At 42.5% G+C, this 72,089-nt stretch overlaps 1 protein-coding gene across 1 annotated transcript; it reads left to right on the forward strand.

Moving 5' to 3' along the window:
* Positions 1–15,756: 15,756 nt before the first annotated feature.
* Positions 15,757–55,194, forward strand: Tmem170b (transmembrane protein 170B). Its single transcript, XM_055595216.1, has 3 exons — positions 15,757–16,197; positions 41,665–41,835; positions 47,820–55,194. The coding sequence occupies exons 1-3, from the start codon at positions 16,101–16,103 to the stop codon at positions 47,948–47,950; spliced, it is 399 nt and encodes a 132-aa protein (XP_055451191.1). The 5' UTR covers positions 15,757–16,100; the 3' UTR covers positions 47,951–55,194.
* Positions 55,195–72,089: the final 16,895 nt, after the last annotated feature.

The raw sequence follows: 72,089 nt of genomic DNA on the forward strand, positions 1-72,089 counted from the left end.
AACGGACTTCAACGCCACAGAGAGGAATGCTATCCGTGTGCTTTCTCAGCGGGGTGCAGGCATTTGAATTCTGAAATTTCACACTGCCAAAAACTGAGAAATGAAAAACGAGGAGCAGGGAGTGCTGGTGTGTGCTGTCCTTGACGAGGCAACACTTGGACCTACTTTCAGAGTGAAAGTCAAAGTCAAGAAGGCCTTGAGAGAAATGAGCATAAGACACGCTCTGCGATTTCCTCTCCCTTGGATGTGTAGCTGTCGAGATTTGTTGGCTTTTGTGAGAATATTTGTTACTTTGGGAGCAATTAACAATGTTTGTTCTTTTTTTGGCAATCACGATCACTTCTGAATGCCACAATATAATTTTGTCTTCTTTTAGAACAAAGAAGGAAACAGCACATGGATTGAAGGGAGGCAGGGTGGTTTCGTGATTTCCGCAGAACCCCTCAAACGTTTGTTTTCTATCTAGACAGTGCTTTGGTTTGTGTGTGATTTACCCCAACCGTTCAGGTGCTGAAATGCTGGTCCCAGCGTGGGGTTGTAGTGGGAGTGGGGTTTAGAGCTCAGTCCACAACCCTCTAAGCTAATTAAGATAGATCTTGTGAGACTAGTTACTTCCTTGGAGAACGGGTTGTTGTAAGACGGCTTGGCAATGCCCGTGTATGTTTCTTCCACATGAGTCCCTACCATTGTGATACCATGTGTCCTTGAACTCTCAGGACCATGAGATGTGAACTTCTTTTCTCTACAGAGTACCTGGTTGCTGGCATTTTATTATAGCAATACAAAATGTCTAGAATAGATAATGTAAGTGATGATGCGGATCTTAGATAAGCAATTTTTAGTTGGATGTGCTTGTATTATCTTCAGAGCATTAAATTATCTGCATTTAATTATTATCAATCAAATCTTAAACAGGGCCTTTGGGGAAAACAATCTCCACGCGACTAGTGTCTTTACTGCAGCCATCAGCTTGACTGCAGAATCGTGACACACAAAGGCCTGGAGATATTTCTTATAAATATTCGTGTAAGGAAAACATAAAGTTGGCAGCCGAACTTTACACTGAAATGCAACTATCTGGGGATTTCCTTGGGTGTCAGCAAGGAAATCCAGAAACCGTTCCAATACTGAATCACGTGGATCAGAGCGTCCAAGTCATTTTCTTAGCCAGCCTTAGATTCTCTGCGGGCTCAGTCACAAGACAGCTCTTAGGACATGGTGACAAAGGGCATCAGGGTAACAACACTGAAGAGACTATCTTCAAAATGCAGAGGAAACAAAACAAAACAAAACAAAACAAAACAAAACAAAACACAGGGCTTCTGTCCACCTCATCTCAAGCCCTGTTAGTTTCACTTCAAGATTGTTTTTACGTTGTTTGTTTGTTTTGTCTGTACATTACTGAAGGTTCTAGTATTCTATCCTGACGAGTTTTGAGAAGCAAGGGATGGAATTATAGCAGGGTTCCAAACTATGGCTGTGAATATCTTTGCTGATCAGATGTCATGCCATTTAACTTTGCTTAAATCGGTTTTGAAGTAAAAATATGTTTTCCAGGCACGGTGGTGTGCACATTCCTAAATCCAGTCTTTGAGAGGCAGAGACGGGAGGATCAAGGGTTCAAGGCCAGCCTGGGCTATATAATGAGTTCTAGGCTAGCCTGGGCTATGTGGTGAGACCCCCGCATCTCAACAAAAACAAAACACCAGCAATAAATACATATGCTTTTAATTTAATGGTACTCACATATACCAAACTGTCTATTCACATTTTACATTTTATATTTATACTTTATATAAAAATTCATGTTAACCAACTTTAACTTACTTGACCTCTGATCTGTTGAAGTATTTTTTTTTTAATTTTAAAATGCTTTCATCCAATCTCATAGCTTTTCTTCTCAAACTTTAGAAATAACATGCAGGACTTTGAGTGACGTATAAGCAACAAGGAAATGTGCATCAGAAACACTGCATATACTTAAGGCAGTGGTTAAAAATAGATTCCTTCTAATACTTCCTTTTCACAGGAAACGCTGAGAGGTGGATGTGGGCCACTTAATCACGGGGTATTTGGACCTTCCACTGAATCATTACAAATCTCTGTATTTGAATGTTCATTCTTTGAAGATGTCTCTTTTCAGAAGGTATCACTGAGAAAAACATTCAACTTCCATGTAATTTATATTGTTAGCACCTCCGGGGATAGTTTAGCTCTCTCTCTCTCTTTCTCTCTCTCTCTTTCTCTCTCTCTCTCTCTCTGTGTATGTGTGACATAATTAAACTGAGGTTCTTTCACACACTAAACAAAGCACCCTATTACTGAGAAATGTCAGCCATGCTTTCTGTTACCTCACCTCATTTTGAGGTGAGGTCTATCTTAGTTGTCCAGACTGGCCTTAAGCTCACTCTGTAGCTCAGGCAGGCCTTGCACTCATGGTCTTTCTGTCTCAGCTTCCCAGGTATTTGAGATTATAGGTCTGTGCCACCTGACAACTTGCTTTGAACAAAACACCATGCGTGTAAGTATAGGGGTTATATTACCTGCCTTTTGAGGAAGCTAACTTATAAAATATTACTATAGGGTTGGAGAGATAACCCAGCAGTTAAGAGCACTTGCTGCTCTTCCAGAAGCTGGAAGCAGAGGACCTGAGTTTGGTTCCCAGAACCCACTTTAGGCAACTCATAATGGCTGTCACTCCAGCTACAGGGTATTCAATGCCCTCTTTGAGTCTCTTTGGACACCTGCACACGCGCGCGCGCGCACACACACACACACACACACACACGAATAAAAATGTTTAAAGGATTTCTATAGAGCACAGGTTTGACCATCAACTAGTAAATATTTAGGATGCCGTTAAAACTCTGTAAGGTACAAGTTAGAAAACTACCAACAAGCGTGAGACATTGATCTGAATAAACTTAGCTTTCATTAGTAAATATCAAGAAAAATATTAGAGTGTGACTAGAAAGCAACCCAAATGTGACCCCGTTTGTTCAATTTATACCTTATCAGGTATCAGGTTGAATATATACTATCTTAAGCTTCCTAGAAGATGTACATTGAACACTTCTACTTCATAGGAGAAACAGAATTAGAGTCCAAAGTCACTGACAATGTTTTGACTAATGTCTTTCATGACCATATCCATTGTCTTGTCTAAATTTCTAAGAATTATCCTCAAGAAAAAGCAATTTTGAGGCTTTCGTGAGTAACCGCTCACCTAAAACTCTTTGGTTCACCAAGTTAGACTTTGGTGATATCCGTACTTTTCTCTGTTCTGGGATCTCTGTCTGTAGTGAGTAGGTGTGTGTGTTCTGCATATTGCATCTCTCCCCAGGGAAAAATATTGTCACACAACAGTTTCACTAGTTTCTTAGTTGTATGAGAGATAACTGCTAGGAGCCGAAGGGACTCAGAGGCAGTGCCTCACCTAAGCCAACCCCAGCATGGCTACCAACTCAGAAAAGCTGGAAACCTAAAGCTCACTGCCCCGACTGCAGGCAGCTCAAAAGACTGGAGAGTGTCCTTACACAATAACACAGTTGATCTAAACTTCTTCAAGGCAGCTCTGCTGGCTTCTTTTTCTTCCTCCAGGTAACTGGTCTGGTCTCAGAGTCTTTGTGTACTGGCTTATTTGAGAATGACTCTCATCAGGCTTTACTGCTTGCTCTGGGAGGGAGGGGCCTAGAGAATATAATCTGTTTTGGGTACTTCCTGAAGCAATTTTGAGATGTTTACTGTATTTCTTAAAACCTTCCCTGTAGGATGGAATCTTTTAATCTCAGGAAGAAACTGCTACACAAGAGGAATTAGTATAAGTTAACCATTCTATAAGTTCCTTTATTGATATTCTAAAATCAATCATTTTTATGCACTAGCATCAAACAAATGGAAAAACAAATATTTTGTTGACAGTGGCAATTGAGGAGGCATGAAATGCTTGCAAACTAATTAAGTTTGATATTAATAATTTGACATTAAAAAGTATAAAACTGTTAAGAGAAAGTAAGAAAGCCCAAATAGCTGGAGATATATGCTATTTTTTTGGATAAAAAGATTCACACATACGAGAAACAGTAAAGTTGAGGGTTCATACTATCTGAAATTCAACTTTTACTAAAGTTACATTCATCATGAAATTGTAATACCATCATAAGAACTAATCACCATTAGAGTGACATAATAGAGAGGCCAGAAATAGAGTTCATTTCTTTTCAATAGAGGCAAAGGAAAAGCTATCCGACAAAAGATGTTGGAACTTTTGAATATTTAAGTGAAAAAAAGGTAATGCAAAATTAAAGTAGAATGTCCTTTAACACTACTATCGAATATGGTAATCTGTGTGTTGTTTTCTATTTAAATATTGGTAGTGTATTAGTAGCTAATGAAAGTACTATTTTTCAAAACTATGGCATTTTTTTTTTGCTGTGCTGTTGTTTTTTAACAAAAGCAATTGCTCTGAATTATAAAGGAAAGGGTTTTCATTAATGACCTCTTTAAGAATAGCATATGAAGTAAATAAAATAACCATGATCACACAACCTAGAAATTACCCCAAAAATGACATTTTGGAGTAATTCTCCTAAGTTTTTCTGCACAATGCCATTAAAAAAAATTTAAATTTATTACATAATATTAACTTACTTGTAATTTTTCTTTGTGAGAATTCCTAGGATTTAAATATTTTGTTTGTATATTATCTTTCATTTTAACATATTTTTGTGATTGTATTTTCAAGTGCCATAGATTTTAATGGTCAGCTATGCTCAAATCACACTTCCTTAAATACCTCTTCCCAGGGTAACTTTCAAGCTCATAAACATTTCTTCTCTATTGAAATTTTCCACTCAAAGCATGCCTTAACTATTGAGCAAGCAGGACTCAAGGAAGTAATTCTGAAATAGCTATATTTTTGTTGTCTGTGGTGACTTTAACTTTGTCTTATCTGCCCAGTACTTCCTTGCCCATGCAGAAATTTAAGGAAGCTCACAAATTGAACACTTCAACATTCCTGTCACAGGGATAAGCACAGAAACCGTTGCATGACCACACATGACGGTTCAAGTGCTCGTGATCTGACTTAAAGAGGTCAGCTTTCCTCTCAGCCAGGAATGAATTTGTTTCTTCATGTGACCTGAGACTATGACCCCATACTGTGGGCTGAAACACAGAGAACAGCAGTTCTCAGAAAGAAAACAGGAGAAAAGCAAAAAACGAGACGCAAGGATGGACCAGAGGTACTTCCTCAAGCCTGTCAGCTATGGGCCCCTGGTTTCAATTCTTTCTAGAAATTCCCTGGCTTCCTGCCTTCAGGTTCTGAGAAGAATCTTGTTCACAACAATTCCTAAGTTTCATCCTTCCCAACTTTCTTCTCTCTCTCCCCTCCTCCTCCTTCTCTTCTTTTCCCTTCTTTTGTAAGGTTGACTTGTTATCAAAGAAGCCCAAGTAATACAAAAATAAATGATTCTTGAGAGGCTTTCTTCTATAAATATAACCATCCCTATTCATGCTCTACACATTCTTGGTTTAAATATGGAAAGCTTCACCGATCTATTCCCTCAATATAAATTCAACTTCAGCTAGAAATCTAGAGTTGATACTGACTTATTCATCAAGGTGTTGTCTATAGAGGCCACCCCGGCTTTCTCTAGTGATGCTTTACTGTGAGACTTTAATGTGTATTTTCCTGACCAGAGAAAGAATGTGTGTTGTTAGAAAGTGCTTAGAATTTGACATCTGATGATTCCTTTAGGCTGTTGTTTTCTTAAAATTCGAATCCCATTGTGTATTCCTTAGAAAGGTATTACACTAATTTTTCCAGAGGAGACGTGAATAAATATCTTTTTTTATCTAAGACAGAGCACTACCTACAGAGGAAAAACAAAGAAAGGATTTTACTTAGCCCAGTGTGTGAACCAGTGATGTTTATTTAGCTTACTTATAGGAGCATGAGCGAGAGGTTATCTCCAGGAACTGGTGGCCCCTCAAACAGCTGCATCAACGCAGAGTTCTGTCCCTTCATGGAGGATGACAACATGGAAGCTACATCAAGGAGTGCTTTCAGTTGACCTGCCACTTTCTACATAATCCGGCATCTCCCAATGCCATCTATATCTAGGAAGCGGAGGGTCAAGAGGGAGTCCAGGCTAGACTCCCATTGAGAGTACTATTCTCCTACCCCTTCTGCCTACCAGAGTGTGTCAGCACATCTATTACTGATATCACATAACTATCTGTCATTGTAGTGTTCTATTTATTTTGTTGCCATGGCAACTGGACCAAAGTCATCCTTTCTCTGAGATGGCTTTGGGGGTAATCCTGTTATGTCTAAAGAAAAAAGCTATATGGAAACAAAAGGAAATCAAACTTGGCTTGTCTTTCTATTATTCCAAATATTGTCTATGAGTTTAACACTGTAAAAACGAAGCACTTGAAAACTTTCGGTCTTGAATGTCAATGAATTCTGTTTTCAAACGTTTGGCTTGGGTCCAACATACAGTTTTGTGGCATGTTTTTAGGGATCGAGGCAAAGAGACAATATTCACTCACAATGCTAACTAACAATTTTTGAGTATCACCCACTGTGCTAATCAGCCTTTCACTGCTACAACAAACTACCCTTTAAAACAGCATATACAGAGGGAAGTTTAATTTATTTTATGGATTTGTTGGTTTCGGTCCATAATCCACTTAGCTGCATGTCTTTGGGCTAGGCATATAATATAGAAACTTGTTTTCTATATATTCTGTACAAAAATCTCATCCTCAAATGGTTGAAAAACTTTATTAATTAAATTAAGCGAAAGTGACTTGATAGTCAACATTAGTTGTCAGTGCTGCTTTGCAGAAGGAAAAGAAGAGATAAGATATGGAGGAGGTATAGAGATGCCCTATGTGAAATAAGACTGCTCCAAGAGGAGGGAACGCTGAACTCCAGAAGTCCTGAGACAGGGAACGGAGAGTTGGAATAAAAACATAGGCAGAGAAGCTGATGGCGGGGCACGCTAAGCCAGAGGCCCACCCTGTATTTCTGATGGCTCCTCCATCACTCTTCCTTTGGGTTCTTCTGAAGTGAGTGTAAGCTGAAACAGTTGGAGAGAATGGTTTGATTTGGGTCGTGAAGATAGAGATTTGAGGGGATAAGGCACTGAATGTAAAACCCAAACCAAAGCATAGAGATGAGGACACACTTGACTTTTCAGAGGAGCAACTGACCTTGCTGGACTGCAGCATGTGCCAGAAGCTGTGGGAGATTCCTGGATAGGTATGGTGGGCAAAGACATGTCAGAGGCAAGATAATGTGAATGGAATCACTGACCCACAGAGGAGCATGACAGAAGCTCGGTCGAGCTTATGCAAGATGCGATATGGGTGGGGGGAGGTTGAAGCCAGGCAAGCTAACTGGAGCATCCGATAGTGATCACTGTCACACAGGGAAGACCTTATCAAAACAGTGCAGAAGTGAGAAAGGATGGGAGATCATGAGTAGCTAGACACAGTGGAACTTCTTGCCTAAAAGAAGTTTGTCTTAGTTTGGGTTTCTATTGCTATGAAGAGACACACACCACGACCATGGAGCTCTTATAAAGAAAAGCATTTGACTGGGGCTGGCTTACAGTTTCAGAAGTTTGGTCCATCAGGAAGGGAAGCATGGCAGCATGCAGAGAGTACATCCACCCTAGCAGGCAGCAGGAAGATGGAGCCACTAGGCCTGGCTTGAGCTTCTGAGGCCCACATCCTAGTGACACACATCCTCCAACAAGGCCACACCTACTCCAGCAAGGCCATACCTCCTAATAGTGCCACTCCCTATGAGCCTATGGGGGCCATTTTTATTCAAACCACCATAGAGTCTGCATGTATGGAATTGGAACTTAGGGGAGAGTATAGGGTAGCAATGAATGTAGATATACAAAGAAAAGCCAATGGCTTGGAAGGTTCAATGGAGAACGGAGAGAACGGCGATTTTTGTAGAGGGAATATAAAAAAGAAGAGTGAAGAAATGTGGAGACGCACTCACAGTAAAGGCCTTGGACAGGTGAGATGAGCCAGTGTTGGTGGAAACATCAGCCTGGGAGGTAAGACTCAAGGGTTACAAGAGAATTAAGGGACCAAAATGGATGAGCCAAATAAAACAAAACAAACAAAACACAACCCAAAACCTGAGTTATGAAGACGATGATTACATTTAGCAGCGTTTCAGTAATGACCTGGGATTGGAAATCAAAGATAGGAAGGATAGGGTGATAGACTTGCAAGCACGGGCAGAGCGATGGCGCCGTTGTGAGCATGGGCTCTCACAGCCATCTTCCTAGATCTTGGTTCCACTACAGCTGGGCAATTTAATTGGCACAGGCTTACCCACTGTAAAGTACGAGGCTGACTGTCTTCCCCCATTCGTGTCTTTCCCACCAGTTTAGCATGTGATCTTATTTACACGAGGGTACTGCAGCTCTAGTGAATCAATGTGGATTCACACTAGGGGAAAGGGGATCTGTAATGCAATGTGACTGATGTGGAGAGAGACACAAGAAAGAGGCCCACGCCTGTAATGACAGGAGCAAAGCCTAGGGTTACAAAACTGCAAACCAGGGAGTGTCTAAAGATGCTGGGACTAGCAGAAACTAAGGGAAGGTATGGATCAGATCCTGCCCTAGTATTTTAGAAGGACCTTCCCCCGAGGCCTAAGAGAAAACAAATTTTGTTTGTTATAGCCACCAGTTTGTAGCATTTTGTGGTTCTAGTCCCAGAACTTTAATGCATTTAGCCACCTCCTTCTTAAACTGAAGACAATACTTTCTTCATAGGAAGAGCAGGAAACATCATACCAAAGAGTGCTTAGAATAGTGTCTGATCTCTGGCAAGCGTTGACAATATAGTTCTGTATTTTTGTTAGTCTTTAAATCAGCGCAACTCTCAACCTGTGGGTCCCAACCTTTTGGGGGTGGGGGTGTCATAGATCAAATATTTACATTACGATTCATAACAGTAGCAACTTATAGTTACAAAGTAGTCAAGTCAAGCTATGATCCTAGTCAAGCTATGTAGACAATAAAGCCTGCAATTTTGTTTTTTTTCCCTTACTAAATAATCATTGCCCATTTAAATAAAGATGGCAAATGCCTCACCTATGAAGACATGCGTCGTTTTAGAGCAAAAGAAGCATTGTCTAGGTTGGCTACTGAATTGGTGTGATGTTACACTTCAGAATTTCAGAACACTAGATTCACCCTGAAATTATAGACATTAGTGCCATTAAATAAAGCTTTCACAAGAATGCCAATTTTATCAAAGCTAATTTTAGGTACCTGCATAAGGAAGAAGAGAATCTTATTTTAAGTGAGAAATCAACTTTGTTGGCTTAAATTCTCAATTACTTAAATCCAGACAAGATTTCTTTCAACGTAACTTTTCAAAACTGTATACTATACATCCTTCTCTCTCAGACATGTAAACAGCTCTGTCTACCCTGTCTGAGGCACAGACGGAAAGTTCCAGCGTGAATTTGTAATTGAGTTCTACTCAGCAAGTTCAAAGCAAATGACTAATCTAATTCCATGGATTTACTTTCTCTTTCTCATTCTTTAGACATCAGTACACAGGCTTTGCAAGGTTTTACCAAGAATAGAAAGAAACAAACAATGATTTGAAAATGCTTAGCAAATTGCTCATAATCTTGTCCAGAAAGGAAGGAAGATGAAAAAAGGGCAAAGAGACTATAAAAACTATTTCCTTTAAAATAACTGTTGCAGAAGTTCCTGGGAGAAGGGAGAGGACCTTTTAAAAACTAACAATGACAGAGTGTAACTCAGTAGTTGAGTGTCTGCTTAGACTATTCCCATCGTTCTTAGAAGTCACAGTGAAATCCTTCATTATCTTTTAATGTCTAAAGAACACTTACCATGAAATCTATCCTTTAATCCATGATGCTAATGTGGACCAAGAATTTGACCATGCTTTATCTTTCCCCTCGGGTAAATTTAAATCTTTATTTACCCTTTGCTGCACTTTGGGCACCATTGTTGCCAATAAAATATTGCGTTGTAAACTGGGTGGTGATGGCACAGGTCTTTAATCACAGCATTCAGGAGTCAGGAGCAGGTGGATCTCTGAATCTGAGACCAACCTGACCTATAGAGTGAGTTCCAGGCCAGCCAGGGCTACAAAAAGAAACCCTGTCTCAAAAAAAAAAAAAAAAAAAGAAAGAAAGAAAAGAAAAGAAAGAAAAAAGAAAACCCACAAAAATTTATGTTTGTATGTATGTATGTATGTATGTATGTATGTATGTATGTATGTATGTATGACTTCATACTTCATTTGAACTTGGAAATACAAGACAACTTTAAGGAGGTTGAACATAAAATGGGAGGTTCCTCTGGCAGCCAGACTCTGAGTAGTAGAAATGTTCTCTGATTGCAAGGAGGAAGTTACATTTTGTTGTGCAAGTTGTTGATGATAGAGTCCTTAGCAAACTAGGAGATGACAGTCAACCACTGCCTAGCTTAGAGAATTTCTCAATATATATTGGCTAATGGGATTTTAAGACATTGTCTTCCATTCCTTTCATAATTAGGAAAGACAGAGATACTTAGACAGAGAATGGATTATCTTTCCAGTTGCTTCAGTCATGGTTCAAACCTGAGATTAGATTGTAAGGCCCTGGACATAAGGGGGGCGTCAATCTCTTTCTTTTCTAAAGGCAAAGGCCAGATGTTCATCTTTTCCTAGCCTTATAATCCTCTCAGCACTTATAGAAAATAGATATATACAATTAGGTATTACTTAATAACTATACCCACCTGAAGCTGGGTATTCTGTATATTTATAGTTATCTCAGTTTGTTAAATCTTGTGGTGGTTTGAATTAGAACAGCCCCATAGGCTCATATATTTGACTGGTTAGTCACCAGGGAATGGAACTGTTTGAAAGGATTGGAAGGATTAAGAGGTATGGCCTTATTGGAGTAGGTTTGGCATTTTTGGATGAAGTATGTTACTGGGGTGGGGGGGGGAGTGAGGTTTCAAAAGCCCATTCCATGCCTAGTCTCTCTTACTTCATCTACCTGTGGATCAGGATATAGCTCTCAGTAGTTCTTGGGTACTGCTCCAAAGCCATGCTCCCTTCCATGACTAACACCTGAAGCTGTAAGCAAGTCCCAATTAAATGCTTTCCTTTATAAGAGTTGCCTTGGTTACTGATGTCTTTTCACAGCAATAAAACGGTGGCTAAGACAAAGCCAAAAAACTTAAGATGGAGTAGTCATACCTGTTCGGCCTGTGACAAGGGGTCTTTTTGGCTGTGCCACAACATACTATTTCAGAGTTGTCTATTGATTGTCGTTTCCCTGGAAAATGCAAATGCTGTGACTGTAGGCTCTTGGTGGAACCATTTTGGCTCCAGTAGTCTTGGGCAGCCCTGACTTTCCAGCTTTGTTGCTTGTACGGTAATAGGCTGTCTCTGAGGCTGGCTTCACTCCCATGGTGGTAGACACCCACAACATCCTTACTGGGTCTACATTAACAGTTATTATTCACCTTCACAGCTTCATACAGTGTCCTCTTGGGGACTTCTTGCATGACATCTGATTTTGCCACACGTTGCGGGCTTCAGCTTTCTAGAATCTTGGCACAAGACTCCTAGATGCCCTTATTTTTGCATGTTTCATGACTAAAAAACTGTATCAAACAGTCAGTGCTACCAAGCTCTGATGTCAAATCTGGATGTACCCTGGCCCCCTTGAACCACAGTTTCATTTGCCTCTGAGTGTGCAGTCTGATGAACATTTTTCTAGAGAGCAAGGAATCCCCTCAGTAGTGTGTTGTTATCCTAAACTCATTCCTTTCAAATGAATTTGAGTTTTCACAACTTGGTCTCTCAACTGGGGGGAGTGGGGGGTTCCTATTGTTAGGTTTCTCTGCAATGGGACGAAACCCTATAACAATCACAGTCACTTTCCCATCACCTTAAAACTTTGCTGCCAGGCTGCTTTCCCTGCCAAACTGTACAGTCTTCATATCTTTTTGTTCCATTTGTCACTTTCCGCCACTGCAGACCTGGATAAGAGCAATTCACAGTAACCGTGACATAGCCCGGATATGATTCTGTCCTGAGATTCCCTCTGCCAAACAAATTAGTCCACCCCTTTTGGATTTAGCCACACTCAAGTTCTCAGGACACAGGCAGAGCGCGAGCCGCTGACAGAATACAACAGCAATGCCATGTAGCCTGATTCTTGATAGAGTCCTTGCTCCTCTCTGAAGCCCTATGAGCTGGGCCTCTGCTGTGCACATCTGCTGGCATTCTTCTGAACTCCACCTGGAGGACCCTTAAGCACTGCTTGCACCATTGGAGGGCTCTTCCAGCTCAAAACTCCACATTCTTCCCTCCCACACACCTGCTCCAAATGCCTAAGAACTACATGCTCAAGTTTGACACAGCAAGAGTCTCACTTCTTGGTCTTAATGTTCTGTATTCCATTTGTGGAAGGAATGCTGACTTGTTTAAAATTTGTATATTTATGTGCAGGTATGTGCACAGGTGCCCTCAGAGGCCAGAGGGTATTGGATTCCCCTCTGCAGTTTCTGCCACTTTTGAGTCATCCACTATGGGTGCTGGGAAACAGACTTGCGTCCTCTGGAAGAGCAGCAAGTGTTTTAACTGCTGAGCTATCTCTCCAGCTCCCAACTTTCTGTTTTTAAAGCAAACAGTCGGCGAGGTTGAGTCAAGCTGTGGAAAGCTCAGAATTGTCTTCTGTGGGTTGTGATTTCAGAGTCTTCACGCTGACACCTGGAGCTTTCCCCCGACATCACCTCATGGCTCTGCTAGGTGACTTAGGGTCTGACTGCCTAAAGCAAATGCCACAGACTGGATAGTTTAAATCATCTATCTCCCACAGTTCTGGAGGCTGGGAGACAAAGATAAGGGTGCCATCAGACTCCGTGTTTGTTGAGGGTCCTTTTCTGGGTTGTGGATAAGCACCTTATTGATGCATCTTACAAAGAGGAGGAACCATCTCGAGCTCATCTTTTCAAATAAAGGCATCAATCTCATCCACAAGGCTTCTACTGTCTTGACCTCCTAATAATTTGAGAAAGTGTATCAATCTGGAGAGATACAAACATTCAATACACAGCATGGCCCATGTTTAGGTTCAGGTTGCCAGGTCTATGTATGCATCTGAGGGCAGATCCATTCTTTGCACAGAATGGGGGAAGGAAATGACAAAAAGATGAAATTTAAATATGCTGATTTTTTTCATCTTTCACATCTTTTGCTGGAGTTGATGATACCCAACCTGGCTAAGAACTGGGAATGAGTCAGAAAAACTTTGTAACTGTTTGGCCAAGGAACAGTGAGCAGTTGGGAGCAGCGGTAGGAGGAGGACACTTTTCAGTGTACACATTTCATATGGCGAGAGTTTTGAGGCACACGACTATCCTACAGTTTTTAAAGTGGCAAAATATAAGTAGATGTTTGCTATCAAAAGTCTCCATTGTAATTAAATGTTCACATTGGCTAATGCAGTCACATTAGGGCTAGAACCCAGACACTTGAACTTCAAGAGCAGACAAAATATCCAGTCTACTGTGCTATAATAGGGAGAAAAAAAAAAAAAAAAAAGAACAGTTATGAGGAAGTGGGAATGTGTGATTTTTAGATTGTTGGGAGTGAAACTCTCATCTGGATTGTTTTATCAGTCATGGTGGTAGACATCATCAGAAACAATCACAGAATCAAGCTCAAATGTTGTATAGGTATTTCCTTTAGATGGGAACACTTCTCCTTGGATGGAAGTAGGGGCAGTCACAACAAAGTTGCAAGAACTCACAACAGTTAGAAGACTTGCATAACTTTCCTGAGGTTATGTAAGCAGTAAACAGTTGCTGGAGGAAAAACACTTGTGTTGGGCAGGGTCATGTGAGTGAGGCAGATGAGAAGGAGCTGCCTTTCCACGAAGTGACAGGCAGGCGTTAGATATTGTTAAAGTGCTGTTAAAACACATTAAGAACACTATTAGTGTTGATGGCAATTTCTTATTGTGGGCTTTCTCTCCAACATTCATGTACTAACAAAGATGTTAGGGATGGGTTAATTTGACCATTTGTCATGTGTCCACTCTCCCTTGTTGCCCTGTCAGCCTGGAGCAGAAGGACTGCTACTCAAGCAGTCAGCCAGTCTACCAGCACCAAGCATCTGGAACATTCCATGGATGCCTGTAGAAAAGGAGCTTCAAACTGCTTGCTCTGTACTTTTTGCTATACAGTCTTTGATGAACTCTAGCTGATCTTGCAACTATTTCCACCTAGGGGAACAATTTTTTTTTTTTTTTTTTCCTGGCAGCCTAGTCATAGGCTGATTGTTGCTGATACAAAAGGGACTACTGTGTAGTTGGGGCAACCACAAACCTTCATTAGCATGAGTAATTTTTCTGTGGTTATTGCAAACACCTCTTCTTTGGCTACTTAAGCAGGATTTTTGGTTCATTTTATAAGCTTATGACAGAGAGTTTAAGAAGTTCCTCAGAGACTTGGCTCTAAGTCTTTCACTGAATGTGGTCATACTCCCTAAGAATGTCAAGTCCCTTCAAAGCACCATTAGGTAACTTCCCATTCTGAACCTTAATGCTAGCGAGGGAGCAGTGAGTTCCGACCTGCATATACATTATTGTCATTTTTGAAGTGCTCACCAAGACCAACAATATTTAGGCAACTCGATCCTTCAGTGTCTGGGCAAATGCACCCGACTGATTTAGCTATGGTTTCTTCACTTCCCTCTGTAAACTTTATCCGAGCAGGGAGTTTGAAAAAAAGATGAAGCTGGGTGACGGGCGTGGGTGGGGTGACTAGGGCTTACGTTTTGCAAATCCAATTCTTTTTTATTTTTCAAATCGAAAGGTTTCAAACTTCAAAGGAGAATGTAACCAGCATAACAGGACTCGAGATGCTTCTGAGGCTGACCTTGAATTTGATGGACACGGCGAGGGGGCTGATTTAGTTTAAGTGCTGGAGAAGCATGTGTGGTAACAGTTCCAAAATTTTAGATGAAAAGAATCCTGTCAGGAAGAAGAGCTAGAGCCAACCTTGGCCAGGAGGATCCAGACACCTGCCGGGCCTTGCGTCAGTAAGTGATTTCAGATCCTGCAGCCACGGGAGTTCAAGTTCGTACTGCCGGCAGGAAGGCTGGCTGAAATGACAAAGAGGATCTATTTCTGTTTTAGTGGATTTAGCAAAGGAAGAGACGTATCCAGGTCACTGGACTCACTCTCAGAAAACCCCGCAAATAAAAAACAACTGAACGTTGGCGCTTGCACCTTGGCAAAAAGTTGCTCGCACACGCGCTCACGGAGAGAGAGGGAAGGATTTGGAGCCGCGAAGCACCGTCTCCAAAAACCTGGCAGCATCCCTGACCCACGCGCGGTGCTCTCAGCCCCGCCCAGCTCGCCGGCTCCCCAGTCTCCGGGGACGCGCAGCCAGTCCGGAGGGGGCGAGGGGCGTGGAGGCGGTTCCCTCGGAGCAGCCAATCAGCAGCGAGGCCCGGCGGTGGCGCCAGTGACGTGCGGCGCTCCCTCCGCCCCACTGCGGGCGGACTCCGGGAGCTTGCGGCCGCCGGGAGCTCCAGGCTGCCGAAAGCCGGCGCGCGCGCGCGGAGCGGGGGCAGTGCGCGTGCGCAGCGCCTCGCCCGGGGGAGGCGGGGCTGGGGAGCGGGCACGCGCCTGCGCGCGCCCCGGAGCTGTCGCGGGCGGAGGGGGCGGCTCCTCGAGCGTCGGCGACCCGAAGGCGGAGCGAGCGGCAGGCGGGCGGCCAGTGCCGCGGCCGGGCGCCGCTGCCTCGTCGCGCGTCCTCGCGATGAGCCTCGTCCCGCGGCCTGCCCCCGCCGGCTGCCGCTCCGCGCGGGCCTCACGGCGTGACCCGGGCCTCGTGGCGTGGCGGGCCCCCGCGGCGCGACGCGGGCCCTGAGCGGGAGCGGCTGTGCCTCCCGCGGCCCAGGCCTCGCCCGCCCGCGCTCCTCGATGTCTCCCCGGCGGGGAGGACGCTGCTTGCGACACCCGCCGAGCGGCGCCCCCCGGAGCGCCCCGCTGCCGCCCCGCGGGGACGATGAGGGCGGAGGGCGCCGACCACTCGATGATCAACCTGTCGGTGCAGCAGGTCCTGAGCCTCTGGGCCCATGGCACGGTGCTGAGGAACCTCACGGGTAATGCGCGGGGCGGAGGGAGCGGTGGGGTCCCACTCCACGGGTGTTCCGGGCGTTCGCACCCTCGGCCCGGTGCCGGCCGCTGGAGCACGCGCGACTCGCGCCGGTGCCCAGGCTGGACACAGTTCGTGCTCCTGTCATTAGCCCCCTCCCACCTCTGTGCGCGCACACACATCGCTCTTTGCAGTTTCGACCCTTTTTATTCCTTCTTTCCTGGTTTGGCCCTTTTTCTTGCTGACAGATCTCAAACCAAATGCAGCCCTTGGATTGCCTGCTCGCGGGGATCACGGTGGACTGACCAGTCCTTTCTTTCTTTCTTTCTTTTTGTAGACAGAGATGACTAAGTAGATTACAGTGGGTCAGGGGCTGGGCCAAGGTCTAGAGCAGTCGAAACAGTTGTCTGTCTCCTCTCCGATTTCCTTTTGTTTGTCGGTCTCCTTCTGGCCTCAAGTTGCTGTGTCTGACATTTGAGAATTCCGTCTATCACTTCATTAGTCAAGGTGATTGGGAACTGGGCTTAGCCACGTTATAGCATCAGTTTGTGGTTGTCAGAGTGTGCCTTCGTACACATACTACTTTCATCCAGTCTGTAGGTTTGCTTTCTGAAGAAACGTCTGGTTTTCTTAATGTGGAAGTGCTTATACTCTTGAGCTCTGAGTTTTAAAAATAGCTTCTAAAGAGTAATAATGACTGGACAGCGACAGGGTTAACAGTTTGAATCTGGAGTGGCTGCTCTTCTGAAACAGCAACAAAAAACAACTGCTTTTTCCGAAACAGCAACAGAAACCCTAAACAAAAATTCAGTTCTTTAAAAGTCTTAACTCCAGTTGAACATTATTTCAAAATCTGGGTGATAAGAAATTAATAGCATATAGTACACATATATTTATAGGTAAAATCCGTCATGATGGAGGATGCACATGTTCAAAGAGGAAAATATAAGGGAATTATGTACCAGCAGGATAAATTTCAGGGTACTTAATTATTTATGGAAACTACACAGTTAAAGGGGATTCTGGTACCAGCAGACTCTTGATTGCATGTTTATACTTCTGAAAAGTTAAGACCACATACAGATCATTTCAAGATAGATTCCTTTATTTCACTTATGACCTGGTGTGTATTTATGCACAGTTTCATGTTTCCAAAGTATGAATTGTTTATTAAAGTATAATGATAAAACTTAGTAAGAATATATATTGCTATGTTCATGACTAGCTTGGCTCTTCAAGGAATTTGACAGAAAGTTAGTCAGGTGGGTCTTACAGTAAGTATAATGTAGTGGGCCTGTTTGCAAGATTGAACAATATTTAAAACACTGAAGATCATTGTCATAATGGCTTTTCAGCACTTTAAGTCACCCATTTGGTTAGTAATAGCAGATAGCAATCCTGGAGAGCTCCAGTTATGTGAGCCTAACAAGTGCTTACAGAAAGTGGTGGCCAGCAGTTCCTTGCGTCTTGCACATGCAGGGACCAGAGCAGTCCCATATGTAGCTTGATGCTTCGCGAAGAAATGCTCTCTGCCGTGCCACATACTGCTTAATCTGTTCAAAACAAGCAAGCAAGCACAGCTCCCACGACAAGACAAGAGGCCATCATGTATTGAGTGCCTCCTTTGTGTTACTTTCCCTAAATCTGCAAAGTGTGTATACACACACACACACACACACACACACACACACACACACACACACACAAAGCAATTCAGGCTATTTAAACTTTCCTAAGTTGTATAGTGAGCAAATGGGGCTTCTGAGCAAACCTGCCTCCAGAGCATCTTCCCTTTACCTTCGCACAGCTTTTTTGTTCAGCTTCATCCTCCTTGCTCTTTCAAGCAAGGGTAAATTTCTTGCTTCATCCTGCTACTCCTGCTCTTTGTACATACTTTGGTTTTTAATTGCGTTATAATTTTGTCTTTTCTAACTTGAGAGTTTTGAGTGTAAGGCTTGCTCATTCTGAATTCTCAAGTCCTAGTGTAATCTGACATGTAGTGAGTACTGAATCCATGTTTATTGAAGAGAGGTTGTGAAATAATACCAAAGGCAGGATTTAAACATGCCGCTGTGTTGTATTTCATCTCAGTCTCTTGGATTAAATGTACCATTAAAGTGCAACGGGTGCTTAGGCAATGTTTGTAGACAATCAGCTGTCAAACTTGGAAGACAGGCAAATACATATTGAATGCGTTTTGTATTTTGTGCTGGGTACCGGCTTCCATGTTCTTTATTTGATATTTTCAACAGTTTTTGAGAGTTTATCTTCACTTTGCCAACATTGAAGCAGAAAGCAAGCTTCTTTTTGGTAGCTAACATGTGAGGAAATCTTTATATTTTCCCAGATCATGTACTGTTTGACATATAGCAAACTTGTAAGTGAAACAGATAGTAAAAAAGAACCTAGTATGAAACCAGGCTATTTTGTATTATGGCTGAAGGCATTACAGTAGTCTGGGTTTTGGGGATTTGGATTAATTAAATTCCAAATAAAAAGGAAGTGTGCTCTCATTTCTGTTTTTTGTACAAACTAGAAGTGTGATGTTACTCTTAGGATTTTACCCAAGAGGCAAGACTGAGCTTTGGAAATCAGTCTTATATATGTGCTACTTTGATAGGAATAAGCTTAACCCAAGGAGAACCGGAAGCATCCTAACCTAGAGCAGGAACTGCTTAGTTTTAGATCTCTGAAATACCATGCTATCACTCTTTAGCAGCCATCAGTGAGAGCTGTTTAGTGGCAGAGAGGGCCGGAGCTTGTCTTGACTTTTAGTTCCACCCCTGTCCTCTCTGCCCCACATAACTACTTAAGGCAAGCAGTCTGAGAGCTAGTAAATCTTATGATATTTAAGATAAGCCTGGCACATATTTGTCCCACCCTGAGGATATGTAAAGGTATCTCTAGTAGATTCCAATACATCACACACATACACACATACCCACATGCACGCGCGCGCGCACACACACACACACACACACACACACACACACTCACACTCACACTCATCCCATGGCCACCTGAAACCACAGCTAGTATCTAGTCCTGAACACACATACTTATAATAAGGTTCAGTTTCTGTTAGATGCAATAAGATGCTTAACAGTAACACAATACAGGCAGAAAAAATTCACCTCTACACTGTAACGAAATTCCCTGCATCACGACTGCTGCACTCTGGTGCTATTAGGTAAAACAATGGGCTCTTTGAACATAAGCATTGCACTACTGAGGCAACCTGTCTGATAGCTAACGGTCAGTCTGATAAGGGAGATGGATTTGTATACCCTTGACAGAGATGATTCTTGATCTGAGTGAGAGAACAGCATAAGATGCCATTCAGAATGGCCATCAGTTTAAAAAGTATGAGTTGTTCCTACAATTTTCCATTTAATATTTTCAGATGGTTGGTAATGCAGGTAGCTGAAGCCACAGAAACTGAGATCCTGAATGATGGTTGACTAATTTGTCCACTAAATAAAAGAAGCTGGAAAAATATTAGATATTATTGAAAACACAATGCTTTCGAACATTTTGAGTGGCTATTGTTTTATAAAACTTATCAGCCCACGTTTATTGTATTCTCCATCTCCCCTCAGGCTTGGTTAGCTGTTTACTGTTTCCCTGTTTTGGAGACACTCATGAGGATTCTGAGAACAAGCCATTCTGAAATCCTGTGTGTCACTAGATGACCACGTTCACAGTCCCTGTGTGTCTACCCCTTTTACTGGGATGTAATTTTTGATTCCTTCTTTGTTTAACCCTGAATATGTGATATGTTTTTTTTTAAGCCTGTTAGAGAGATGAATGGCATCTTTTCTTCATTCACAAGTACCTTTTTCTATGAATGTGTTCTAAATTCCTATCCCTTAGTCTGAAGTGGGAGCCATACTGTGTCTACCTTTTCAGCTTTGTAACTTGATGGCTTTAAAATTACCAATAGTTAGCTGTATCCTTTTGCTTTATTTTGTTTTCTTTAACTGCTTTGGCTTTCAATTTGTATTCTGATCCAAATTTGGTTACTAAGGAATTAGAGAAGAATTTTTCCTTCAGAAAAGGCAGGTCCTTAAACTGCTGGCCAAGCATAGTGGGGATAGTGTTGGAAAGGGGATATTGGGCCCTGGAAGAAAAGAAAGTATGTTAGGTTTGTCCACTCTCTCTTGGACAGCAGAAAATGTGGGGGCAAGTGCACCCCTCCTTCTCTTTATAGGTAATAAGTGTTGAGAGTCTGAGGTCCAATATATAATGAAAGATAAAAGCCTTATACACACACACACACACACACACACACACACACACACACACACACATATATGTATGGTCTACATATATACACCATTCATCATGTGCATGCATGTATATATAGGTACAGCTGTTCCTCAAATTATGATGTACTTATTATCTGATAAACCCATTGCAAATTTTTTTAAGAGTAGAAAATGTGTTTACTATATCTATATTACCAAAACCGACACTTAGCCTGACCTACTTTAATGAGCTAGAGTAGCTGCTGGTTGACCAGAAGTCACCTAACAAAGCATCTCGTTTATCATACACATGGCGTACAGCAGAGTCATTGTGTGGGTATAGGCTTACAACATGGTAAAGTTCAAAATCTGAAAGTTGAACCACTGATAATTTGGGGTCTCTATTTCTCTATGTTTATTTGCTTTTAGAATATTCATGCACCTGCTAGTATAGTTTTTGTTTAGCATTTTGTAATTGATAAACTGTTTTGCCATCAGCCAAAAAGGGAGAAATTGCTTATACATGGTGTTGCAGTCGGTGCCTCCCTTGGTGTGTCTCTGTGTTCACCACCAGGTTATGCCCCTTCCTAAGGTGCGTGTATGTAGAAAGTGGTCTCAGAAACGATCAGGAACTGCAGCTTTAATCATAAACTCTGCTTTTTGGAATGGTCAGATCCCATACTTGACTATTTCTTAAACACGTGATTAGGGTTTCTTACTTTTGTGGTATAGCACAGATCAGTAAGGACAGGTGAGATTGTGCTTTGTAGCATGCATCACTCTACAAGGCTCACTGTGTGTTTGACAGCAGGCACCGGAGGCTTTGACAGATCAGGCTTACTGTCAGAGGTCTCTTACTTCATTTGCACTGGAGCTGCATGTAAACCCCTGTTCTGGAGTACTGAGGATTCATTTTAAGATTATGTAGGTTATGCTTTTTGACTCTTTAATAAACTACAAATATAATTTCTTTTATCTTTGCTTTCTTTTGTGACCAAGACAGTGAGATAATTATGAAGACAGGTCAGAAGTTTTGTATCTAGTAACTCTTTTAGGAACCCCAAACTGAAAAGGAAGGGAAATTGGGTTCAGGGCAGGAAGCTAGAATAAAAATGGTCAAGTGTGAAAGGCAAGCCCTGAGAGTTCAGCACTGACCCTAGGTAGCTACCAGAGGAAAAATCCTAAATATGGCTACTCAACACCTTGGTGTGTCAGAACTAAAGAGAACATTGCACATGTGTTTTCCTGTAATTACTGACTATGTAATTTATTATTTTACCGCATATGATTATATAAGGTGTGATAGGCTAATTATGTTTTTAATGACCTTGTTTAAGCAATAACATTTAATCATAGACTATACAGTGGTGGCAGCAACACATTTAAGAGGTTTCATTAGAGTATCAATTTCATTTGGTGACCTTGAACTAAGTAAATTCAACTTAAAGTAACTTCCCCCTAAATTTTATGGAAGTAGGAAAAGCCAGGTTTTACCTGAGTCTTGATGCCTGTGCTGTAATATAAACTGTAGAATGTAACCTAGGAGCACATATGTACTTCTTGTAGCACTTAAGGAAGATGGAGTATGCCTTCTGGGTGGGGACTGTGGAGACATGAGGAGCTTACTAACATGCTCTATTGTCGCCCTTCCCTTGAGGTGCTGTGCTGTGTACTTGAGAGTACATTGATTTTTCTCTTTTTTTTTTTCATAATTTGCCATGTCTCATATCATCCTTATACAAAACAACGTGTTTCTTATTTTAGTTTAATTATGGGGAATGTCCATGTTGGAAACATTACCTGTAGGATATAACATTTTCCTAAGCCTTTCAGTGAGCAGGACGTGGCTCTAAGAACATTTCATGTGGTTTCTGTTGATTCTCACAATATTCCATGTGGTAGGCACCATTAACTCCATCTTTAAAGTGATGACACAGTCATGGAGACATTTGCCCTGCTTACAGAGCATGCAGATCAGGACTTAAAGAATCATCGCTTCCAGCAAACATTGAGTAACTGCCTGGGCCTGAAGCTGTCGTAGACATAGCAGTAAATGGCATGTGGTGACTATCCTTGCAGGCCTCTTTGGCAGTGAGGATTAGCTTACAAATGTGAACTACTTGCTAATGCTGCAGTTACTCTCAAATTTCGTAGCTAAGAACAAGGAACATGTCACAGGTTCAGCTGTTCAGGAATAATGCTGCTTTTGGATGCTCTCATCCACCTGTCAGCTGGGCCTGTATTTGCTGCAGACTGCCTTGGGTCCAGAGAGAGAGAGATTCCACAAACACATTCACGTAGCAGGTGACAGGAGGGCTTTGGTGGAACTGTTCACAACTGTTTTCCCTACAAAAAGATGGAAGGAGTTGGACCCAGTGGAATCCACAGAGTCCATGTTGTTGTATAGTCGTGCTGTATTCTGTTGGTCACGCTGACCAGCTCCTATCTACTGTGGAAGGAAAAACAAAAGCAGGTTTGGCTGGACAGCTGGGGTCCTGCTAGAAGCTAGCTTGAACACTTAAATATGTGTGGGGAAAGGGAAAGAAGCCGTGAGAGGGAGGACTGGTTTCAGCATGAGGGCAAGGCCATGCAGTCTCAGAGAAGCAGAAAATGTCAAGAAGCAAAGCTCCTTGATATATAGAGTGATACAGAGTAGCAGTGCAAAGCCCCTTCAGGAGCTGATCCTGGACTCAACTGTGAGCCCCAGGCTGGCCGTTGTGGTCCATGCCAATAAACAGTGAAGCTGGAGGGCTGGACACTCTCAGAAGTGCTTCTTCGTGGCTTGTTGACTTTGGGAGGGACAAGGAGTAGGATTTTGAAGAAAACTATAGAGAGTGGAGAATGAACTTGAGTGTGTGATGGTAGAAAGCGAGGAACGGACAGCTGCTTATAGAATAGCCAGGTACACTGTGCTAATGGGAGTGATGCGCTTGGATATGTGTGTTGAACAAAGGGTTTTTTGTTGTTGGTTTTTCAAGCAATAATAGGGAACTAGGTTTCCATCCTCAGACTCTTTCATTCCTCCGGTGTGCACAACTTCAGGCTGACGTAGTTGTAAATCTGCTGCCCCTGGGAACCACTGGGGCTGGTTGTACAGTTGGGAGGACCCAGTCCTATGTATAAAGTGTGGGTCTTCAAGGATTTTCAACCAACTTTAGTCCTGTCATTGTGTGCTCAGCAAACGGGAATGTTTGCTTTAAAATTACTAAGAAATTTGGGGATGGCTTTTTAGCTGTGCTGTAACACATGATGGAAGTTAATGTGGCAGATACAGCGTGACGGCAGACAGCCTCCATCTGACAGCTCACTTCCAACAGGTAAAGATAGCTGGCTCTCCAAAGTGACTGCCTTAACATTAGAGGACAGTATAATTTCTATTAATATTTTGTTTATATGATCATTAGCCATAATGAATGCTCCCTCTTCGTGTAGAATATTTAAAAATTTCACGTCATGTAGTTTTATTAAATCCAAAGTATATAGAAGAATTAAATATCTGAAGTGTCTGTAAATACTTACATAAAATTTAAGTTACTGGAATCTCCCTGATACCAAACTAACTGTGGTTCCTCTAGATTTATGTCTGACTGTGGAGTCACAAGCAAAAGAATTTGTGTCAAGAAACTGGATTTTATCCTTAGCTGCTACTAGTCAGCTGTCTTGCTTTCTTGTTTTTCTTTAGATCTGTTTGTTTTTCTGTGTATGAGAGTCTTGCCTGCATACATGTATGTGTACCATGTGTGTGCCCAGTGTCTGTGGTGAGGTTAGAAGAGACGATTGGATCCCCAAAACTGGACTTAGAGATGGTTGTGAACCATCATGTTGGTGTTGGTAGGCAAATCCAAGCCCTCAGCAAGAGAAACAAGTGCTCTTAATCTCAGAGCCATCTCTGTCCACAAGCTGTCTTACTTTAAGCAAGCTTGATTCATCCAATCCTGGCTTTCTTTACCTATAGCACTAGTGTCGATTTTCATATTGATCCAGGCATGCACTTCCATGCCTTTAACTCCAGCAGAAGCAGGCTAATCTCTGTGAGTTCAAGGCCAGCTTCATCTACATAGTAAATTCCAGGACAGCCAGAGTTATGTAGAGAGACTCTGTTTAACAAAACAAAACAAGGTGATGAGGAAGAGGAGGATATAATTAGATATTAAGGGAAAACTGACTTAGAAATTTTAAAGAGTTAAGGAAAGTTCAGGAAAAAATTTTTAATTTATTTTTATTTTATGTGCATTGGTGTTTAGCCTGCATGTGTGTCTGTGTGCAGGTATCAGACCTTGGAGTTACAGACAGTTGTGAGCTTCCATGTGGGTGCTGGGAATTGAACCTGGGTCCTCTGGATCAGGGGTCAGTGGTCTTAACCACTTGGTCTTAACCACTGAGCCATCTCTCCAGCCCCAGAAAAATTTATTAGGGGTCTAGAAAACCAAATTTCACCTGTATGTAAGTGTCTTATTAATTTTTGAATTGCATCATTTTTAAGCAGCTCTTCTTCAGCCTTTTAGTGCACTCTCTTCTAGGACAAGAGTTGGAACTAGGAAAAACCTTTGCTGTCTGATGACAGCTTCGTAGCTCTCCGGACTGAACTAAGTCTCTACTGTGCCTTGGTTTGAAACCCGAGCTTAGTATTTGTAGCTTCTCCTAGTTCGCAAATGACTGTTGTGTTCGTCAGGACATGACCTAGCCGCCTGCATGGACCCCAGAGTCTCTACTCTCAGATTTATAGAGCATGCTGAGTTTCTCTCCTTGTGGGCTTAGCTCCAGATCTGCTGTTCATTATGTAGTCTTACATTTAATTTGAGGAACATGTCATGTGAGGAGTTTCATTAGAAATTATGCTGTTGATATAAAAAATTTCTTTTTAGTTTTGAATATAAGTAACACTATATGATAAGACTGAAAAATATTAGCCATTGCTAAGATTGCTTTTAGGTCAGTGTCTGATTGTTAAAAAATTGTGTGTTAATGTTACTACTTTTTTTTTAAGCATCACATATATAATTTAAGTAGATTGAGGGCATATAAGTGATAGCATTAAAGTATTTTATAGTTGATCTATCTACCTTCATAACAGATTCAGACATTTAAATAATTATTCCATATACTTTTCTGGATGAGTAATCAGTATATGGAGAGCCTGCTGTTGCTTTAATGTAGAGCAGTTTTTAAGGTATTTTAAATCACTTTAACATTTTAAAGCAAGTGAAACTATTGAAAATGAAAAAAAAAACCTGTTTTTCTAAAGATTTGCTTTTTCTGTTCATTGCTACGTATTGTAATTTACGATGTTGAAATTATATAATTAGCAAGCAAGAGGGTAATTTAGCCTAAGTGAGTAATAAACAGTATTGCCATAAACTTTAAAAGGCAGTATGTTAAACAGCTGTAAAATTGACTTTAAAAATTAGTAATTTTTGTTTTTTAAGAAGCAAAACCAGAGAACTATTAGAGATCTAAGTAGGTTTGTATGTTAAAGGAAGTTTTAAGTGGGTGAAGACAGGAATTCATCTTGAGTGATTAAAAAAAAAAAAGAGTTGTGTTTGTACTTCTTTGTACTTATTCAATCTATTATTCAATCACTTATTTGTTCATGATAGTGGTGCTTCTCTCTCATGATGCCATTGGCCGAAGGGCTTCCTTTAATGTTTTTGGCATAGGAATGCTGGCAGCTGGTTCTAAATTTCTTTCCAAAAAGAAAAGAAAAAAGTAAGGAAGGAAGGAGGAAAGGAAGGGAAAAAGGAATGAAGAAAAGAAAGAGAGAGAGAGAGAAAGAAAGAAAGAAAGAAAGAAAGAAAGAAAGAAAGAAAGAAAGTCATTGTGACTTTGCCTTTTGAAGACATTTTTGCTGATACAGTTCTCTGCCTGCCTTACTCCCTTAGGTTTTCCTGAGGGTAACACTGGCTTCCGGTCAAGTGCTTGTGGATCTCCCCTCCAGGAAGCCTCAGGGCTTTACCTTGCTTGTCAATTGTTTCACACCGAGTCTGCATGTGTGTGGTGCTTTTCCATAGATGGTTTCAGGTGTTTTCTTTTGCTGTGGAGGGGATACCATTTGTCTGGTTTTGGATTCTGAGAATCTTGAATTTGTGGCTTGACTTTTATTTCTGGAAAATTTTGGGCAATAGCTCTTCCAATCTTTTTTCCCTGTTTTCTCTCCTGGGATGCCAATTACATAAGTTATTTGAAGGAGCTCTGTAACTCTTGGATGCATTCTTCTTTTTCTACTATATTTTTTTCTTTTCGGTTTTAGTTTTAATAATATCTTTGCCCAGCTGCCTCAAGTCTCTTGATGAGACCGTTGACAGAGTTTTTTCTATCTAATGTGTTTTGTTCAATATCATAATATTTCCTTTTAAAGCTAAGAGTTTCCATTTAGCTCTTAAAATTCCCTGCCTGGTGGATTTGTCAACTGTGCCATCTTGGTCAGGTTTTGTTGACCTGTATTTCTCCACAGTGGGTGTTTTTAGTGTATTTCTCCACAGTGGGTGTTTTTAATTTATCTCCGTTTTTTTGTTGTTGGGTGCAAGATAGAGTGAAATATATAAACTTTACTCCTGGAAAAGACGAGCAGTGATCCAGGTTTGGTTGAGCTGGATTTGAGTTTGGCTGTTGCTATGGTTACCCTTGCTGTACCACATGCTTCACATTCTCTGGAGGTTGCTGCTGTTGTCTTGCCCTAGAGGTGGGACCTGGGTGCCAAAGGGCTGGTCTCAGGTTAGTGCTCTATTGCCAGCTTTCAGTCACATCTGGATGCCTGCCTGTGGTGCGATTCCCTCATGCACTTGCCCACAAGTTGTTGTTGTGGCTCAGTACTAGGCTCATTGTGGGGATTTTTGTCATGCTTGGTATACTGGGGATTTGGGTTAGAACCATCCTAGCATTCTGCCTTTTGTCTATGCTTGGTCTTGGGTAGGGAGTTTCCAGTGCCTTCAGCAGTAATGGACCCCTGCTTGGAGTAGGACCCTTGGTTTGAAGAGAGTCTTCTTCTCTCCTGAGGGTCATTTGACCTGCCCTTGCCTATACTACAGCAGCAGTATATTTTTATTTGTCTCTGAAGGGTAACAAGATTTACTGCCCTCCCCAGAAAGTGTTTGCTCTGTGTAGAAGGATTCCTAGAGGCAGGCAGGCAGGCTGTTATCTCCACCTATCTGGACGACACCATCTCTATCACCAGGTGGCGTTTCTAGCCTCCTGCTAGAAAACCCACCCAGTCTTCCTAGGGCACACCCAGGAGAGAACAACATGCCTGTATTTCTCACTGTGTCATTTTACTCAGCTGACAGTTTGCCTGCTGATCTGGTTTCTTCTTACTTAGGTGGTGCCCATCTATGGGGTTGGGGATGTCTTTTGACTATTGCCTAATACCCTCCTCATGAGCTAAGGAGAAGTTAGCTTTCTGATTTTGTATCTGTTAAGGAGGAGTGATCATTCTTGTAGCTTCCTGTATCCTAAATTCTGATTCACATTTACTGTTTGAGTAAACATGGATTTTTAAAGTATGACAAAACAGATGCTACATTTAGGGGAAAATGTAATACATAAACTCAGTAAAGCCATATAAAGCTATAGGTGATATCTATTTTATCTATTTGACCCTTTCCTGCATTTAGTTTCTTTTTGTTTGTTTATTTATTTTTGATTTTTCAAGAGATGGTTTTTCTGTGTAGCATTTAGTTACTTTATTCTCGTCTCTCACTAACATTTGGATAGTATTGTAGATAGACCAAACATGCTTTTCCATGTGTGTAAACCGTATGTTCTTATCTATCTACTAATCCTTTCTAGAAATCCAGGAGGCCAGATAGAATATCTCTTTTTGTCCCTTATCCAGGCTAGACCAGTGATCCTCCTATATATTTCTCAGGGTTTTTTGTTTGTTGTTATTTTCAGCCTTAAGGCTAGTATCTAAGTCCAGGCCTTAACTTTCTTTGGACTCCTGACATCATCTCACAATTGCCCATCTGCTCCAGGCTCAGTTTCTTGTATCTCCCAGAGTAATGTTTTCAAAAGTTGAATTTGGTTATATAACTTTTATGTTTAATCTCTGCAGTAGGTCCAAGATATGGCAGGGCCATTGCAATGGTGAACACATAGGGACTGTGTCCACAATCCACCTTCCCTCTCCTGCACATACACACTGAGGTGGGGGATTAGGGAGCGAGGGAGGGCGGGAGAAAGTCATGAGAATGGTAGAGGGAATAATTGAGAAGGACAGTCAACAGGAGAGGGGGAGGATGATTGAGGGTAATGGAAGTGAATATTATCATAATATATTGTATAAACATATAAAAGTATCCACAATTTAAACATGAACTCTTCAGTTGGCTGCCCAAAACTTTCTACCTACAGTAAAGTGCACGTTCTTTAGAATCTGTAACACACCAATCCCTACCTGCTTTGTCTTCAATACACACATCTCCCAACAGTTTTTGGCTTTAATCACAACAAAGTTTGTGCAATCATGTACAGTTTTGTGATTTGAACATCATTTCTTAGGGATGATGCTTGACTGTATATGAAAATCACCTAGAAAACATTAGAAAAATACTAGTGCCAGTGTGTGATTGGCCTGTACAAGGCACAAACCCTAAGTTTAGCCCACAGCACCAAATGACGACAAAACTCCACTGTCCTCCACAGCAGTGGCTCTCAACCTCCCTAATGATGCAACCTTTAATACAGTTCCTCATGTTATGGTGACCCCAACCAGAGAATTCATTTTCGTTACTACTTCGTAACTGTAATACTGCTGCTGTTAGGAATTATAATGTAAGGATTTGTGTTTTCAAATGGTCTTAGATGACCCATGTGAAAGGGTCTTACGACTCCCAAAGGAGTAAACCGAGGGGTTGAGAGCCACAGCTCTGAAGCAAAAATCCTCATATTCTGTAAGTAGTGAATTCACTAAACTTTTTGTTTGGTGAGTCATTTTATCTGTGTCATAATCACTCAGTCTGCCAGTGTAGCATGAGAGTACCCATGGGTATCTGAGCTATATGCCAGCGTTCATACAGAATTTGTTAGGAGATTTTTTTTTTGTTCCTTGGGTTTTTAAAAATCTTCTTTAAATTACAACCAGTTTTAGTCATAGATTATTCAGAGACAGTGTGGAGCAGATATGGCTCATAGACTGTATTTATTTATTGGCCCAAATCTAAGTGGCCCTACCAATTATAAATGCATTGTATTCCATAGTGTAATCAGTACATTACAAGATCAGAAGTTTCTGCAGTTAGCAATGAAGTAGGAACAATTTTGACACGTTTAGATTCTCTGGAATGAAAAAAAAAACACGTGGTAATCACCTTATTTTAACACAGATTATTTAAAAATATTACACAAACTACTTACATAAAGTAGAAAATTATGAAGTCCCCAAATGTGGTCTTTTATAGCTGTCAGATTTTTCATTTGAGGCATAGAGTATGTCAAATAGTGAGTTTTTGTATCTGTTTGCTAATGACTTTATTAGAAAGGTTAGTTACTATTTGTGTAGGTTTATGCGAGTGTATGTGTGTGAGTATATCCACATATGTGTGTGTTGAGGGAATGCATGCCTGCTCATGCATGGGTGCCATAGATGACATCCATTGCCTTCCTCTGTCACTGTTTCTTTGAGGGCGGAGTTTCTCCCTGAACTGGGAGAAACCCTGTGTTTTCTCAGCTTGTCTAGAGGCCAGTAAGATATGGCCATTTTCCCGTCTCTGCCCTTCCCTAAAACCTGGGGTTATAGGCAGGTGCCTCCCACGCAGCATGTGCTCTGGGATCTAAACGCAGGTCTGCATGTGTGGCAAGCAGTCTTAACAGCCGAGCCACTGCTCCAGTCCGATTGTTTGCTTTTTGAGGCTAAATATTTAATGTGTGTCTAACCATAGTCTTAGTCTTATACTAGAATATTTAAATAAACATTGCTTATGTCATAGTAGCCTGCTGTAGTGGTTTCCATCTGTGTTGCACAATATGACTACTGGAAGGATTTGATAGAAACATAATTGATTAGGTCTTACCTCTAGGGAATAAGTTGCATTTTAGGTAATTCTTGGCAGCAGCCATTAGCTTATTAGAGTATTTTATCTCCTTTGATGAATTAAGCAATATAATAAAGCCTAATTTTTAAAAACTGTATTTTCAGTGCAAATATTCAGAAGTATTTTAGACTGTGTTCAATAGTGAAGGCTCTGAAATACTGTTACCTTCACCTGTCCTCCATCCTGTCTCAGATACTAAGTCCTTGGTTGGTTTCTAACAAGCAGGGTCATCGAACGTTTGCGTTTCTTGATGTTTTTACTTGGTGTTTTCTAGATGTCTCAGGAGATTAATTTGTTATAAACTGTGTTTGTTCAGATTGAGAACAAAAGCATAGAAGATAATGAGTGACTTGGTAACCAGGACTGATGGGTGTTACAGATGGGAGTAGATCTATTTCTAGTATTGTTTAGAAACTGGAATACATTAAAATTCTCTCAGATCTCAAACACACTGTAAGCAAACACACTGCAGTGATCCAGATGAAATTAGTTTAAGAGAGAGATTATGGATAGCCCTGCCCATGGCCAATGACTAAGATGGCTGTGCTGTATTCTGGGAGAAGACTTGTCTCTTCCAGTGAGTTTGGAAGATTATTTGGGTGAAACACTTCAAAGTGTTTACTTTGTGTCTTTTTTAGCCATTTGTGTTCTATTTTGTGTAGCACTAGCAGTGTCACCTTATGTGGCCTCCTTCCTTTATTGCTTAGGTGGAGGAGCTTGGTGGGAGATGGGTAGACAGAAGTAAGGGTGGGTGGGCGTGGCAGCTCTTCATGGTCACATTAGCTGTGTAGCTTAAACAGTTGCCTTCAGTTCTCTCAATTCTCCTGCTTCATAGCTATACTCTCCTGTCTCTGAGAGAGCAGACATTGCTGTCAGTTGCCTCTGATACAGCATAGTGGCTCAGGTCAGTGCTCACACATCAAGTCCAGGTTTGGTTAGGCTTGGGAAGGGAAATAGGGGATTTTAGTATTATGGAAGCTGCCTGTTAGCCAGCTGTTGGATATTTGAAAATTGTTGGTGAACATTCTGATCAGGCTTTGATACCTATTTTGCAATGCATAGTTAAGCGTGGTTCTACCATTGATGGATTTGTGGGCTTTATAGACTGCCATGCAGCTTTGCTGTGGTTTTCAACATGCTCCGTGTTCTTAATGATCTCAGCCTCTGTTTGAGAAGTTGGTATCAGACCTAAAACATCAAGTTTTCAGGTGTGTTAAGACTGTGGGGAACAGAGGAAGCTGAGTGTGTGAAGTCCTGAGTGAGTGTGTGTTTTTAACATGAGCCACCCATGTCACGGACCAAAGCCTCACTCAGACCCATTGGAAATTGGCAAGCCTTCCTTCAGCTGAGGCTTAGTTAGCAAAGCCTTACTCTGGTCCAAGCGTGAATGTTGATCTTACATGCAGAAAGCATTCATCCTAGCTTTCCTGACCCCTAATATTTGCATCCTGACGACTGTCTCTACTGAGATTAACTAAACCTTCTTCCTGGTTTATCTATATGCAGTAACCATGGGCTCCTGTTCAACTCTATGTAATAAATATGCTGAGCTCCTGGGTACTGTGCCTTCTCCATCAGAGAGACTAGTCTACCCAATCTCTGTTTTTCTGTGTATCCGTGTGCTTTTCTGTTTGTTTTTTTTCCTTCGTGACCCCAGTCAGGTCAGTCTCAGGAGCCATGCATGATAGGTCCAAGACCACAGGAGGACATCATGATATGATGGGTTTGCATTTGCCTAAAAATGAGATGTAGTGCTTTCAATTTCATTTACTGCATAGAATATCAGAGCAGAATATTTTTTAACTTGTATGAGGTTTTATTACAAATACTCAGACAACTTTTCCAATTGAGTACATTCTAGAGTTATATTGTTTGATGGAAGCAACAAATGAGGAAATGGCTCTGAGAGTCCCCTCTTGGTTATCATTCTTCCTCAGGGCTGTGGGCACCTGTTATTGAGGTCCTACAGTTCTCTTCACTTGAGCCAATTAAAGGTTTCCCGTGATTGCCCCTGGGGAGTGGGTCCTCAGACAGGCTTGCTTTGTTTGCTCAAAGTGACCAAGACCTCAGGAGGCCCTCTCTACCATGAAGGACATGTTGAAATGTCAGGAAATTAAAAACAGTAGTAGTAACTCTCAGTCTAATCTAATTAAATATTAACAACAGAGGCCAGTGTTTTCTAAGATGAATAGGATAGTATAATTAAGAGAAGGTAAAAAGGAGTCATGACAATAAACTTAATTTGGGGGTAGATTGCTCAGAGGGAGGTAACTTGACTCTCGGCTGGTCATGACTTCTTGAGGATGTATTGTTCTTTTGATATTTTAGATTTTTATGAAACTTTGAGCTTAAAATTCCCTTTTCCTTAGTAAGTACATTTACTGTCTAGAAGTGGTATATTCCTTGGGTAAATAATCCCACTTTTATGTTAGATAATCTTATGTGTGTATGTTAACTACATTAAGAATTATTCCCTTTTGTATTACAAGGACATGGAAGAGGCCTTTAGGGGGAGGAATGTCTGTTCAGCTTTCCTAAGTGGGCTGGACATACAGGCTTTTGTTGGCTTCTGTTAATGCAGAGTTTGTGACCACCATGAGACTGTGCTTGCCCAGAGTAGAATGTGGAAGGCACTTCCTGGTGACACTAACCCCCTTCCTCACATTCATATTTTGTTGGGTTCACTTTGAGAATGTGTTCTTTAATATACAGATATCTGCTGAACTAGTTAAAGTTTTGAATTCTTTTTAAAAATTTTTAATTTTTATCTATTATAATTTATTCACTTTGTATCCCAGCTGTAGCCCCCTCTCTCGTCCCCTTCCAATTCCACCCTCCCTCCCTCTTCTCCTCCCATGTCCCTTCCCCAGTCTACTGATAGGGAAGGTCCTCCTCCTCTTCCATCTGACCCTAGACTATCAGGTCTCATCAGGACTATCTGCATTGTCTTCTTCTGAGGCCTGGTAAGGTTGATTCCCCCTCAGGGGGAGGTGATCCAAGAGCCAGCCACTGAGTTCATGTCAGAGACAGCCCCTGTTCCCCTTACTAAGAAACCCACTTGGAAATTGAGTTGCCATGGGCTACATCTGTGCAGGGGTTATCTCCATGCATGGTCCTTGGTTGGTGTATCAGTCTCAGAAAAAACCCCTGTGCCCAGTTTTCTTGATTCTTGCACTCCTTGTGGAGCTCCTGTCCTCTGTAGGTCTTTCATCTCCCCCTTCTTTCGTAAGATTCCCTGAACTCTGCCCAGAGTTTGGCTATGAGTCTCAGAATCTGCTTCAATACTGTGCTGGGTAGAGTCTTTCAGAGGCCCTCTGTGGTGGTTCGTGTCCTTTTCCCTGTTTTTTCCCTCTTCTGATGTCCATCCTGTTTGCTTTTTGCAGCTTATTATAGTTGAAGCTGTTTGTTCCAACATGACCATGATATGGAAGTACCTTTTCCCTTGATTATCAAGTGTCTCTACCTTTAAGTGTTTGGAACTATGTGTGGTATTTTAGCAAAATATATCAGATGTCTCTTCCTAATGATTAAGCTTTTCATTCTGAGATGATTATAGCTCCACAGCAGTGGTAGGGAATAATATGTAAGAGAGCGCGGGTAAGCCCTTTATCCAGCTGGCCTGATGGCATGTCTTAGAAGCCCACAGTGTGCCCCAGATGAGTTGCTGACATCACTTCAGTCTGCCATCCGTACTTAGCTTTCTCCTGAATTGTGTATGGACATGTTTTCATGTATGTGTGTGTGTATGTGTGTGTGTGTGCGCGCGCACACATGTCTAGTTGTGAGTAACCACCCACAACAGTGAAACACTGACACACAGTGAGGAGCAGCCCCATTGCCACAGCTCAGTCTGTGCTGCTTTTTTGGACCTTTCTTCATTTTCACGGCAGTTTTTGTTTTGTTTTGAATTATCTGGACTTAAAAAAATGAATGGTATAAATTTATATCCGTGCTTTACATATTTTAACTTATTTATCTCTTAAAACAGTGGTTAAAAAATAAGCATATAATGAAACCCATTCATTGTTTACTCTCACAGGGAAGAGTCTGTGACCAGTGTGACAAGCAGTTCTTCTAGGCATCACCTAGGTATCCTGGCCCACCCCTCCTGGAGTTAGCACCCGATCCCACAAGTTAAGGCTTCAGTCTCAGGAAACTGGCTCACTTCAGATGCCAATTCAAACCCTGGATTTGCCCCAGAAGCGATGTTTTGGAGAACTCCACCTGAGAGGCCACATGCTTCTCAGAAAATTAGTGTCTTTGGGGCTTGTGGTCTTGTGAATAAGAACAATTTAAGAACGAACTCAGAAGGCAGCTCAAGGATAATTTTAATAGAGTTTTCTTTTTTTAAAAAAAAAAAAAACAGTAGGGCAGGCAGGCTGTAAATCTCAAGCAGCTGTCAGGAGGAAGGGGATGGAGAATTAGAAGAGGGGGAAACATGCCTTTTGAGTTAGGTATTGAGGTCAGCAAACAGCCATGTGGCAGACAAGAAGCGTGTGTCAGGGGGCAGGGTGTGAGTCTTTAGAGAAAAAGGAAGGAAACCCATAGTGTCAAAGGAAGCCTTTCCAGGCTCTGGCTAGTATCTAAAGGGAGGTTTGTGGAAGGACGTTATACCTTTAGGATGGAAAAGCTATTTAGTGTTCAAAGCATGGTGAAGGGAAGAAAGAGATAAAAAGAAGGAAAGGGGACAAGTAAATAGTTCAGTTCTTGTCTTTGGCCAGAAGCAGAAATTGTCTTTGATTCGGGCCTTCTGGTTTCTTCTCTCCTGAATGAGCCCTTGCAGGCTGTATATGAGCAGGTGATTTAGTGTAGCAAGGCCTATGTACATGTTGTGGCGCTGCAGTGACTGCTCCGAGAGCGGGAAGAGAAGTACATTATTGTACTAAGGTGACAGTTACTCTTTCTATCTCTCTCTTTTACGTGGGGTAAATCAGTCTTCTGACGGGTGCCTCTTGGCCAGGTGATTGAAACTCCCAGCTGGATTAGCTCTTAAAGGAGGAGACAACACTGTGTAACAGTCTAACCTTCAGAACAGATCAGAATGTCATGTCTCTACCTAGGGCCGGAATAGATTCCATTATGGAGGGAGTTGATCCTCAGTGGTTGTTAAGGCTCTTGTAACATTCCCCCTTCAATAATGGGGCTCTAAAATCACTTAGAAGATAGGCTGAAATTGGGGGAAGATATAACTTATTTTCACCATGAAAACTTGGGGTGCCAGCTCCTAAGCTGTTCATCAGAGATGAGTGTCCCAGCTGGAGTTTTGGTCACCTACTCAAGCGCGGTCTCTGCAGACTGGGATGCGCACTTTGGAGGCAATAAGGAACTCAGACTCTCTCAGCTTTTGTGGCTGGAGGATCAAGAACAGTTCCTGCTTCTGGCTGAGGACCAGAATGGAAGTGTTCAGTTTGGGGGACTCAGCACCTAAACTGCCTCGCTGAATTCTACCTCCTGTCCTCATCAATACCTCTGACCAGAGGTAAATTAGAGATTTCTGTGTTCCGTGCTTGGAATTTGGTTATTTACTAAGTGGCCCACAGGACTCATAGAGAAACAGTATGTCCTTGTTTATTATAAAGGAAACAATTAGAGATGACCAGATCAAGAATATGTATAGGGGGAGAGCTGGGTAGTTTTATATCAACTTGATACATTCTGGAGTGATCAGAGAGAGTGGATCCTTAATTGAGAAAATGCCACCTTAAGATGAGGCTGTAGAAAAACTTGCAGGGCATTTTCTTAATTAGTGATTGCTGGGGAGAGCCCAGTCCATTGTATGGGTGGGTAATCCTAGGTTCTAGAAGAAAGCAGGTAGAGCAAGCCAGTAGGCAGCACTCCTTTGTGGCTTCAGCATCAACTCTTACCTTCAGTTTCCTGTCCTGTTCGAGTTTTTGTCCTGACTTTCTTCAATGATGAAAAGTGATTTGGAATTGTAAGCCAAATAACCTCCCCTTTTCCTCCCCAAGTTGCTTCAGTCATGGTGTTCCATCACAACAGTGGTAACTCAACTAAGACAGATTTCGTCCCAGGAGAAGGGTATTGTTGTGACAGACTAGACTGTGGGAGGATTGTGGAAGGACTTTAGAACTTTAGGATGGAAAAGCTATTTAGTGTTCAAAGCATGGTGAGCTATTCTGTGGGAGCTTGGAAGACAAGAATGTTGAAAACAATGCAGACAATGGAAGATTGTGAAGTTTCAGAGGGAAGTTTAAGAGTCCCCTAATCGCTATCAGGGCAATTTGCTATTTTAAGTTAAGAATCTGTGGTTCTGGTAGGCTGGGCCTGAAGAAACAGCTGTGATTAACAAGATAACAGAACCACTGCAGTAAAATCTTTTCTTGAGTGGGACGGTTGCTGCTTGTTAGCTGGAGCTGAGATATTAGCAGTGATATCACAGCATCACTGTGGTAAACCCTTCTGGGAAATGTTTCCTCAGAGTCAGCATATCCCTCACTTGGCTGTGTTACTCTGGCCCATATACCAAGTGACTTGGAAAGCTGCTAGTTTTGTGTGGGACCTGGAAGAGGAAAAGCCTCTTCAACAGGTCCAGGCTGCTGTGTGGGCTGCTTTGCCACTAGGAATGTATGATCTAGCAGACCTGATGGCACTTGAAGTATCAGTGGCAGATAGGGATGCTGTTTGGAGCCTTTGGCAGGCTTCTGTAGGTGAGGAGAGACCTTGGGGATTTTAGAGCAAGGCGCTATCATCATCTGCAGACAACTATTCTCCCTTTGAGAGACAGCGCTTGCTTTTGGGCCTTAATGGAAACTGAACATTTGACAATGGACCACCAAATTACCGTGCTACCTGAGGTGCCCATCATAAGCTGGGTGTTATCTGACTCACTGAGTCATAAAGTAAGATGTGCACAGCAGCAATCCATTGTCAGATGGAAGTGGTACGTAAGTGTTTGCGTCAAAGCAGATCCTAGAGGCATAGTAAGTTACATGAAGAAGTTGCCCAAGTGCCTGTGGTTTCTACTTCTGTTACAGTACTATTTGTTCCCAAGCATATACCCATAGTCTAATGGGGTGTGCTCCATGATCAGTTGCCTGAGGAAGAGAAGACTAGGGCCTGGTTTATTAATGGTTTCATATGTTTGGATGGTTAGGCATCACCTAGAAGTGGACAGCTGCAGCATTACAACAACCCCTCTCTAGGATTAACCCTGAAAGACACCACCAAAGGGAAATCTTCACAGTGGGCGTAACTTTGGAAAATATGCATATTCATTCATTTTGTTTGGAAGGAGAAACTTTCCAGATGTGCAATTGTTCACTGATTCATGGGCTGTTGATTGGTTGGATGGTCAGTGATTTGGAAAAATGGTGAGAAAGACATCTAGGAAAGAAGTATATGGAAAGATCTCTCCAAATGGGTGAAGAGTTGGAAGGTACTTATATCCCATATAAATGCTCAACAAAAGTGTGAGCAGCTGAGGAGGAGTTCAGTATTCAAGTAGATAGGATGACCCGGTGTCTGGACAGTCAGCCTCTTTCCGTAGCTATCTTGTCATTGCCTGTGGGCCATGGACAAAGAGGCCGACCTGCCTGGCTCCTGAGTGCCAGATCTTCCAACAGCAAAACCCAACACTCAGATATGGTACCATTCCCTGTGACTAGCCAGTGACCTGATGGTAGTTGACTATATTGGGCCACATCCACTGTGGGAAGGACAAGGCTTTGTCCCTACTGGAGTAGATATTTATTCTGGTTATGAATTTTTCTTTCCTTCATGTAATGTTTCCTCCTAGGCTTACATGGACTTACAGAATGCCTTATCCATTGTCATGGAATTCCACATAGAATTGCTTCTGACCAAGGAACTCACTTCTCAGCCAGCACAGGGGAAAACAAGGGGGTGTTGTGGCAGAACTTTTCTGCCTTTTGATCACATCATCCATTGTCTCCACATGTCCAGCAACTTGAAAATTGGTCAGATCTAGTGGTTCAGTCTTTTGTGTGTTTGTTTCTTTTAAATGGGTCTTAACCTCCAGACCTCCTGCTCTCCTTCCTGGAGGTAAGTAGGATGGTAGAAAATCAACTGGGACAACTTTCTTGTGACCAGTACCATTTGAGGCTGTATAAGGTCAAGCCTAAGTTGCTTACTTAGCATACATTTCCTGAGGCTATCCTAAAAACCTTAATGGTTTTAGGAGCGCTGTGCTAGGAGCCAGAAACACCAAATATCTGTTATACCACCCTAAACAGCATAAAATTTACTATTTTAAGGGTATAGTTTTTGCCACAGTTTTTGCCATAGTTTGTCTAGAACCTTGACATCTTGTAAAACTCAGATTCTGGGGAGAAAAGCAGAAAGGAGTATGGGGAATCACGTTTTAAAATGAATGAGTTGATTATGATAAAAATAAAGGAATACCAAACAAATCCTGAAACCCTGAATTTATGAGACCCAGTCTCCAGCTCTCCTATTTTCTGGCACTCACCATTGTATTTCCTATGCGTTGACTACTGGAGATATCTCATGGCAATAGGTTCATATATGTGTCCTTCTGTGACTGGTCAGTCTGCTCAACAGATGTCCTCAAGGCTCATTCAAATTGAGCCAGGTGACAGAGATTTCTCTCTTTTTAAAATGGAATAATTTCAATTTCCCGAGGTCCATGTGTGTGATGTGTTGTTCATTCATGTGCTGTTGCACACTTGGGTTGCTTCTGCCTCCCAGTTATGATGAATCTGCTGGCATGAGCTTGGCTGTGCCAGGATCTCTTGGAGCATCTAGTCTGTTCATCCTTTTGGGTACTGTATTTGTTTTCTGTTGCTGTGATAAAATACTCTGACCAAAATTAACTTAAGGAAAATAGGTTTATTTGGGGATGTTGAGTCAGTCCATTGTGGTGGGGAAGGCACGGCATAGTGACAAGAGAAGGAAGCTGGCTGAGCACATGTCATCCATACACAGGAAGCAGAGACACTGAACAGGGCAGGAAGGGAGATGAGACTAGAAACTCTCAAAGCCAGTCAGTGATGTACTTCATCCTACAAAGCTCTGCCTCCTAAAGCTCTTTTCCAAACAGCACCACCAACTGGGGATCAAGTGTGCAAATACATGAGTCAATGGGTCATTTCTCATTCAAAGCACAACATTCTTCCAAGGGCTTCCATAGGCTCATGGCCATCCCATGATACAAAATGCATTTAGTCTAACTTTTCAGGGTCCTTTTAACAGCCACAGCCCTGTTCAGAAGTTAAAAGTCTCTTCTAAGACTCAAGAAAATCTCTTAACTGTAATTCCCCTGTGAAACTGAAAAACAAATTTAATGTCACAAAATATACATTCCCATTCCAAAAGGGAGGAGTGCGGCCAAAGTAAGACTGAAATGTAGCAGGGAAAACACCAAACCTTGTAGCTCTGCATCCATGACTAAGACTTCTGTTTCAAAGGGCTTAGATGGCTCTGCCCTCCAGCTTTGCTGCCTACTTTGGGGATGGTTCCACTTGCAGTATGTAGATCTCCTTGGCAGATGTCTCATAGCTATGGCATCTCCAGCATCTTGGGATCTCTACTACAGGCTTCATTAAGTTCACAGCTTCACACAATGGCCTCTTGGAAACTCTGTCCCTACCACATCTTGCCCGGCCTCAGGAGATGAGATGACTAATCTTGGTTGTCAACTTGACTGTATCTGAAGTAACTAAAACCAATCAGTGGGGCACACCTGTGAAGGATTTTTCTTGAACATCATTTGATATGAAAGATCAACCCTAAATCTGAATCATTTGAGGTTGGAAGACCTACTCTAAATCTGGACCACACCGTCTGCTGGCTCCCCACATAAAATGACATCAAAGAAGGGAGCTTTTGCTTTTTGTCCCTGAAACAGGAGCACCAGTCCAGGACTGCTGAGATACCCAGTCTTGTAGACTGAACAACTACAGGATTCTTGGCTTTTCTGGTAGGAGACAGCTCTTGTTGCACTAGCCAGACATAATAAATCACATTTTAATATGTCTAGATCTAGTCTGTGAGTTTTGCTCCACTAGAGAACCCTAAAAAATATAGCAGCTCTGAAATTGTGGAGGAAGAACTCATGACTTCTGTAACCTTCATCTTTTATGCCCTCAAAACCAGACCTTGTGGATGACACTGCCAAGTTTGGCTGTCAGTGTGGAATGGACCCTGGCCCAGTTGCAGAAGCTTCTATAGCTGAAGCTGTGGGAAAACTTGGCTAAATACTTGTTTTCTGGGAACAGAAAACCCCTTAGGCTTTCTCCTGTCAGAACTTGTGTGCTAAGCCAGGTGAGGCCTTGCTCTCACAGTAGAGTGCCTTTTATCCCAGTGGAGAGCACAAAGCTGCTCTTTAGTGATGTTTATCTCTTTAATAGTCACAGCCTCTTTTTCAGCAAATGACTTTACAGCAGTCTTACGCTTCTTCCTACTCTTCCTTTCCAAGCTGCACATTCTTTTCTTTCTGCTCTACTTGTTGTTGTTCTTCACTGTAGGCCTGCATCAGAGGAATCAGTAATACACCACAGACTTGGGTGCTGGGCCATCTTGAAATTTCCTTTGCTTAATAAATACGTTAGTCCATTACGCTTTTTGTTTTTGTTTTGCTTATTTAAATTTACTTTCTTTAATTTATTCACTTTACATCCAATCGTACCCCCTCCCTCGCCTCATTCTGTTCCATCCTCCCTCCTGGAGCAGTTGCCGCCTCTTGTATGTGTCGCTTAGATGTGGCCAAGAAGATGGAGCTACCCAAGCACAGAGCATCACTGTCTGTGGGAAGTGAGTGAATAGTGCAGAGGCAGCAGAGGCCTGAAAGAAAGGAAATAAAGTCTGGGAAGGCAGAATATAGGCTGTGTTCTGTCCCTGTGGTGTGTGTAATGTGTTAAGACAACAGTGAACAGTCCATTGGGAGCGTATTGAAGGACAGGGGAGTCCTGGGTAAGATTATCACAGTGACAGGAGACAAGCTGATGGATTGTGTTCTAAATGGAATATGGAGAAGAAATGGCAGTGTGGCCTTCACCTTCTGAGATCATGGGTGGAGTTCTTCCCTTCAAGCCTTAGCTAGCTTAACTGACTGGCTTAGTACTGTGTGTCAGAGAGCAGGCTAGGCCTTTTTGTATGCATTCTCTCACTCAGGCTTCTCCCCAGCCCTGCCTGCTCACCGTTTGCTGACTGAGTCTTCTGGACTCTACTTCTGCAGCAGGACTAATGCTCTTCTTTCCCTTTCAGAGATGTGGTACTGGATCTTCCTCTGGGCTCTCTTCTCCTCTCTGTTTGTCCACGGTGCTGCAGGCGTGCTGATGTTTGTGATGCTGCAGAGGCACAGGCAGGGCAGAGTGATCTCTGTCATTGCTGTCAGCATCGGCTTTCTGGCTTCTGTAACTGGAGCAATGATTACTAGTAAGTTGATTGTTTTGTTTAAGGACATAATTTTACATGCTATTATTACTTTGGTAAGTACTTCCATGTTGTAAAAGAAACATCTTTTATGTAGATGACTCCTCAGCTCAGGACCTAGACGGCAAAGATAAGTTCGTTTACTTACCACACAGAGAACTGTGCTTTACCATGTGAAGATTTGCTCTGCAGGGGGTTGTAGGGAATGGCATTGGCAAGGGGTTAGTAGTTCAGTTTGAAAGTGCTGTATAGCAAAAGTAGTTTCTCCTCTAAAGGCACCTACTCTCTACTAAGGAGGAAAAGTAGGCACTAAAATACAACAGTAACCATTGTCATTTAAGAATGTGAAGATACAGCCTTTGAGTCTGTGGGGTCATCTGCCTGTGACAACATTTCTTCCTGTACCACTTATTATTACAAGATTTCTCTGCCTCAGGAAATGTGCAGGTTTTTTGTTGTTGTTTTTGCTGAGCTGTCTCATGCCTTTTCTTACCTGTCACCTAGTTTTGCTCCCCTGGCTGTCCCCAAACACTGAACTTGGCCCTACTCCATCCTGCACTTCAGAGAGTTAGTTTTGGTTTCTGAGGCTGCTGCTTGAGCAGAACCTAGTTGCATCCTGGGAGCGCCACAGCTGTTTTCTTACTGGGCTATTCTTGCAGCTGCTGCTGACCTCTGCTGCTTCTAGGCATGTGCTTACAAGGCAGTCACTCAGGGCTCTCCAAAAGGGACCTCTTTCTTTCAGTTGATTCTGGCCACAGAATATGAGGAAGGCCTTACTTTTCTAGTACAAGTACTTCCATGTTAATCACCTATTCCAGAGTGATTAACATATCTTGTCTGAAGAGGAAAGTGATCTTCCTGTATCAAAATATGTCTTCTGATACCAAGGCAGCAGTGAAACACCTATGGGAAATAGGGATTTGTCTCTTTTAAAAATTCCTTTTTTAATATTGGGTTCCCTGAGTGGCCTGTGTTTGGGGCATTGTGTGACTTTATCCTGTGGTTTTTCATCCAGTCTGTCACAGTCTGGGTTTGAAACAAGGACCCAGGCCCAGGTCCAGCTCCTGGGGTCCTAGGAGGATCATCTGGAAAGAGACTGAAGTGAGTGCTAAATGCTCTTCAAAGGCCAGCCAGAAAGTTTAGATTTCTTTTCCTGTAGGTCATAGAAAACAAAATTTTTTTTTTCCTTTTTTAAAGACTCATTTTGGTGTTTTGCCTACCTATGTCTATGCCACTGCATGCAGTACATACAGAGACCAGAAGAGGGCATTGGGCTCAGGAACTGAGGTTAACAGCTAGTTATTAGTTGCCACAAGTGTCCTGAGAACTGAACCCGGGTCTTCTGCAAGAGCATTAAGTGCTCTGAGCCATCTCCAGACCACAAATAGATACTTTTAAAGGGGTTTCATAGGGACAAAGCTCTTCAGTAAGATATTTTGTTTTATATATATATGTGTGTGTGTGTGTGTGTGTGTGTGTGTGTGTGTGTGTGTGTGTGTATGTATATGAAAAGAAGCAAGAGAAAACTCTGAAAAGGCAGGGCCCTAATTGCACATCCACAAATAAAACTACCTAGACAGTAAGTACTCAAAGAATTGGTTGGGTGGATGGGGCTAAGGAGAAAAAGAAGGAAGGAAATGAGTAGAATCAAGGAAAATAAAGGGGAAGGAAGAGGAATTGAGCGGTGCAAGTAGAATCTATCCTTGTGTCAGTGTCTGAGCTGGGTGATGGCTATGTACTGTTCACTGCAGTGATATGCAAAGAGACAGGAAGGGACAGCCAGTGTGGGCTATGGTTGTAAGGGACCATGAGCAGAGGAGGCAGACGCAGTTGCTCAGATATTGTAAACAGTACACATGTGGATATGGCATTGTAAGATTTTGAAGGGTGTGAGAGAATTTAATTCCACCTTCATGTATGTCTAATATGGCTGTATATCTATAACCTACTTTCAGTTCCATCGCAAATATGATGTTGTAATTCTTTGCAATGAAATGTTTTAAATTTCTTGGAAATGTAAGTCTGCCACAATTTCAGATAAAAATTTGTCTCATGGGTTAGCAAGAAGACACAGAAATGTTTTGTTAGTAATTTTTTGACTTAACAGAAATTTGAATTAAGAGCACTAGTTAGAATATTTAGCTGTATATCTCTTTTTTTTCTTTGTTTTTAAAAAAATCTTTTCCATTTTTATTTTATATGTATGGGTATCTATGCACCACATACATGCAGTGTTCTCAGAGGCTAGAAGAGAACATGGGATCCCTTGGAATTGGATTTATAGATGGTTGTGAGCTACCGTGTAGGTCCTAAGAACCCAGGTCCTATGAAAGAGCAGTCAGTGCTTTTAATCACTGAGTCATCTCTCCAACCCCTGAATGTCTTTTCTTAATGTAGCTGGTTGGTGGCTTATATATAGCTATACAATGAATTCAGTAATTGCTAAATACCCTAATCAGTAAGATACTGATGGGATGAATACTGGCACATATCCGTTATGTTTGCTACTTATATTTTGTTTCCAAGAAAAAGTGATGTGTTGTTGGGGTTTTTTGTGTTTGTTTGTTCATTTGTTCTTGTCATTTTGGTTTGTTTTGAAACTGCCTGATTTGATTTAAACAAACAAAAAAAGGGGGTAGTTGGGGTGATGTTAGGGAGGCGGCTCAGTGGGTATGAGTACTTGCTGAGTAAGTGTGAGGACTGGAGTTGGTACCCCAGCTCCGTGCAAAACCCTAGATATGGCCATGCAAGCACTGGGATGGGGTGGGGGGCCAAAGTGGTGAGCTTCCCGATCAGAGATGTCTGCTGTCTCAAGAGAGTAAGGTAGAGAGTGATAGCAGAGGACACCCAGTACCAGGATGCCCAACATCCTTTTCTTACCTCTACACGGGAGCATGTGCAGCCTGACCCTCCCCCCCACATACCTAAAGATTTTCTTTTTGTTTTATTTATGTTTGTTTGTTTGAGACAATATTTCTCTTTGTAGTCCTGGCACCCAAAGATTTGCCTGCCTTTGCCTCTGCCTGTGGGATTAAAGGCATGTGCCACCATGCCCTGCTACAAATGAAGTTTTAAAAAAGAAAAAAAAGGTTATATTTCTGTATAGTGCCCAGTTTTACCTGTCTAATCTTTTACATTTTAGCTACTCTAAAGCTGTAGGGCAACATCATTTCGTGGGTTTAATTTGCACTTCTCTGTGCATTTTCTTCACTCACTGTTCACAAAGCTTTCCCTTCTGCACATAGCTTAATTCTGTCCTCTTCTTTGGCTGCATTACATGTGTTCACACTGAGGGCCTCAGATTGGGTTGGGGCTTTGCAAGTAACTTTTCTCAGGCTCTTACCCATTTCCTTCATGCAGTGAGTTTCTTCAGTAGAAGTGTTTAAAGCAATGAAACCTAGCTTGCAGGTTTGCTTGTTTGGTTTTTCCCACTTATGGTTTATAATTTGGGGCTTTAAGAACTTCTGTCTCACACCAGAATAGAAATACATTTTGATATATGTCCTTTATTTCATACCTTTACCTATTATAGTAAGGACTTTAATTCTTCTAGAGCAGGAGTCAGCAAAAATCTTCTTAAATGTTTTAGACTCAGGAGGCAAGGATCTTTGTTACTTAAGCTTAGGTGTGGTAAAAATGAATGGGCATCACTTGTTCTAAAGAAAACTGTTTACAGAAGCAGGCTTCTCATAGTCAAACTATAAGTCCTCCCTGACCCAAGTCTACCCTTTGTTTTGGTGTTAGTTGGGATCTCCTTTTACATGGTAAATCAGTTTTCACCCCAGCACACACTGAAGTGACCCATCAGTTGCTGGTCAGTCTGTGGGTGCTGCCTTCTTGTTCGCTGTATTCTCAACATGTAGGGCTCCATCGCTCAGCTCATGGGATTTGTTCGTCTTTTTGTCTGTTCTCTCAGCAAGGCCACATTTCTTAGGACTCTAGTTTTGTGATTGTCATGGAGGTGCTATGGTGTAATGTATCCTAGGTAACTCAAGTTAGCACAGCTAGCTGTTCATGGACTATTCCTTCACAGGAATTTTAGAGTGTGTCTGCTGAATCCACCCAAAAGCCTGAGTCTGGTTCTTGTTAGAACTTACTTGGGAAGCTCTGGAATGTTAGGATGTGTGACATGGCCACTTAAGGAAGCTCTCATCCCTTTCACTAGAGATTAAACTGTTCCCTCAGTAGGAGGGCTGGGTGATTTGCTTAAACCTAAACACCATCATACAGCTGACATACCTGGTGTTTTTTGGTCATGCTTTAGTTGTACTGCAGTGAGGAAATACTGTGATGCTCGGGTGGTTGTGTTTAGAAAGAAGTCACAGAGGCCTCTTTCTGTGAAGAAGTAAATGGACTGCTGACAAACCATTCAGACCAGGTCTGAAGAAACAATCAAAGTGTAGTGAAAGATAACGAATTTAAAAACTTAAAATTTATTAAGTATAAAATGTCAAAATCAGATGAGAAAATAGGAAGTACTGATGGAACACTATTTTTAAATGACTGAAATGCTGAAGAGCCTCCCCCACCACAAAATCTCCAGACCCAAGTGCAGTATTCAGTTTACCCCTATCAAAACGTTAAAGAATATTTACCTCCTCTCCCCTTTTAATGCAGATTATTACAGAAAATAGAGTAAAATCCGCACCTATCTTGCTGAGACTGATCCTACCCAGTGTGTCTGCGGAGTTTAAAAACTTAAAGACAGAAAGTGTGAGAGCTCTGCCCCTGAAGGGCAGGCATCACTCTCTGGCATCACGGACCTCTGCTGTTTGTCCTTAATTTCTCTGCTTTTCTGTGTGGGACTTTCCCTGGCTTGCTTGTCTGTGTTCCACTTGTGCACCTGTTGCACATGGAGGCCAGAAGAAGGCATTGGCTCCCTTGGAGTTACAGGTAGTCATGACCTACCATGTGGGTGCTAGGAATTGAACCCAGGTCCTCTCGAAGATAGTCAGTGTTTTTAAGGATTGGGCCATCTCTCAAGCCCATGCTTGTTTGAGAAAGGATGGCCTGGAACTCACTGAGAACCAGCTGCCTCTGCCTCCTGAGTATTGTGATTAAAGGTGTGTGCCACTATACCTGGCCCTTCTTCTTTTCTTTTCTACTACTTCTCCTTTTTCTTCTTTTTTGTTTCCATTTTCTTTTTTCATCTGCCTGCCTGCCTTTCTTTCTTCCTTCCTTGTGGTTCCCCCAACCTCCCTGACAGGGTTTTTCTGTGTAGCCTTGGTTGTCCTGGACTTACTCTGTAGACTAGGCTGGCCTCGAACTCAGAGATCCACCTGCCTCTGCCTCTGCCTCCCTGAATGCTGGGATTAAAGGTGTGTGCCACCCTGCCTGGCTTTTCCTTGTGGTTTGAAGGCCATCTTTTTCATAGGATGCTAAACCCATTCACTTTGTTTCAAAGTTTACTATTGATGTAAATGTTTTTAGCATTTTGTTCTTTAGTCCATCTGGTGGGATGGTGTGAGATAGGAACTTGAATTTCTTTCTTCCAGATGGCTATTCCAGCTCCATTAGTTGGCCTGTGGGGGCACTGACAGGCTTTTCTGTGCCATGACTACTTGCTAGAATTAGTGCAGAGGGCACCAGGGCCAGCACCTGTTTCTTCTCTTTCATTTATATACATGTATATATATGAGACGAGAGTTTATTCTGGAGTAAGACAGTTTATGCTCTCATAACTTTTAATACGAGAATTGTTTTTTTCATTAATAATCGCATAATTAATCGATTATTAATTAAAAAACAATTCTCGTATTAAAAGTTATGAGAGCATAAACTGTGTATTGCAACTTTCAGTCGAAAAGCCATTCTTGAATGGTTACATGAGGTATGGTAAAGGTAACTTCTAATCAGTCACATGGAAAGTAAACACTTTATCAAGTGAGACGTGCTGAGGTGCTCTGCTTTGGTAAAGCAAGGTGGCATCTGCAGCAGCTGTGTGTCAGGTGGTGCCCTGGGTGACCCTGTGCTCTGCTTCCCCACAGGTGCAGCAGTGGCAGGCATCTACAGAGTGGCTGGAAAGAACATGGCCCCCCTAGAAGCCCTGGTGTGGGGCGTGGGGCAGACTGTACTGACACTTATCATCTCCTTTTCAAGGATCCTCGCGACACTTTGAGGTTCTGAGGGAATGTCTTCTTTACTAAGAAAACGGATGTACAGCTTCCCCGGAAATGCATCAACCAGCTGAAATGAAATGGTACAAGCAGGGACCCAGCAAGTTACAACCTAGGGGAGACCCTGAGCCGTGTGGAAAGCCTGCCCTCTGGCGTCCAAGCGATTGCACTACCGCACTGCACCTTATGTGCCTCCATCCCAGGCAAGGTGCACAAGACACTCTGTGAAGCTGCAAGAAAAAGCACCTTGTTCAGCTGCCAATCAGGTTAACATTGGTGTTGGAATCATCGTTCTCAACAGTGTTGTATTAAGTTACAGAAACGTTTTGAGAAATTGATCTATGTGCCAAACTTTTCTTTCTGTTAACATTGATCATGTGACGGTTTGCAAGTGTAGATGTAAGTGAGTGCTGTGAATATACTTGACATGGATTCAGGTAACATAGTCAGACTTTGATTGTTATGCTAGCTCTCGTATGAATGCCGGACACCGGGCTTTCAATACTAAGGAAGGCGTTTGGTTTTTCAAGCTGAGTGTTCTGGGACTTGGGGCTTTAATATGTCTTATGTGTTGTTATTTAATTTATGTGAAAAACAATAGTCTTCTTATGGAGGACTAACTGAGCTGTTCTAAGGACTCAAACAGACTTGTAGGGTGCAAACTTTTCAGTAACTTACACCCTTTAATGGTTTTCCTCATCCATCATATTCTATTTATATGGATTCAAAACCTTTGGGGTCAAACATTGTCATTTGTGTCTCATAAAAATATAATTTGAAACTTTTCTTATAAATTTTATAAGAAAATGTCTGAAATGCATGTTGCATTCTTCAACCCTTCTCTAAGAAAGTTTTTGCTTCATATCTCACAGAACACAGTCTTCTAATTCCTGTTGCAATGGGCTTGTGTTGTGCGGTGTACATGTCCGGCAGTCTTTGATTCCAGAGTACTAACTGCTTAGAGAGTGGCCTAAATTAGGCTCTGGAAGCAGGAACGCCTCATGTTTAGGTGGATGATAAGTACCTTACCTAGGATGAGCAGGAGGCTGTCTTACTGTGGATATGTGGCAGTGTCAGAATTACACAAAGTGAAAACTGAGGGACAGAGCTGTCGGCTTACAAGTTGGCAGTCAGTATGAGTGTATCACGACAGCACAGAACCATTATCTGAGGGGTTGATTTTAGTGGTGTGATTTCAGTTTGTGTTTCTAAGTTATTACCTGAGTCAGACAGAGAGTCTGATCCCATTCGTTAAAAACGGAAATGTGCTTTGTCTTTTAGAAGGTTTAGAAAAGTACACAGTAGTTTGTTACAAAACAAGAAGTCGGGAAAGTACAGACCCTGGTTCAACTAAGTATTTGTGTGGTGTGGTGTGGTGTGGTGTGGTGTGGTGTGGTGTGGTGTGGTGTGGTGTGTGCGGGCGTGCGTGCGTGCGTGCGTGCATACCAGTTGTAGTTACAGATGTGCTAGCTTAAGGGAAGATCATTGTAGAGATTATGGATTTACTGTAATCTAAAAATAATGAAGCACCCTAAGCTCTTTAATTTAATTTAGCTTTAAGATCTTTATTTTCTATAATCCTTTTTCTCTATCAAAAAGAAATATTAATAATTTGGGGAGGGGCATAAACCAGTTTAGATTTACTAATAATGTGGCTTGGAAATTTAACAACTCAAATCAACCAATAAATAAGTCCGCATCCTTAGAGATGTCAGAAAACAAGTCTTGAAGTTGATTCTTTTTCTCATGTCCAGGCCTGCTGTTCTTCCCACACATTTACATTCCTAATGTTTTCCAAGATTAAACTTTGGCGTCTTTTCCAGATAGCCCTGATTCTCCAGGCTGTCAGGCTGGTTTCTGCTCTAGCCAGCAATTGTGTCCTGGCATGAGAATCACTATCACAGACATTGTTTTGTACAAAGAACAAATACTTATTTTAACATGGGTATTTTAATGATCTAAGAAAGTTATCAAGTTGAGGTAAATGGAGCCCATTGTTCATAATCTAAAATTAGCTAGAAATTAGCTTGACACATTGAATATGTGAATGAATGTGAATGAATGGACCAAAGAAAGTTGAGCTTGTGTTTGTGCTCTAGGATGAAAGTCTAAGAGGGTTATGGACTGTCCTGCAGTCATCTCATTGTCAGGCTGATTTGCCTTAGGAAGTGTGTGTGTGTTTGTGTGTGTGTTTGTGTGTGTGTGTGTGTGTGTGCGCGCGCGCGCACTTATAACCTGAGGGGCATTTTTCCGATTCTTTTTTTGGTTGTTTCCTTTGGGATTTTGTGTAACTATCACTCTTGATGTTTTGAAATGCAGTTGAATAGTGTGGATTTATGAAACTATATAAATAGCTATTTATATGGTGAAGTTTTCAAGAGGTTAGCTGTTTCTTATAGAGACAAAATGTTTAATGATACATATATATATATATACACACACACATACACACACGAGTATATCATTATATACATATATAGATAGCTATATATGAACACAGTCCAATTGGAAAGCTTTGTTTGATGAACATTTTCCTGTTTTACTGGAGAAGTTAAATCTTTTAAATAGACTGGAGGGTATTTAAGATTTTTGCTGGACACTCTTGTTTGGGACATGACAGAAGCTCTCACTAACACAGTCAAGTTCCATTTTCTTAAAACTCAGCCATGGTTTAGCAGTAAATTTTCTCCTTTAGCACCAGGACCTCCTGTAAGCTATGAGTGAAGCCTGATAACTTTCCTGAGAGGGAGGTGCATGTATGTCATGGGCCCTGGCACAGTACCGTTGACTTCTCAGGGGACATTGTTAATTTAAATCTTCATGTGCGCCATCCAGGGTTAAACTCTTAACCAGGATACTCCCTTAGTATTTGCAACATAGAATTCCACTGCTCCTTTTCTAAGCCTTCGGGAGCTTTGGTTTTTAAAGAAAGGAAATAAGGTATGATAGGAAGAACAAGGATAATTTAAGATCAAAGAATGCTATAAGAAACAGTGCTTCCAGGACCTTCCTTTTGCTGTGTGTAAGGCAGGGTAACCTCTTTCAGATGCCCAGGCTGTCACTCACTACCCAGCATAATTTGGTGAGTTCAGTTTTGCAGATATCCTGTATATAGGATGGCTGAAATAGGATTTCCTCAGAGTTAACTAGGAACTGAACAAATAATTTCAAACCCTAAAAAGGTTGGGACAGTACCTTGTTGCCTACTGAGACTCATCCTTTTTTCCCTTCCATGACCTCATTTTTCCTTTTCCCATCTCGTCCTCTGAATGGGCATTTTAGTGTCTTAGATATGGCTCTGAACTAAGGGAGAAAGGACTAGATTCTGAGCCAGTAGTGCAGGCTTGAATCTGGGCTCTATCGCTTTTGTTCACTTTGATCGGAGCTTTGATTAGCTTCAGGTCTCACTTTGACATTTGATTAGTACTTCCTGTGGGTAAAATAATATGCATTTGACAGTGAGTGCTGAGACAGTCGATAGAATTTTAAAGTTATACTTTACAATACCCACTGGAAATGGTGTTTTTTGAAATTCACCTTTGTCCATTTCCATTTTTTTCCTGTATATTTAAGAAGGGAAAAAAATCCTTTCATATAATCTTACTTTTGTCACCTCCTCTTTATCCCTTACAGTCAACAGATAACTTTTGTAAGGCTACTTTGGGGAGCTGGTAGTGGGTGTGATGGGATAAACAGGAGTGAATTATAGATTCTGGTCAGCACTGGTTGATAAAGAGTAGGTTGGCCAGCATTTCCTCCACTGCCTTTTCCTGCTCTCTTTCTTGGGTTTGACTCAGAACGTTCATGGACTCTTCACCATATTCAAATTTCTGCCTCTTTATTAGCTCCCCACCCCTTCTGGTCATCTGTCATCTGTCACCCTGAGCATTCCGTCAGCCCTGGCATCTGTGTCCTGTCACTATTAGCACTGGCTCTTGTTTTCCTTAATACCTGTGGTTTTTTTTTTTTTTCCATTCAACCTACAAAATTTCATGATTGTAAATTTACGATCATTTTATAATGTAAGGGGTAACAGGAGGCTGAAAGCACTTTCTGAAGTGTCTGCAGAAAACAATGCTCTTACCATTGAAAACACTTCTTAAGAATGTCTCAAAACAACCTTTGGAAACATCCCTATTTATTTTGTTTGTAAGACATGAAGAATATGGAAACAATCACTGAGGAATTTCTGATGATAGGTTTAGATTGGAGAGAAGTGTGGTGAAACAGGCTGAGTCTAACTGGGCAAGTTCCTGTTTCTTTTTAAATCAGGGCTTCTGTTCTCTGATTGGACTTGCAGTTGTCCAGTAGTCTCCTAGTTATCCTTACGTTCTCATCCTTTTGAAACTGTGCAGGATATAAAGGACATTATTCGATTTTAAAATATAACGTATTTAAAATGTATAATACTGTTTGTGACAGACGGAAATTCAAAGAGGAAGGCTTGTTAGGTTAATGCACAAAACCAAAAGCATATATTATAAAGTCCCCTGTATTATGCGAGCACAGTTCTCCATCCTGGTAAGACTCTGGACTACCATCGAGAGACAAGTTTGCTAATGCCTTGCGCCAGGGAGTGTGGGCTCTACCACACACATGCCCTTAAAGTCATGGTGCATTTTGTGTGGTAAATTTGTCCTTCTCCCTCTATGTTTCCTGCCCCCTGTAGGCGATCCAGTGTGGTGTGCTTTTGTCTGAATTTGCCTATCTCAGAACACAGCTAGGATCTGTTTGGGGGAAATTAATGCTTCTCACATGAAATGTTTTCAGTAAACAAGGAGAAGCACTGGCTAATTCTGAGGGTTGTGGCAGCATTTACCTTTCTAGGCAAGCTGAGCTGTGATCCAGAGTATTTTCTTCATTTAAGATGCTGGCTTTCACATTCTTTACCTCTATGTGTGGCATGTGTGCTGATCGTACATAATGGATCTGTTGGTGGTGGTGGTTTGCAAACTAATTTATTTAGCAGTCTCTCTGAGAATCTCTCTCATTTCCAAAGCAGATGTCAAATACCATAATATAGATGTATACAGTTCATCAAACTGAAGTGATGGTCTGGAGAGAATATTGAGTGCCTGTGTTTATGCTGCAGTTATCTCATCGAAAAAGGGAGCAGCTGAAGGCACGGGGTGGGATGGGGGGGCGAGGGGTGGACCGACAGTGTGATGTTCCAGGTGATACCCACACCTAGTGTGTGGAGGCTCGGTCATACGGCTCTTCCCTGTGGAGAGTGCCTGGGACTGTGGCATGAACGGGGGAGCAGAGCGACATAAATACCGAGAAAGAGGAACTGATGTATCATCACCTGAAAGTACTCCATAACCAAGCGCTTTCCCTCCTAGGTCTGTATTGGTGATTACGCTTTAAAAATTAACTTTTAGAGCCTTGTCTAAATGAACAGTAGCTTGGGAGTACTAGTGATGGTTTGTTTTGTTTTGTTTTAATTTTAAGTTAGCTTTTTGAGATAGAATCTCACTCTGTAGCCCAGACTGGCTTTGAACTTGTGACCCTCTGTCTCAGCCTCTCAGGTACCAGGATTGCAGGTGTGTGCCACTGTTCTTGGCTCCTTTTTAAACCAAAATGTCTGAGTGTAGTTGGCATAGAATAGTTTTAACACTTTCTTCCTAGAAAGAAAAATGAAGGCTCGTTTGTGTACTTTTTTTTTTTTCTTAGTGTTTATGATAGTGGATACATTTTCCATGAAGAAATGTAGAAACATCTCATTTTTTCCCCATACACACCTTTAGTTATTAGCTCTCCCTGTGTGGATGGACAGACAGGAAGTTCCCCATATAATCTGGCAGAATGTTCACCTGTGGTCCCAGCCTAACTATCAGCCCCTGCCTTAAGATGTCCCAGGACAAGGGAGCAGCTTCAAAGTTACATGCTGACGTGGCTTTGTTGAAGTAGCACAAGTAGAGCTGAGCCAGCAGATACTAAGAAACTCACTTTAAAATTGTGATAACTCTCAACACACTGATGAATCACTTAGCTAAACCACAGTATAATTTTTTAAAAGCTAAATGGTCTCAGTGCTTTGAAGGTTAAGCACCTTTTGCAAAGTGGACTTGGGGAAGCCTGGGGTTTAGCACCAATGAGCTGGCTTTGTGTGCACCACCTGCAGTGAGATTCAGAGCATAGGGCAGGCCACTGAGACAAGGCCAGCAACCAGCTTAGTACTATGTCACTATGACAGTTGATAACACTTTTACTGTCCGTCACCACATGGGGGCATTTTCCTCTTCTTTTTCTCTTTTTCTCTTCTCTTCTCTTTTTTTCCAAGTGAGTATGAAATGGGAAAAAATGTAGTCAAGCAAATTAAATGTGGGATTTTAAAGTTGAGTTTTATGGTAAACTAGAGATTTCTGTGTGAACAGTGTTAGTTTAATATCGTAGTGCAAAAGCAGACACTTTATGTAACCTTTAGAAATATGTTTACCATCAGGGATTTATTGTTACAGCAGAAAAACTAAATGTACTGTGAAGTTAAAGACAGGAAGAATAGCTCCCAGAGGGTGATACTCAAACAAGAGTGAGTTTGATGAATACCTGCGTTATGTGAACCCATTTTTCCCTTCTGTTAAGAGTATAAACTACACTGTATGAATATGTGTACTGCATGTTTACATAAAACAATTTCATTTTGAAGGATTATTTAAACTATGTTTATATGTAATACCTAACAGGCTGTAAATATTGTATACTATTGATTTTTAATTTTATATGAGCGATTTTTTTATTTCCCAAGTCATGTACAAATCTCATTGTATATATAGCATAACTCTCTGGAGAACACAAATTTTGCAGTGAATTTTAAGTATTTTAATTGCAGTAAGCATCAGGTTAGCCTCAGAGATGCTGGTCCTTATTTTAAATTATTTTTCACCACACATTTTCTTCAAAGGGCAGCAATAAACATATGCAAGTTATCCTGATTGTTGAGCGTTGGCCTGCGAAGATAAGACCGCAGTTCGATGCACTGCTGTAAAGGGCAGATGCACAGCTCACACCCTCTTGCATCTGGTCCCAGGACGACTTCTGAGATCCGTGCATGGCTCTCCTCTTTGTAACAGACAGGGTGAGCTGCTGATAACACACACAACATTGTTTCAAACTGAACCCAGCACTTCGGTGTCATTACACAGAATTTATTGGATTAAAGTTTGTAATATACAGTATTTTAATAAAGTTTCTGTATTCAATTTCATGCACTTATATATAAATAAACCTGTCTTTAAAAACTTTATACACTGCTGGACTCGGCTTGTGTGCAGTCTGTTTCTTCTCGCCTCTTCACAGTGGACTGATTCTCATAGGCCAGTGATGTGGCAGAGTCACAGTGCTTGTCCAACATTTGTAAGATCCGGGTTCAATCCCTGCTACCACAGAAGACATAGAAAATACAATAACGTGGCCTTTTCTGATCTTTCATCAGTTTTTGCTGGGCCAGGTTCACCTGTGGACTTTGAAAGTTTTGAGAAGGTAAGCAACAAGTTGAAAGACCCAAGTTGGCCTACTTTATATTTGCCTATAGCCAATCTTAATCTTAAACCCATCCTGGACCACGTGGGCATTTATTTCTAAGAGTCGCTGTTCTAAAAATTATGTTATGGGACTGGGGTGATGGCTCAGTCGGTAATGCTGGCTGTGTTCAGAGCTCCAGCGCACATGTAAAAAGCCTAACGCTGTGGCATGTTCTTACAACTGAAGTGCTAGGGAAGGGGAGAGAAGAGGATCCCTGGGGCTTGCTCCTTAGCCAGTCCTGATGGAGACGCTGTCTCTAAAAATGAGGCAGTCTAGTGCTCAGGGAGTAAACGTGTGTGTTTCCAAGTCTAATGACCGGAGTTCAGTCCACAAACCCCACATGGTGGGAAAAGCTCAGATATAAATGGGGAGAGGTAGAGGGAGGCATCTGACAAAGACTTTGCGGCATCATAGAGCCCGAGGATTTGGACTGTCAATTTTTAGGCAGAATCTGAATTTTTTAAAAAGGAATTTCTGAGGGAGGCACCAGGCTCACTAAACATCTTCTTGAGAATGGAGTGGGCAGTCACTCCCTATTAATGTTACTGGGATAAAAACTTGCTTAACACTGTAATGTTAAGAAAGTGGAGTAGAATTCTTAGGTTTATGAAATTGAAGTGTCCATCCTTTTTTGTACCAGAAAACATTCTCATTCTGCCATAAGAATTACAAGATTACTAAATACCTTTCCACACTGACCATGAACCAAACCAAACCAAGCAGAAACCTCAGGCAAAATGCACTAATGCATAAGTTTTTTACTTTGCCTTATTTTCTTGGACCCTTAAAGTAATATTTTGAAATAGGTAACTATCTTTACATATTTTATATCTGATGAGCATTGAGAGAAGGCACTAAATTTCAGACAACAACAGAGACAAAGAGAACCCAGAAAAAAAAAAAAAAAAAAAAAGACACTTGACTCCTATGTCAAGCCTAGTGGAACACAAGTCCTGCTCAGACAGGATAAAACAGCTCGGACTTACTGAATGGATGTTCACATCGTTGATGTTTTTAAACCTAACCCTTGCTAATTCATAAAACGGTGTCTGATTTTAGGGACAAAGAAGGAATGGAGGAAGACCCTATGGTGGATCATTCAGAGAGAAACTGGGTCTGCATCCAAAACACTTGAGAAGAATATCTACCTCTTAATACTGTCTACTTACGCTTAGCTTTTCATTATGTGTTGTCACCAGACCCACTTTGAGCCAGTTTTATGAATAGCCTTTTGAGTTCAGAAGTTCTGGCGAGAGTGCGGGATGGAGTTGCATTGGATGGTTTAGTTGCAAGGCCACATACGGCCGCTAGATGGTGCAGTGGTTCTATTTTTGTCTCCACTTAGGCGTCAGGTGGTCTGTGAGGAGCTAATGTTTTAACTCCTGAAGATAAGTGAGCAAATTAAACGTGAGAAAAAAACATCGTTTCTACATGCCATCTCTAACCAACTTTTATTTTCTGAAGAATGTTTAAGATACAGTATTGGGAGTTATTTACAAATTTAAAAAAATCACATTAGTTGTTAATACCACTTTTAACTAAGTCATTATAGCCTGGCCTTGGTTTATGCATTTTTTTCTTAAATTCCAATACTTAATGCCTAATGATAACTTTATCAATTTGAATATGGTACCTAGCTAGTGACGGCTACATGGCTTACGGGAGAAGAGGACAAGGACATTCCACAGCCTTACTGCACCATCCGAGTTGCCTGTCAAGCCCTGGTCTGCCACCCATTGAGTCAACAGCCATGTTTAGTTTCTGTGACCCTCAGTTTAAACATCAGTAAACTGGGAATAACATATATTCCGTCTGTAACTCTTCCTCCCATCAGCCATTTGTCGTCAGGACAGTTAGAAGGATGTAAATCTAGGTCTTTGCTATAAGTTTTGGTAGGAAGCAAAAATAGATTTCTTTCAAAGCCCAGAGCCAGATTCTGTGCCCTGGAGGCTATGGTGCATTTTTGAGAAGTTTCTCTCTGACTAAAATTGCCCCATTGACCAGGGTGCTACTTGTGTGACAGAGCCTGCTGGGGGATTTTCTTTTCTATTCTTTATTTTTTTTTTTCTTTCTGTTTTTAGAAACAGTAATGGAGAGGAGCCTGTTACAAAGCAGAATGGATGAACTTGCTCACCAGCAAATTCCTTGCATTCCCTAGACCAAATATGTCCACGCTGAGGAAGCCACAAGCAGTGACTTAAGTGAGGTCCCCTGAAGGACAGGCATGACGTGCCTGTCAGCTGGGCAAGGTCACTAGCCACCACAAATCCTGTTGCTAATGGTTTGTTTATTGTTGTACAGAAATAACCATAGTTCAGACCCCCGCAAGGCCGGCGCTTTCATGTCCAGAGCTTCAGACTTGGAAAGCACACGCTACATCACACAGTGCGCCCTGTAGGGACTGTGGATGCAGGCACGGACGTCGCTTCCAACCATAGTCGGACACCTTGAGAAGAGGGCCTGTGAATTTTCACAAGCCTGCTTTTCCTTCCTTGTCCCTTTACGTTGACGCTTTTAGGATTGGTCTTGAAGGTCCTGTGGGCACTTCCGGAGTGAGACCTGGTCCTCTTTCTGGTCTGACCTCCCTGTCTGTGAGACTCTATTTTAAACCTAATGTGTCTGCCAGTCTCTTCCCTGATCAACGTGGAAGGAGATGAACTCACCTTGTCTTCTCAAAGTTCGGGCTGACACTGTTCGTGCAACACCATTTAAACAGGTGTATTGTGCCTACTTCCACTAGACTGGGACCAATCTGTCATTGAGACTCAACACGAAGCCTAACTCCAGCCACAACCCTAACTGTAACCTCAACCCTAGGACTGTGTTTGAAGCTCTAGTCTCTGAAGATTCTTATTCAACCTTGTAACTTGAGCTACTTGTTTTTTTCAAGGTCAATGAAATGACAAGAAAATTCAAAATCTAAATCATAAGTGTATGTGTGTGTAAGTGCGCGCCCCTGTGTCTGTGCGCTCACATGAGCCTAGAGAAAACATGAAAGCATTTTTATTGGCAGAGCAGTTCATTGTCATTATATTGTTTTCCATCCTTTACTGTCAAACCTCTAACATATTTCATTTTTTTCCTTCCCAGTCTGATCTTATTTGGAAAGTACTTTCGTTGTTCATTGGGATATTTTTTTGTTGCAACCCAGGGCTTGGTGCACTTGGTCCGGAATACATTTACTTGATAAACAAAGGTCTTTCTTGGGACTCAGATAGCTTGTTAGGCAAAGTCAATTCTGCAGGCCAACCTACAGTGACCACAGCAGTCCTTGTCTGGATTCAGGTGGCCCTTGGGGGCCAGTGGGTTCTTTGGACATGGATTACTTCCTGGATAGTCTGAGCCCAGCCCCTCTACATGCCATAAAACTTTGCCTTGCCACTTAATAGAGAAAGGAGAAAGAGCCCACCTAACTGAGGCTCAGGAGGGATTCCCTCTGGTAGTGCTGGATCTGCCTGTTCCTTCCTGTTACATACCAGTGACCACGGACTGGTAAAAGGGTCCCGGTATTTAATTAAGGCCTCAGCTAAGACTATTTTCCTTCATAAAGAGAACCAGCATTGATTCTGGACTCTTGATTCTTCTTCAGGGATTCAATGGGTAGCTGGATCAGGAAAAAAAAAAAAAAATCAAGTCAAAAGCAGTCTTTGTGGATATTTTGAGTCCAGCATGGATAAGAACTAATGGGTTGTCATGGTAGGAGGGCACTGTGTTTGAGAGCTGTCTGCAGACCAGGGCCTGAAGAATGTCAGCAGCTGCTTCCATGGCTGTGGTGGAAAAAGTGAGCAGCTTGCTGATTGGCCCCAGTCGGGATCAAGCGACAACATATCAGTTGTGACAGCAGGATTCATTTGTGGTGTCAGATACTGTCATGGAGAAGCTATTAAAAGCTTGGGCTGAAATTTAGCCTACAATGGTGTCCCCAAATAACGGCTAGCCTCAGCATTACATCACCTCTTCTATTGTAGAGGTGAGAGGCAGAGATAATAGATAATAGATTGGCAGACAACCCTGCTTCATGGTGAGCAGTGTCCTTTTATGTGAATCACTTTCTATGTTAAAACATCCCTATTTCAAATGTGTATAAATATCTGCCTTCAGTCACCATTTCTGGGATGACAGAGGTGGGCGGGATCTTCTGTCTTTGCAACATAGAAGAGAATTAAGGCAAAGAGAAACTAGATGTGGGATTTTCAGAAGAACTCTCCCCAAAATGAACAAAAAGAAACCCTTGAGATAAGTCCCAATGTAAAAGCAGGGCTTTTATTATAATTGAAAATCTGAACAACCCAGAAGATAAATAGGAATTGGTTTAAGTCTTCAATATCTATTCGGTGTTTTAAGTTCTGGAAAATAATGAAATTTGAAGAAAAATTAAAGTTCCAATTTGAAAATGTCTTTTGGTAGGATTACAACTTTATAATGTATACCTCAAAGAATTTTTTTTTTATCTTGGATATTTCTAATCTGGGCTGGTCTCATTCTTTTGTTAAAATTTTCCAAAAAATGCTAGCTTTTAACACAGTAAAATTTGGCAAAACAACCATATATATCTGAAACTTTTTAATCTTCTCCCTTTTTAACACAATTAAACATAGATCAGACTAAATGTAAATAGCATTTATTAAATGTGTTCCAAAGGGCATGGGTATGAGAGGCGTCTGTGCAGAATTATCTGTCTAAATTTTCTTTTGATAAGGCTGGCCTCTGTATTTCTGTCTCAGAGACTCACAATTCATACATGCATATCTAAGAGGATGGAAAGAGCTAAGCCCCTTTCCGGTTTTGTTTAATTTCCATGAATACTCAGAAAAATATCAACAGTGGTAAGCACATTTCCCTAGCTCACCCTCTGGTTTTCTGAGAGCATTGTGAGCATATTTTTAAAGTTTGACATGCTCTCCCCAGCCTAAAAATCTCCAACCCTCTAACCTGAACTGGAGCCAGAGCTGTGACCATCCAGTTTCATCCAGCTCAGCGTAGCCCCTCTCTTGCCCTCCAGTGTTTTGCGGTTTCTTTGCTCTCTGCAAGGCTCCTGCACATAAACAGCTTCCAAGTCCTATAATATCATGCCTGGCATATCTATGCCTGGAATTTCCTAAACTGCATTTCCAGAAACAAGTCTGTTGGCTGACCTGTTCATGTCCTAACTCAGTAGCTTGTGACTGTGGGGATCCTCGTGAGTCCAGAGTTGCAACTCGAACATGTCTGAGAGGTCCAATCTAGAGACCATCATAGCGTTTCAGGAACAGGAGAAGCTCCTGAGAGCTGAGATGGGCAGAGGTGGCATTCCTGGTGACCGGATCTGGAAGTACGAATTTCCAAAAGTTGATATGGGGTCTTTAGCCAAGAAAATAACAGAGATGAACAGTCAGGGTGACTGCTACCCCTAAAGAGCTAGGCTTGGCCATCTGTCCTCAACAGGGCAGTGAAACAAGTATTAGTGACAAGCAGGGAAAGGAGATTTATTCAACAAGGCCACATTGGGAAGATAAAGAACTTCAGTGACACCCCCAAGTTTGGAGTACTGACCTAAGGTTCAGGTTTAGCATAGCCCCACTCATCACTGACCCGTCATTGTCTGGGTTCCTGGTCTATCCCACAAGGTCATCAGACAAGTCAGAAAGATGTGAAATCTCTTCCTGGGAAACAAGTCCCTCCTTTGGCTGGCACCAGCTTTAGGGCTTCAGACTTGTCCTTTTCCCAGCAAGAGATTCCTGGGGAAATTCCAATTCCTTGGGGACCATTGTTCAGTAGTCTGATAGCCAAAGGGAGGGGCACAAATATCTCTCTTTAGAATAGCCTGGCTTTTACCAGGACAGTTCTGCCAAGAGTACCAGAACAATGAATTTGGACTTTACATTGCAGGCAGAACAATACCACTTTGTCCAAACTACTTTCTATGACGAAAAAACTTATGCCTCCATCTACAATTATACAATAAGGGATGGACTGCAGCCTCAGTCTGTTTGCACTTGCTGTGATAAAATACCTGAGAACAGATCATTTGGAATGAATAGGTTGACTGGTAGTTCCAGGCCCTGGGAAGTCCCAGAGCATGGTGTGGGCATCCAGTGAGGGTCTTCTTGCTGCATAACGGCATAATGAAGGGTTTCACATGGTGAACCAAGGCCAGGGTCCAACCCAGCCCTCTCCTCTCAAAGCCAGTGATGCCACAAGGAGGGCTACCTCCGGTGACCTCAGCCATCCCTGCTTACCTCCCAAAGCCTGCACTTCCAAACATTGTTACCATGGTTTTGAAGGCAAAGCCTCTAATGAAAAAATGTTGGGTGGACATCCGGACCACAGCAGAGGCATGTTCTTTCTTGATAGTCGGAAAGATCAAAGGTTTCTTTGTCCGATCCCTCAATCTGATTCCCGTCTTCACCACTTAATTTGCTGGATGACCTTGGGAATGTTAGTCACGTCATTTCTCTGAGCCTCAAAAGCTTCCAACACGAAATGGTTTTCAAAAGCTGCCCCAGCAATTGATTAGAAGATTGAATGAGCCAATAGAAACCTGAAGTAGAAACTATGGCACTTGGGGCCGGAGAGATGGCTCTGCAGTCAAGAAGGCTCTCCTTACAGAGGACCTGAGCTTGATCTCCCAGCAACCACGGGGTGACTCACAACCATCTGTAGCTCCAGTTTCAGGGGGTCCAATGCCTCTTCTGACCTCTGCAGGCACTCCACACACGTGGTGCACACATGTCCACTCGGGCAAATGCACACAGAAAAAATAAATAAAACGTGAAGAAGGAAAAGAAACGGTGACAGCGGAGTAAAACACAGCTGCAAGTGTTCCGGAGCTGCGGGCTTGGAGGAGGGCGGGCATTCTGCACTGTGTACAGAGCTGCTTACCAGCCTCGCTGGTAGAGACTCCTGCCGTCTCCTCTGCTGTTACCCAGCATTCCCACACTGCTCGGATCACCCACAACAGGGAACGGTGTGGAACCGAGCAAGTGTGTTTTTCTTTCTATGTCCTACAGACTGCAGTGACTCCCCACCACCACCACGCCACATCTATGAAAAAGGCTACAGAGCGAATGACTTATTGAAACGTCTGTGACTGTAGAGAGTTGGGATGCTGAAGGGCAAGAGCCGGAAGTCTCACGGGCTGTCTTCAGTCCCTTTAACAAGCGTTTATCACGCTCCTCTGTGTCCGGCCTGACAGCCTTTTAACTATCAGGTGGAACCTTTAAACCTGCGGAATGTGTCAACTCGGCAGACCTCTAACTTGCACTGACCTAACGGCTCAGGGGGCCGTCAGCCAGCGTCTTGGATCTGTAGCAGAGACTCCCTCACCTTGTTGAAACCTGCCTGCCTGGTGTATTTAGTAAACAGTTGGTGTGTAACGTTCTTTTGTGACGGGACTGCAAAACATTCCTGTGATTGATTCCACAGGAGACAGAACATGACGTTTGGATGGGAATATGCTGTCTCTTAGTAACCCCTTGGACAATGTTTTTACTCATAATTAAGTTAACCTGTGTTGTTTGAGTTGTTATGAGACCCCTACCTCTTTTTTTTTTTTTTTTTTTCTTTTTTCCTTCATTAGCATCAGGGTGAGCAGCCATCAACAGAAAGCCACCTGGGCTGCCTCAAGAAGATGTCTTCCTGAAACTTAATCTGCCCAGTGACCTCCTCGAAAAACAGCAGATCATAGGAGGTGAAACCAATTGACCCCAGCCTGTCAGTGCAGGCCTAGGACTCCAAAACAAAACTTGCTTTTGTAGTTTCTCCTTTTCAAAGGTGGTTGGTTAGAGCAGGCAGTGCCTGGCGGGAGTTCTCTACAATGGCTCTCCTCTGGATACTCCGTGGGGCCAAAAATGTTGCAAATGAATGGAAATAAACTTCCATAAAATGAGAGTTTAACTGCAAGACACAAAGCCAGCAGCTATCCCAGGTCAAGGGTCTACTTATGTCCCTGTTCTGTTGCTTTCATCCTCACTGCCTAAAACCTGAAGCCCTTCTGGATGGAAAGGCACTGCCTTGTGTGATCAATCAGTCACGTCTTAGAGCATGTTCACTGGGTTTTCTACGTGCTACTGCAGATGAGGCGAGGCCTGGGGAAATAGCTCAGTCATGAGGAAAGAGGCCAATAGAGAAGGAAGAAAGAAGGGATGCAGACGTTGGAAGATTGATAAATGTTGGAGTAAAGTCTCAAAGGAGACACAAGGAGCCCCCAACAGGAAGAGGAATGCTGTTGGGTGGATGTGGAGTGTCGTACACATGGTGCCTATCTGCTGGTGCTAGTTGGGAGCTTGTGAGACCTTTTGGAGGTGAGGTGTAGCTGGAGGAAGCAGGCCACCGGGGTAGTGAGACAAGTCATTGGGGGCCATATTCTCCCTGGCTCCTTCCTGCTGCCCTCCCTCTCTCCCTCCTTCCTGGTCTCCAAAACTGACGAACGGCCTCCACATATGCTTCTGTGCCTGTATGCTCTGCCACGGGAGCCAAGTGACTGTGCTATGAACCCTCAGAAACTATAAGCCAAAATGGAAGTCTTTCTTCCCTTTAGGCATTTGCATCAGGAATTTTGTCACAGTGATGAGAATAGCGACAAACACAACTGCCCTACAGGACATCCAGTCCAATGCCGCGGAACAAAGGGAGACGAAACTGACTGTGAGGAGCTGGGAAGATGGCTCAGTGGCTACTTGCCTTGCAAGACTTTCAAAGCCTGAAAGCCCATCCACACCCCCAATGTGGTAGCCCATGTCGTTAATCTCAGCGCCCCTTCAGAGAGAGGCTGAGGCGGGAAAATCCCGGGAAGCTCATGGGTCAGCTAGCCAGACCCTGCATCAACAACAAGGTGGAGGTGAGGAGTGACCCCAGTTTGTCCTCTGCCCTTCACACGTGTGCAGTGGCACCTGACACCTGCACACTGGGAACGAATGCTCCAGGACGACCCTGCTCCACCCGCTAGCCTGTCTACAAGGTTGACTAACTGATCAGAACACGTCACATGATGTCCTCTAGATTCATCCATGTTGCTGCAAATGACAGCATCTCCTCGTCCGCTTCCTCTTCCTCTCTCTCCTCCTTCCCTTCATCCTCCTCCTCCTCGGCTCAGATAGTATCCTCCTTCACCTACACACCATACTTGCTCTACACATACGTGTCAGATAGCCTGCATATCACGTTTATATTATGATTCATCACAGTAGAAAATTACAGTTATGAAGTAGCAACAAAATAATTTTATGGCTGGGGGGGGGTCACCACAACATGAGGAACTGTATTAAGGGGTCGCAGCATCAAGGAGGTTGAGAACCCCTGGCTTACTCTTTCATTCTCTGAACTCTCTGGTACTGACATAGATGCTCTCTTTTCGAAACTCTGTAGACCCTCAACACTGAGTCTTACTTCCTATTACTTTTTTTCTCCTTTTTTTTTTATTAAAATACAATTACATAAGTTTCCCTTCGCTCCCTTTCTTTCTTCCATCTTCTCCCATGTCCCCTGCCCCTTACTCTCTCTCGCAAGTCTTAGCCTCCTCTTATTTAATTGGCATACATTAAATATCTAAGTACAGCCTCTGTTGTGTGTGGCTTGCCTGGACATGACTTCAGGGCTGACTGCTTGTATCAGATAACCAATTAGAGGGTTCCCTGGGGAAGACTAGGTCTCCTGCACTTAGCATCTTTTAGTTGTATATAGTTCTTTGACCATAGGTGGGGGCCCCGAGTGACTTCCCTTCTCTGTTAGTCTGTTATATGTCTGTTGTCCTTGTTCTGTCTTGTTCAGGTAGCCATAATATTGAAGTGCCACGGGTGTAGCTTCCCTGGCATTTCTAGAAGACACGGTCTTACAGCTGATTTCCTGGTCCTTTGACTGCTATGTTTACTGAGTCTTAGGTGCAGAGGGAGCATGATAGCTGTAACCTTTGGGGCTGGCCACCCCCCCCCCATCAGTTGTTCTTTGCATTTTGACCAGCTGTGGCTTGCTATAATAGTGTTTGTCTGTTGCAAAGAGAAACTTCTCACCATTCTTAACCTTGACCTTCCCAGCACAGGCTTAGCAGAGGGGCCTGCTAAGGCAGATCCTCAAGATTACCCTGATGTCTCCTTTCAGTAGTTTTCCATTCGCTGGCCCCTCACTTTGCTCCTTGGCTGTGTGACCCTTCCATCATCCTTGCTACCTTTGGAGTTGAGTCCAATTTCTGCCTCTATTGTGACAGTCCTACTGCAATGATCTTCCTTGCTTTAACAGGTATCAGAATAAGTTTATCTATAATGATAGCTAGAAGGGTCATTGCCTTATTTTCACAGAGGTAGTAAGACCTGAAAATAATAAAGAGTAACACAAAGAGGATTGTGCCATGGAAAGACAGGCATGCGAACACCCTTTAAAAATTACTGCCAAGGGGCTGGAGAGATGACTCTGTGGTTAAGAGCACAGACTGCTCTTCCAGGGGACCAGGGTTCAATTCCCAGTACCCACATGACAGATCACAACTGTCTGTAACTCCAGTTCCAGGAGATCAAACACTCTCGCGCAGACATATGTGGAGGCAGAGCACCAATGCACATAAAATAAGAATAAATAAATTTAAAAAGTTATTGCCAAAATAAGAGACGGAAAGGAGAGAAGCAGGTAGAGAAGGAGAGAGGGAGGGAAGGAAGGAGAGAGAAAACTCCACTCCCACAGGGAAGGAATAGCAGGCCACACACTGGCTTGGCTATGAAAGGAATTTGACATTTTGCCGTTCCCTGTCTCTGGGTGTTGTTCACACCTGGCTACACAGAGCTACTGAAACACTGACCCCCCAGGGCTTAATAGTTCTGTGGGTCCAGACCTCCTTGGTGTTGGAGACTTTCCTGCTTTAACCAGGAAGTGATTTCCAAGCAAAGTTAAGTCGGGCAGTTGTTACAGGGGCCGTCTCCGACATGAGCTCAGTGGCTGGCTCTTGGATCACCTCCCCCTGAGGAGGAATCAACTTTACCAGGCCACAGAAGAAGACAGTGCAGCCAGTCTTTATGAGAACTGATAGACTAGCGTCAGATGGAAGGGGAGGAGGGCTTCCTCTATCAGTGGACTGGGGGAGGGGCACAGGAAAAGAAGAGGGAGGGAAGGGAGGATTGGGAGGGGATGAGGAAAGGGGCTACAGCTGGGATACAACGTGAATAAACTGTAATTAATAAAAAATAAATAAAATTTTCAAAAAGGAATATAGATGCCAAGTTACTCTGAGCATGTAGCCTCTGGGCTGTGATAAAGCTTCTATCCGGGGTGCCTCTCTAGGCTCACATGTTGAATGCTTGGCTACCTGCCTATGGTATGACCGAGGACGTGGGAACCTTTAAGAGATGGAGTGTACTGGGTAGAAGTTAGGTGACTGGGTTTACCCTGCAGGGGATTTGAGACTAAGGCCTCTTGCTGTCACAGCTTCCAGGCTGTTACCAAGGTAGCAACCCCCTCTGCGACATGCTCCCTGCCATGCTGCACTGTGTCATCACGAGCCCAAAGCAACAGGGCCGACAGACCACTTGCTGAAGTCTCTGAAACCGAAAACTTGAGCCTAAACAAATCTTTCCTGTTATGAAGGTGATTTATCTCAGGAATTTATTACGGGAATGGAAATCTGCCTAAGGCAAACTATGCGATCAAGAGCAGATTTATACCTTATTGAAAAAAAAAAAAAAAAAAAAAAGAGGACAGGGTATTTTGGAAGATTCCAGTGAAAAGCAACCTAGGTCTTAGCTCAGATAAGTGATTCCATGAATAGGAATTCCAGGTATCATTGTGGGGCAGCCATCAATGTGTTTGCTATGGTTGAGAGAGCTGTTGGGCTCACCTACAGGTGGCCGGATGCTTCACTGCGGACCCAAAGACAGAGAGTGTTTAATTCTGCACAATCAAAAGTTCATTAGTCAATGGCCTTTGCTGTTGTAGGTGGAGTTGCTAAAAGGGAACCTTGGCTTTGGAGCTTAAAAAGTCAGAGGAGCGCTTTGACTCTCTTTTGCAATAAAATTGTTCTCTTGATTCTTATGAGACTGGTGAGACCGAGGTGGGTGAAATGGAGGATGAAGATTGAGAAGACAAACTTTGGCACCAGTGCCTGGAAAATGGCCCCCTGTGGGTGGAAAATACTTCAGTCATTTCTCCGAGGTGAAATTGAAAGCAGAGAAATCATGCAGAAAAGCACACGGAAAATCCGAGCAAGAATATTTTTAGCCGACTGACCTTTGAGTGAGAGTATTATCTCCTTGAAAAGGGAAAATATATATATATATATATATATATATCAAAAGAATGCTCTGTTACTAACAGAGGCAGGAGTTGGGGACAAGCCAGGGGTCGAAACACTAAAGCCTGTGCTGGACACTGGGGCTGAGGTTCCAGCATCTTTTCTTTCCACCCCAGGGGGCCATGGGCATTGTTCTTGTGCAACCATGTTTTCACTAGGTAGAGGGTGTATGGAAATTCTGGATTCCTATGACATCTTCCCTCCCTTTTTTTCTCCTTCCTCCCTTCTCTCTTCTCTCCTGTCTCTCTTCCCAGCCCTCTTTCCCTGTTCCCTTTCATCCCAGTTTCCCTTCCTCTCTTGCCTTATTCTGCTGGGCCTGAGCAGCTTGCTTTGCTGCAAAAAAATTCTGAATTGTCTGCATACTGCATTCTACAAAACTCATTGATAATAAGTTTGTTTTCAAAATTCTGTACTGTTTCTCACATCAAGTCAACTCCCAATGACATTATGGGGTGGACAAGTTTGATTGTTTGTTTGTTGTAGACTTCTCAGTTCTACTTCTCCCTCTCATCCATCTCATGACCTGCAGATTCACACTGTAAAAATGTAACTCTTGTGGCTTTGCTTTCTTCATTTTCCAAAGTAACCATCTCCCAGTGACCTCTCCTGGCCTTCACTCCTCAGCATAGCTGCTATTGGTTATTTTCTTAGGAATGAGCAGAGGCGAAGCCAGTGCACAAATGACCAGGATAGTTGATTTCACTTTCCTGTTCCTCTGCAAGCGTGAGTGAGGGATGATCAGCAAGTAAAGTTTGATTGTACTTAGCATGAAGTGATACATACAAACCTACTGTGAAACAACGGCTTTCACAAGGTTCACCTGTCTGCCATTCATTTCTTCCCAGTTTGATTCTGAAGGCACATGTATAATAATGACTCAGATAATCCTTCAGGCCTTCTTCACATCCATCCCCAGTGTTCCTTTCATTGGAGCTGGCTCCAGCCATGCTTAGGCTTGTGACCTCTAAGAGATGCATGGCTAGAAGGTAAGAATGGTTGGTCCTGGCTGTCAACTTGATTCTGCTGAGAGAAACTCGGGACATGATTTGTCCCCTGATGTCTGCTGGGGCATTTCTAGAGAGGATGGACTTGCTAAACAGGGACTGGGAAGAAAAGACCTGCCCTCAGTACCGATGGCATCTTCTAGGGTTGGGAGCAGATAAAAAGGAAGTTCAAGGGGAAAAAAAATCAGTATGTACACAGCTGGCTTCACTTCTTTCTGAACATGTGAATCTCCCCTGATTCAGCCATAGCTCACTCATAACACACTTCAAATTCTTTATCCTATCAAGGTGAACTCAATTTCAGAGACTCTCTAGAATTTCCAGGTTTTCAGTGCTAAGTTGGGACTACTGAGACATCCAACCTCTTGGACTACAAAACTATTGGGTTCTTTGCCTCTCTCATATGCCATTCTTAGATTACCCAGCCCCTAGAATGTAAACCAACATAACAATCCCTTTTTTTATTTATGTCATCTATATTTTATCATCTCTCTGTCTGTCTGTCTGTTTGTCTATTATCTACCTGTCTGTCTGTCTATGTACGTATCTAGTTCTGCTCATTAAAGAACCTTGCCTAATATAATGGGTGAGTGGACTAGAGTATTAAAAGCCAGATAGAAGCAGGGCTGTTAGGTCGCCAAGGGGAAGTAGAGAAGGAAGCAGCTATCCCCTGCAGGGGGCAATCTGATGGTCCAATGTTTAAAACAATGATGATACTGGACATAAAAATCTTTCTGTGTCTTGGAGGGTCTTGTTGAGCTCACTCAACCCTGGATGTTCAAGGCTAGCTAGTAAGCCTCCAGGACTTAAGGGTCCTGAAAGGGCCCAGATGTGTTGTGCATAGCAATGCCTTTCCTACTGAACCAGAATGTATTTTTCAAGCCTTTTTCATGCTTCACTAGCATCTCTTCTTGCTCTATACACCCATGGCAAATCACCTAGCTCATCCAAGGGAGTGATGACTTCATCTTTAGCATCTTCTGTCTTTACCTGCTTTTTTTCTCCCTCATTCTGCAAGGAACTATGTGTTCTTCTTCCTCTTGAAGACAGATGACTCCTTGACCTCTGACTTTTGACTCTGAATCTGCCTGTTATCTCCACTGATCTTGTGGTATCAGCCTCACACTCTTTCTTGAATTCATGCTCCTTGACTTAGGATGGATGGAGTTGTGTCCGAATAAATCCCTCTAAGTTGAAAAGGTTGTGAGTCAAAAATGCATGAGCTACCCCTTGCCTATCAACCATTCTTGTCTATCAACACAGTAGACTGTAGAGTGACAGCTATTTCCACCTTGTGATCATTGTTCTACCAGGGAGCTGCAGTTGGCCACCAACACTGCCCAACACAGAAAACAACCATACTATACAGGGTCAGGGAAAAAGCGATCCAACTTCAAACTCCGTAGCATAATTCCCACCCAATGCCCTTGCTTCCACAGGAACATAAGGTCAGAAATCAAGTCAGACCATTGCAGATTGGGACCATTGAGACTGTGAATCTCTCCTGACAGCCTTGGCATGGTCTCACAGCCCTCTTGATCCCTACACTGGAAAACGAAACCTGATCCTTATTCTTCCTTTGAGCTGATCCCAAGTCCTCTTCCCTCCATGATTTCAGAAGTGGACCATCCACTCAGAGTCGGCTATTGGATGACCCTCACCTGCTCTTGTTCACCTTGGCTCCCACCAGCTCAGTTGCCTTGGATGTCCAATCCAAAACATGCTCACTGGATTAGAGTCCTGTTCCTCCCATAGCATCCCCTTCTAGATGGTTCCTGTTTCCTAAATGTTGGTGGCACTTCGTTTTCTTTATTTTCTCCTCTTCTTGATATCTTCATGTTTACTGTGTCCTCTGCTTCCCCTCCACTTCTCCCTCCCAACCTATATTCTATTTTCTGTGCATACACACTGCCTCATTTTTTCTTTCTTTTGCTGACCTCACGTCACCTGTGAATAAACTCTGAGTATCTTACAGTCTTATTGCTCCTTGTCCAAGCTGCATACGTTCTTTTCTCCTTCCATTGAATAATGTTTCTATGAAAATAAGTATGTAAATATCTCTCGAGTCCCTGAAGAAGTTCAGTTCTTTGGGCATATGCCCAGAGGCAGAATTCCTGGATTATATGGTAATCCTGCTTTCAGTTTCTGAAAAGAATTTTCAGACTCTTTTCTACACCAGTTAAACCACACTTGTGTCCAGCAATGTGCAGAAAGAAGGTTCTACCGTCTTTAATCCTTGCTGATACGTGTTACTTCTGTTTTATTCCAACAACCACCCTAAAGCAAAAGGTGCTCCTGTTCTCTCCATCCCAGACCTCCATATTCTTTCAAAACCATGTTATGATTTCTGTATCTTTAACACATATAACAGAAACAAGACGGTCCCATTACAACAGGTTCAAGAATCCCAGTAACAAGAACCAGGCACTGGAGTTTTAGCACATTGCCCTGTAGGATCCCACTCTCCAAAACTGTCCTCCTCCCCAGACTGCACCCTTGGAAGTGGGGGTGCTAATGGAATCCACAGCTCAACTAGGACAGTTGCTCACAGGGAATCCATTCCCATAGACTGTTGCCTTTTCCTTGCTGCTTGCTTCGTGCAGAATATCAAATCTGCCTGGGAGCCATTCCTTCTAGATAGTTCCCTATCGGAGCAGAAGAGGTGAGCTTCTGAGCCAGTAGCCATGGGCCAGGGAGGCAGATATGCCGAAGGACTCTTCTTTTGGTTTATTCAGTAAGAATCCCCTTCTTGTTATCTCAGTCAAAAGGCTCAGGTAAGGCAAACCACGCCCATACCCCTGGCCTCTCCCCTCCCAGCAGAACTAATGGCTTCCATCTTTGTACTGCCAAAGTCTTCCCTTCAGCCTATAATTACACGTTATAGTATTGAACAATCCACCCTTCCTTAATATGTCTGTCTTCCCCACTAGAGCACTCACGGGTTTTTGTTGTTTTTCTCCTTCTGGCATTACCTCTGGTCCCTCCTGTATCTGGTCACTCCCAGTGTCCTGTGAGCTAGTAACAGTAGCCTTGAGTTGCTGAAGTTTTGGGTTGCCCAATCCTGGCTGTTTTCAGAGAAGACACATAGATAAAGATCCACTCTTGGAATGCTGGGCCAGATCATGGCAGCTGATAAAGATGGCAAGCCAAGTGAGAGGGAGACGTAGCAGAACAACAAAGAAATTGCCCTCTGGTACTGAAGCAGGGGTGAGCCAAGTGCTCTATAGGGTGTCAAGTGAGAACTAGCAGTATGCACACACAGCAAAGATCTCAGCGTGGCATAGTCAGTTATGGGAGAGTGAGTAGCTGTAGCCTGAAACATTACTCCATGGTAAGAGACAGCCCAGACTGGTGCGGCAGATG

The sequence above is a fragment of the Psammomys obesus genome, unplaced genomic scaffold (genome assembly GCF_907164565.1).
Source record: "Psammomys obesus unplaced genomic scaffold, mPsaObe1.curated_primary_1811, whole genome shotgun sequence".
Classification (NCBI taxonomy): Eukaryota; Metazoa; Chordata; class Mammalia; order Rodentia; family Muridae; genus Psammomys; species Psammomys obesus.

Bases quoted from the DNA above. Each gene is read 5' to 3' on its own strand.
- Tmem170b (XM_055595216.1), top strand. From the start codon at position 16,101: ATGAGGGCGGAGGGCGCCGACCACTCGATGATCAACCTGTCGGTGCAG. The intron at 16,198-41,664 runs GTAATGCGCGGG...TTTCCCTTTCAG, and splicing joins GGTGCTGAGGAACCTCACGG to AGATGTGGTACTGGATCTTC. The intron at 41,836-47,819 runs GTAAGTTGATTG...GCTTCCCCACAG, and splicing joins AACTGGAGCAATGATTACTA to GTGCAGCAGTGGCAGGCATC.